This window comes from Anolis sagrei, chromosome 4, assembly GCF_037176765.1.
Source record: "Anolis sagrei isolate rAnoSag1 chromosome 4, rAnoSag1.mat, whole genome shotgun sequence".
Taxonomy (NCBI): Eukaryota; Metazoa; Chordata; class Lepidosauria; order Squamata; family Dactyloidae; genus Anolis; species Anolis sagrei.
Window position 1 is genome coordinate 226,099,681 of NC_090024.1, and position 72,089 is coordinate 226,171,769.

Genomic DNA, 72,089 nt, shown 5'->3' on the forward strand with positions numbered 1-72,089 from the left:
GAATAAGTGGTGTTTATCTTTCAAAAAGGAAACTCAAAGTGGCTAACACTAAAAACAATACAATATGTAATTTAAAACCTGAGACATACAAACATGCACATAAGAGGATTAAACATTGTTACTACTAAAAAATAAACAGTCAAAACCATTAAGACTATTACAAATCTATTCATATAGCAAAAACTTCACACTATGCCCATAGTGAGTCTTCCAAACTTTCTTCTTTAAACATCTGCCTGAATAAAAGGTTTTAGCCTGCAGCTGGAAGGACAGGAGGGAGGGGCCATTCTGGCTTCCCTGGGCAGAGAGTTCCAGAGTTGAGGGGCAGCCACTGAGAAGTAAGGCTTGCTCTCTCGTTCCCACCAATTGAGCTTGATGGAGGTGGGACCAAGAGAAGGGCCTCCCTCACCTGGGGATCTCTGGTCCCTGGGAAGGTTCATGCAATTATTGTTGTTGTTGTTATATTCTATTAAAATTGGTTGCACAACTTTTATTATACTGTTATTATATTTGTTTTAATATGTGTTGTGAGCCATTTTGGCTCCAATTTTAGGGTAAAGTTGGGATATAAATACAAAAAGAGAAAAAATAAATTTACGCAAAGCTGCTGTACATATTGACCTATGAATACAGCTTAGAGAAGTTCCTTTCATGCATTATAAGTTTTTACTTTATATAACTTTTTTTTACTGAAGAGAAAGAAATGCAACATGTTAGATCTCCTTTTTGTAGTTTTGTTTTGTCTCTAAAGATTCTGGCTCAGTTTGGTGTCATTTCAGAATCCATCAGCATGTGTCCGTAGGACCACTCACCACAACACTTCCATCTGCAGTCCATCAGAATGACACAATAGCTGATCTGCAGGAGGTAGGAAAAGTATATTCTCTTCCAGAGGCCATTTTCTCTCAGCTAGGATCATTTCTGGTGCATAGCTTGGAGCCAAGTAGTTGGGGGTCTGCAAGCCGATGTGTAAATAGCTCCAACCCAGGATATTTCTCTGCCTGAGGTGGAAACAAGATGGTGCCCGAGTTCCTCCCATGTACAACAAACAAATGGATAGACAACAAACCGATCCTTCAACATTCATGATGAAACAGAATCATCTGCTGTGCCTGAAAGCAGGAGGCCAGTTTAGGAGACGCAAGAAAGACTGCATGAAGCCAACTCTTTCTCACTAACACCATGCTGAGACCGTCAGTGTCTTCCATTTGAGAGGACTGCTTCACTTTGGCCAACTATAAGACCAGTTTGTAATTCTGTATAATACAACCCTATAAATAATACCTATAAGTTAATTCAGAACAGACTCCTGTGCCTAAAAAAATGTCTAATAAAGGGAAGAAGAGGATTTTCCTTTATCTGTGAAAGAGCATCCACTGCCTTTGTATTCTCCAAGGCTTCTCTACTTCACCAGCATCCCAAAATGATCCTTGCTATGGTTTATTCACAAAGAGCACATGCCTTCCCTCCCCTCTCTCCAAAGTGCAGCTGTCTTCCTTTCCCCCTCTATTTGTCAGATCCTTTCAATCAGAATAGTTATCAATTAATTGACTATTACATCCCTGCATACTCAGCTTTTAAAAAAGAAAGAGACTGTTTCGCATCTTCCCTCTGGCAATCTGTCTCAGAAGGAAGGAAAAGACAAAAATATTTGCTTTTCCTTGAATAGTTTATTTGTCTTTGAGAGACAGGTTGGGTATCCCTTATCTGAAATGCTCGGTGGCATAAATGATCCGTATTTTGGATTCTTTTGGTTTTTGGAATGTTTACATATGCATAATGAGATTTCTCGGAGATGAGACTCAAGCCTAAACATGAAATCTATTTATGTTTCATATGTACCTTGTACACAGGCCCTGAAGGTGATTTTACACAATGTTTTTTTAATAACTCTGTGGATGAAATAAAAAGTTTGTGTACATTGAACTATCGGAAAACAAAGATAGTACTATCTCCGCCACTCATATGGACAGTTTCAAATTTGAAAATTCCAGTTAATGGATGTTCAATGAGTTTTTTCCTTTTAATTGATTAATGAAAGACACAGACAATTGTTAAGCAAACGTCTATTTAAAAGCAGTGATTGTTGGTTGCTGGAGCATTTTTTTCAGGAATTAAAGGTAAAGGTTTCCCTTTGACATTAAGTCTAGCCATATCTGACTCTGGGTTGTGTTGCTCATCTCCATTTCTAAGCCGAAGAGCTGGTGTTGTCCATAGACACTTCCAAGGTCATGTGGCCAGTATGACTGCATGAAGTGCCATTATCTTCCGACCGATGCGGTACCTATTGATTGACTCACATTTGTATGTTTTCAAACTGTTAGGTTGGCAGAAGCTTCGGCTAACAATGGGAGCTCACCCCGCTCCCTGGATTCGAATCACCAACCTTTCAGTCAGCAAGTTCAGCAGCTCAGCGGTTTAACCTGCTGCACCACTTGTGGCTCCTTTTAGGAGGAGACATCTAATTTTGGTAGTTTAGGACAGAGGTGTGTACTGTGTAATGAATCTCCAAACATGAATGAAATATCACTCTCACAATTTTGTGCACAGACACATGGCTGTATAGTTCCCATTGTGTTAAGTATCTTTCCTGTATTTGTCCCACTTTCAGATCAACAGGCATCATCGTTCATCGCATATTTCTTTATATATTTATTGCATTGTTATCTTCATTCCCAGATACTTCATTAATATTTCTATAAGCAAAAAAATGTGCATTATTTTTTCAGTCACAAACTCTTGTAGAAAGGACCGTGAATTGAGAAATCGTGTTCAAAGCACCATCTCATATTGAGGTAGATACTGTACAAAGGTTAAAAGTATAGAGGCTTGCCATTGTGTTTGTTTCTGTGTGACAATATAAACGGAAGCTTGGCTAGCAAAGATCAGGACTAAGAGAATGCATGCATCCAGAAAACAAAACAAAAAAGAAAACATATATTGCACTTGAACGAATTCATGAGTCAGCCAGAGCTAATGGGTACTTCCTGGGATCCTGGATAACTGTGACAGTGTGGGTCCCTGGGGACAGCATGATCACAAGGAAAGACTGACATGGACACCGTGCCAAAGCAGCAATTTTTGCATTGAACTGTAGCACACAAAGGAGAGGAAAGCAATACATTTAGCTGCTATGGATCTCCTGGGCCGGATAAAGAGGCAAGTCAAGAAACATTTACAGGCAGGGAGAGTATCAAGCTGGGGGTGGGAAGGGACAATCAACCTTCCGTTCCCTTTTGTACTTAACTGCCATGGTACAGCAGCCTGATAAAAAATAATAATACAAAAAAATGGCCTCATTTTCTCAGTGCAGTAGTAAACCTGTGTAAATCCCACTTCAGACTGTGAGTAGGTGCTTCTATTAAGGATGGCTCTTCAGATTTTGTTTGACTACAGCTTCCATTATTCTTCACTGTTAGCTATCCTGGTTTGGACTGATGGGCATTGTGGTCCAATGCTAATATAGTCAGGAACATGGAATGACTGACACTGGCAGAGGGTGTAACTAAATTGCAAAATTAGAGCAGTGTCACACCACTTTAGCTCAGTGCCATGCAGGCATATAGCCAGGGGAGGTGGGGGGGGGGGGGGTTGAGGGGCTTCAGCCCCCCCCCCCCCGAAATTCTCATAGTGGTCCGCGAGAAGGCCTTACTGGTACGTTATTTAAACTGTTATGTTTATTCATATCATGATCTGTTCACCATGCTCAATATATCCCATATGCATGGGGGTATTGGGGTAACGATACAAAAGGTTTGCTAGGGTAGATCCTCTTTCACTCAGACTAAGCCCCCCCCCCCCCTTGAATCAAACTCAGCCCCTCCTGAAACAAAATCCTGGCTACAGGCCTGGTGCCATGGAATCATGAATGCTGTAGTTTTACTAAGTCTTTAGTCTTCTTTGCCAAGGAATGCGGAGCCTCACCAAACTCCAGCTCCCTGTACCATGGCAGTTAAAGTAGGGTCAAACTGCATTAATTCTACAATGTAGAGATACATCCATAGCTGCCTGTTACACAATTCTAAGACCTTTTCCAAGCAGGGCATAGCAACAGTGTAAGGCCCCTTCTATACTGCCATATAAAATCCAGGTTATCTGCTTTGAGCTGGATGTTCTGGCAGTGTAGACTCATATAATCCAGTTCAAATAGATAATTTGGATTAACTGATTTGATAGTCTGGATTATATGGCAATGTAAAACAGGAACAGGAACTGCTCTTCTTCTCACAGCTTTCACTATCACCCTTCTCATAATCCTCCATAGCAACTGTGGCCATCTTACTACTGCTGCTATGTAGTCAGTTTGTGGAAGCAATATAAAGTTTAGTAATTAGTAGACTTGCGCAAAATTGCAGATTACATCAGAACTCATATCTGATTCATTAAATTTGGACAAATGAAGTTCCAAGGCATGCAGGAAGGGTATGGGGAGGGGGGGATTTAGAATTTGAATCACTTGCCTATTTTTTTCATAAATGTTCTGTAATATTCGGATGTCTCTCAAGGTCAGTTTAATTTTCACTATAACCATTAAAACTTTGGTAATGCTGCTTTTATAATATTTTAAAATAGCATTCCTTTGGCCCCATCTTTTCTGGCACTGCCATAGGGCTGTGGGTGTGGCTAATCACAACCATCTTAACTGTAGTTTAGGAAAGCCAGGTCCCCAATGGTAGAGATTGAAAAAGGCTCTGCCTTAAGCTACATTCCCCAGTATGCCTCGGGAGGAGAATGCACCAATCAGGAGAGGAGAGAGAAAATTATCCCTCCCCTTAAAACCATTAGTTTTTATGAATTTTTTTTTTAAAAAAAACATAAATCAGTAGATGTATTAGTATTTATAAAAGCTGGGGGGGGGGAGCCCCTGTTATCTTGTGTCATTGGATAGAAAAATCAAGGAGCTAGCTCTTGTAGTTTTTTTTTAAGTCTTAGAAAAAAATAAAAATTCTCCAAAAATCCATGGATAATTCAAACACTGTGAAATTTGGTGGACTAATAGTGGTAAATGTCTTTTACCACTGTAGCAAGTTTCATTAGGATATCATAAGTACTGAGGGATAGAGATGCCCTTGAAGTTTCCCCACTATGATGTTTTCCCTATTGTGCATGTGCAGCCACCGTTAGCAAAGTACTTACAAAGATTCAGAAGTTTTGTAAAGTTTCAAAACATTTCCCCCAAAAATTCAGAAAGGACTTTTGAACACACTTTAGAACCTTTTTTTAATTGCACATTCCTAGTAATTAGATTTTTCATCTGTGCTTTCACATTTATTATAACATTTGCTTTAAAGCCCACGTATTTAATTCTTTCATAAGTTCATTCTACTGTGCTTAAGTTTTGTGTACTCTGCAAAGGGTCCTTAAGCTTTAAAATAAACTGAGATATTGTCCAGCATTTCACAGATGAAAACTGGGACATGTGTGGCCAAGCAACATCACAGTGTGATCAAAACAGCAGAAGTTATTAATGAGGAAGGTCATATAAGTTTGGAGATAATGTAGTAATTTGCTTTGGCTGGAGCCCAATGAGAAAGAAAAAATCCCACCTGCTTCTCTCCACCCTGCTGAGTTAATTGAATGCAAACTTCTTATGTGCCTTGAATTCAGTTTGCAGCAATTGAAGTTAGTTGATGACAGAGGGAAAAACAGAAGGAGTAGAGAGAAAATGAGTCCTTTTTAAGGAAATTGAAAAGTGGGATGACAGAGGATTAATCAAGACTACTGTCCCTGCCAAATTAGAAAACATGAGAGTGTGAGATGGGTATGATGAGAAGCTTTTTTTCCCTAACAGCAAGTTACTTCTTCATCCATCTTGGGAAGAATCAGAAGGGAAGAACAATATCCCCCTCAAACCTATGACTATCATTTTGTAACTTCCAAAAGTCTTAACCTGTTTAGGTATGTAACCCCCACATGATTTTCCTGTGTCTCCATCTTGGGAAGGGGAAACCAAAAACTTGATGGCACAACCAGCATGAAAACATTGTTAGCTTCCAGCTGTATGGACCACAGGATCATCTGCTCTGGAGGCTGTGTTAGCAATGGACCAAAAGGATGTAAGAATGCTTTTCTTGATGTCCTTCTCCATCTGTTTGTCACCAATCAAGCTATAACTTGTATTCTTACTTCTTAATTTTATTTCAGTGTAGGTTTTGCAGCTATATTGTGAAGGATCAAACTGGATGAGGGGCTTAAATGCAAACTACACCACCTCTTCTTCAACCCCACCCCTTCTCCTACATCAGTTTAGGCCCAATAATCAATCAATCAGAATAAAATGCATTTGATAGTGTGGGACAACAGGAAGGCCTTCTCAGAAGATCTCCCAACATGGACAGGCTCAAATGGGAGAATTTGTTCCTTCAGATATGTGAACCTGAGTTATATTGGCTTTATAGATCATAACCAGAAGACTGAATGGAGCCTGGAAATGGAACAAAGAGTTGTATGATCTCTAAAAGTAGCCATGCTCAGTAGTCTGGCTGCAGCTCCTTGGACTGAGTTGCAGTTTCAGAACACACTTCAAAGGCAGCCCCGTGGAGAGTGAGTTAACAATAATATAAAAACATGAATAGCATTAGAGCTGTCATTCATTCCAATGTTTTCATTTTACTTTGTTTTGTTTGTTGTTTTAATGATGTGCACTGTGTTTTTATGTTTATCTGCCTTCTGTGATTCCTTTGTACACAGAAGAACACAATAAGAATTACTAAAGTACAACTCACGTACAAACTTGAACAACCAGGGATTTTGCAGATTGTATAGAACTGGAGCAGGAATCATGTAGCCAATGTTGTTGGACTGCAGTTCCCATCAGCTCCAGTCAGCACAACTGATGATGAAGAGTGCTGGAAGCTGCATTACAACAAAATCTAGAAGGCAGCATGATTTTGATTCCTGGTACATAATCTGTATGTGTGCATGCTGTTTATATACAAACACTGAAGTAGAGGCAGTAAATGGGATCTTACTCTTTCATATTCATGCTGTGTAAATGTGGCAGGGTTTACTACTAGCATGGTGAAATTAAGGGGTTTTCTTACAATTATATCTTACATTTTCTCCAGTGAGCTTAAAGTGATGTACATTGTCCGCTTTACTCATTTATATTATATTTGTGAAATAATTTCAGCTGCGAGATCATGATTGTCCCAAGCACACAATGTCTAAGTGGGGAATTTGAACCCAAGTCCTCCTAATGCTAATACAACATAGGCCCCATCTACACTGTTATTACAATGCAGATTGAACTGGATTATAAGGCAGTGTAGAGTCAAAGAATCCAGTTCAATGCTGTTCAATCTACATTATATGAGTCTGCACTGGCCATATAATGCAGTTCAAATTGCATTATATGGCAGTGTAGATAGGTCCACACTCTACCAAAAAAGAGTCCAATGGTAAATCTCTGAATAAATCTTGTGAAGAAATTGTCATTACCGTGGCCATAAATTGGAGTTTTCTTGAATGCACATAACAACAACAACAACAAGCATCACAGTGATGATGGATACCATTGGGATACTGGCCAGAGTCCCACACTTCAGGGACTTCCTAATAATCCTGACTGCCTCTTGTATCAGCCTGTTTTGACATTAATTACTCAGAGGTATAGGTAGAGAACTACCCCCCCCCCCCCCCCAACACAACCACCACTGAGCATGATTCATCCAGCTCTGTAATATGTGAGTTCATTGACCAGGAGAATGTCTATGCCTCTCCCCCCTATTGCACAAGCCCAATCATTCAATTCACTCAGGACAACAGGAGGAGGAAGCAGCAAACGCCTGTTTTAGAAAGAGGGGAAAGGAGAAGAGAATCGCAATTTCACAGGTATTGTTTCAAAAGGAAGTCTCAGGACACCTAAGACAACATCGATTTTCAGCTTAATCGCAGGCTCTGACTAGAAGCTGAAGGAGGGGGGAGGGGGAACTGGAAAAGATCTTGTAAAAGTTACTGCTGAGATAAAAAAAACTTCCAACAATGTCACCACAAACTGAAGGGGATGTGTTTCCCACCTCCCATCCCCCAAGTTAATAATTGCATGTTTGGAATAATAATCCCCAAAAGTAACCTATTCCATATTGAAAGATAACAATGTATTTGGACAAAATATATATTTAAGTGGTGGAAAGGGTGAAAATGTCAAATGCCAACTTCCCTCCCATCCCCTTTGGGCTGCAATTCTATATGCTCTTGTTTAAAGGTGAATCCCATGGAATGTAGTGGAACCTCTATGTCAGCATCTATATGAGTGCATCTACAGTGTGGAATTCATGCAGTTTGACACTAGTTTGACTATCATGGCTCAATGTTATGGAATACTGGGAGGTGTAGTTTTAGAAGATCGTTAGCCTTCTCTGCCAAAGAGGGCTGGTGCTTCACCAAATTACAAGTCATGGGATTCCATAAATTGAGTCATGGCAGTTAACGTGGTAAGTGCATGACTTCTGATGCATCCTAGATCTGTTAAATTATTTTTCTCTTTTCAGCTGATCAGTATATAGAACAGTGGGTTTCATGGAAAGAGGACATGCACTAGGATTTCTCTGCTGTGTTGCAAACATGGCATCAAAAAGAGAGGCTTGAAAAAGACCTCAAAGAACTTCCTTTCGACCCAGATGAAAAGTCCAAGAGAGGATTCAGCTTGTTTTCAAGGATCACAGATATCTGGTTCAAGCGCTGGGAAACCACACTGGAAAAGAGCTTCTTTCCCACGTCCAGATTGTGAATTTCATTGAGCCATTTCAAATTATGCTCTATATAAAGCTTGTGAGACCATTGTAAGATCACTGACCAAACAACATGTATAATGTGTAGATTTGCACCTTTGGGGAAGCATTGATTTGACAGAATTGCTGACTGAGATCAAGAGCAATTTTTTTAGGTTATATAATCAAGGTCAAGAAAAATATGTAGCTTTGGCAGTCCTTCAATTTATACCTAAGTGTATTCTTCAAAATGATTTATGTGCAGTGCTCTACAATATTTCTATGGTACCTGTAACTGTTGCATCTGGTGAGAGGTCATTTTTGAATTTTACACTTGATTAAATTAAAAAATGAACTTTCTCTGTGCTTCCCTGTCACAAAAATGCCTTAAAAGGCTAGCAATGGTTTCAATGAACATGAAATTTAGAGAGGTTTGGCTCATAGTGGTTTTACTGCAGGCTTGGCTTCCAAGAAATCTTACAAACATTCATTTGATTAGAAAGGACACTAGAAATCAGTTGGTTATCATCAGTTCATTAATCCTTCCTACCATAATGGGACAACGTGGCAGCCAATCACAGCTCCTCCTCCCCTATTCGGCATCACAGTTGAATCTTTTTTATTTTCCTTTATTTTCTTGATTCTTTTTTATTTAGTGGGACTGACCGGGAGTTGGGAATATGTTTGACGGGTGGGTGGGGTGTGCATGTGCATTTGGGGGCTTGGAGAGTCACCATTTAGGGTTCTTTTTCCCCTTCTCTTCATCTCCTTCAGAAAACACTTCCAAAAGATGATGATAATAATAATAATAATAATAATAATAATAATAATAATAATAATAAATCCAAGCAAACAAAAAGAGAAGTCTCATTCTCAGAAAACTACTAGTTACCTCTCCTCTAGAGCAGAAAGTAGAAACAGCTTTAAGGGGGCACTAAACTCAAAGGAGAAAGGAGATTGAGGTGTGCCACTCCAGGCACGGCCTGCAGTAGAGAAAAAAGAGGTCCTTTTCAAAGGTAGCCCAAGGATGATAGCTCCAGGTCAACACTCTTCTTTCCCTGGGACTCTTTAAAATGCCTTGGAAAGCTGTGTGCATGCTGCAGGGAGAGTGTGTGCGCACCTGCGTGCAACGCCTGTCTCATCTAGGATAGAAACAGCTTTTATGAAGCATTAAACCCAGTCTCCTCCACAGACAGAAGGGAAAGGATTGCAGAATGATGTCTTAATTCTGATGTTTTTAATCCAGGTCTTAATGAAGGATATAAAGACAAACAATGCCTAAAATGACAGGATGAGGAGCCCGGCAAGTCCCTCCCCCACCTCCATTATGGGCCAGATAGGGTGCTTTCTTAACCCCATTGCTGACACCAGGCTCCCTTGAAGGTAAAAAAGGAAATGGTCCCAGAAAGGATGCTTCCTTAACCTTGTTGCTGATACTCAGGCTCCCTTGAGGGGGGGAAAGGAAAGGGTCCCAGGAAGAGTGTTTCCTTACCCTTGGTGCTGATACTCAGGCTCCCTTGAGGGGGGGGGGGAAGGAAAGGGTCCCAGGAAGGGTGCTTCCTTAACCTTGGTGCTGATACTCAGGTTCCCTTGAGGGGGGGAGAAGGAAAGGGTCCCAGGAAGGGTGCTTCCTTAACCTTGGTGCTGATACTCAGGTTCCCTTGAGGGGGGGAGAAGGAAAGGGTCCCAGGAAGGGTGCTTCCTTAACCTTGGTGCTGATACTCAGGTTCCCTTGAGGGGGGGAGAAGGAAAGGGTCCCAGGAAGGGTGCTTCCTTAACCTTGGTGCTGATACTCAGGTTCCCTTGAGGGGGGGAGAAGGAAAGGGTCCCAGGAAGGGTGCTTCCTTAACCTTGGTGCTGATACTCAGGCTCCCTTGAGGGGGGGAGAAGGAAAGGGTCCCAGGAAGGGTGCTTCCTTAACCTTGGTGCTGATACTCAGGTTCCCTTGAGGGGGGGAGAAGGAAAGGGTCCCAGGAAGGGTGCTTCCTTAACCTTGGTGCTGATACTCAGGCTCCCTTGAGAGGGGGAAAGGAAAGGGTCCCAGGAAGGGTGCTTCCTTAACCTTGGTGCTGATACTCAGGTTCCCTTGAGGGGGGGGGGGGAGGAAAGGGTCCCAGGAAGGGTGCTTCCTTAACCTTGGTGCTGATACTCAGGCTCTCTTGAGAGGGGGAACGGAAAGGGTCCCAGGAAGGGTGCTTCCTTAACCTTGGTGCTGATACTCAGGTTCCTTTGGGGGGGGGGGGGGGAGGAAAGGGTCCCAGAAAGGGTGCTTCCTTAACCTTGGTGCTGATACTCAGGCTCCCTTGAGGGGGAGAAAGGAAAGGGTCACTGGAAGGGTGCTTCCTTAACCTTGGTGCTGATACTCAGGTTCCCTTGAAAGGGGGGGGGGGAGAAAAGGGTCCCAGGAAGAGTGCTTCCTTAACCTTGGTGCTGATACCCAGGCTCCCTTGAAGGGAAAAAAAGGGAAAGGATCCCAGAAACAGAAGGGGGAGCCTTGTAAGTTCTCCATTGCTGCCAATGGGCCGGATCTAGCTGTACTTTTAGGGTGAGGGCCAAAAAGGCTACCTGGCTACTCGCCCATTTTCAGTGCGAAAACAGATATGGGGGTCTACTGGAATACAGTCAACAGAAATTGATCGAGGTTCAGCCAAAATGCACAATCCTACAATATGATTCAGTTTTTGCTGTTGGCTGTTTCCCTTTGTGTAAAAGTATAATTTGGAAATATCAAATTACAATAAGTATTGTAATTTGTATTATTTGTTCCTTCAAGTCATTTCTGAATTATGACAGTCCTAAGGCAACCGATCACAGTTTTTTTTTTTTTTTTTTCATTGCAAGATTTGTTCAAAGAGGGTTTCACTTTAATCTTCCTTTGAGGCTGAGAGAGTGTGATTTGCCCAAGATCATCCCCTAGCAGGTCTCCATTTCTGTCCAGGGATTAGGACTCTAGTCTCCAAAATTGTTGTCCAGTGCTCAAATCACCGCACTGCTGAGTAAAGTAGTCAACCATAATAAGTTATTTTTCTTGGTAACCAAGGGTTATCACATTGTGTTGCAACATTAATCCAGCAATTAGGAATAGTATTACTTTACTGGTGCTGCGGTAACATTATGTAGTTATTTTAAATGCTTCTTGTTATTCTGGGCTGTTTCTGTTTATTTAAGAGCAATCTTGGAAATAACAAGTTATAAGTAGTATGAGAATTATTTTATTAGTGCTGCAAGTAAAGTTTTCTGGTTACTTTTACATATTTGTTGTTCCAGATGGTTTTGTTTATATAGTAGTATAACTTGGAAAATAACAAGTTACAAGTAATACAGTCAATTGTAATAAGTTACTTTTCTTGGTAATGAAGGCACAATGAAATTATATTACAAAATTAATACAACAAATGGAAATGATACCACACAATTATTGTTCCAAGTTACATTTTCTAGTTACTTCTAAATGTAACTTTTAAGGGATTTTCAAAGCACCTTGACAGTTTTTCCCCACCTTTTATGTCATTCATGTGTGTATCTGTTCCTTTCTGTAGAAACAAAGAAGCATAATAATAGCTCTGTTCAAACTGTTGTTGAAGGCTTTCATGGCCAGAAACACTGGGTTGCTGTGAGTTTTCCGGGCTGTATGGCCATGTTCCAGAAGCATTTTCTCCTGACATTTCACCCATGGATACCTGCCATAGATGTGGGTGAAACGTCAGGAGAAAATCCTTCTTGAACATGGCCCTAGAGCCTGGAAAACTCACAGCAACTCTGTTCAAACTGCTCTTACCTAGAAATTGTTGAATGGAAAAAATCAGAACTTCTATCAAGCAGTCTTCCATGCTCTTCTATTGAGATTTTATTTTTGAAAGAAAGTCTTCACTCATTTCTAAATTAATACAGAAGGTTTTAGCCACAAATGCTATAAGACCTCACTGATAATCTTCACATTTGAAAATCTTCATTTTCTCTTAACTTTTTTTGTATCAGTAATCAGGGATGATCTGAACTACATTAACCTTGATGAGGCTTCCAGAGTCCAGCGTTTACTATGGAGTCCTCTGATACCCTGGAAAAATCTGCATTTCCTAGAATCTGTTGTACTTGGGATGCTGCCACTCCAAGCACTTCTTGTGCCAGAGACAAAGAGGCCCCTGGCTGTTGTTGTCATGGCCATGGCAGCCATCAGATGTATCTTGGCAGTGGAGTTAGGAGTAGTGGGCAGAGCTTGCAAGACATGATTTCTTCAAACTGCAATTCCAGAATCTACTAACCAGCCTGGCCACTGATTCACTAGAGAGAACCACTGTTTCCAATGTGCTGGCAGATGACATAATGAAGGTCAGGAATGGAACATGGAATATAAAGAGGGGCAAGCAAATTTTCAAAAGGCATTCCAGAGTAAATAATACAGGTGGTAAATCATAGAATTACAGAGTTTGGGGAAAAAACACAAGGACCAACCTGTCCAACCTCCTGACATGCAGGAATACACAATCAAAGCATTCCTGGCAGATGGCCATCCTGACTATTCCACTGCCAAACAGCTTTTACCATCAGAAAAAAGTATGCTCAACATCCATACCTCGATCAGGCCACTGTGTCTTTTTCACGGGAAGCTTCTTTTGCAATTAATGCACACAAAGGCTTCATCTATGTGGTCCAGCTAATCTGGAACCAGATCAAAGCAGAAATGCTCCAGACAAACCCCAGAGCCACATTCACAATCTCCAACCATAGTGGCAGCCAGCCGAGACTACTTAGGTCCCACTAGGTGTTTTTGACTTCAGCTCCCAGAAATCACAACCAATTTACCAGCTGTTAGGAATTGTAGGAACTGAAGTCCAAAACATCTGGAGGAGCACAGTTTGAGAAAATCTGCACTAGACCATCACCCTACCACTTTTGCATCACTAAACCATCACCTGTCTTATTGTGTGTGTTGCCATCTCTGTTGCCAGGTAGTTATAGAGCTCCATGAGAGCCATCATGAGTGCCTTGTGGCAAAATTGGCAGAGGTGCCTACATGACCACAAGGTGGTTTTTCACAGAGGTCTGCAGCTGTCTGACAGTGAATACAGTGGTGGCACAGACCTCATGTGTCATCTTTATGCTGCACTCATCAGTGCAGGGAAAAGGTCATGGCAATGATGGTCTATGTGGACAGAGATCTGGTTCGAATCAGATCTAGCCACAGGGTTGCTCTGGAGTTTCAGCCAAACCATGCAGCATCCCCTAGAATCATAGAATCATTGAATTGGAAGAGACCACATGGGTCATCCAGTCCAACCCCCTGGCAAAAAGCAGGAAAATCACATTCAAAGTATCCCCAACAGATGGCTTTTCTTAACTTTAACCTGGTTTATCCCACAATATGCACTAGAAGTCTGGAGGGTCTGGAGCACAAGCCCTATGTGGAGTGGCTTAAAGAGCTGGGCATGTTTAGCCTGAAGAAGAGAAGGCTGAGAGGAGACATAGCCATGTATAAATACGTGAGAGGAAGTCATAGGGAGGAGGGAGCGAACTTGTTTTCTGCTGCCCTGGTGACTAGGACGCAGAGCAATGGCTTCAAACTACAAGAAATGAGATTCCATCTGAACATTAGGAAGAACTTCCTAACTGTGAGAGCCGTTCAGTAGTGGAACTCTCTGCCCCAGAGTGTGGTGGAGGCTCCTTCTTTGGAGGTTTTTAAACAATATTTCTGCTTCTTGACAGGGGGTTGTACTGGATGGCCCATGAGGTTTCTTCCAACTCTACGATTCTATAATTCTATGATTCTAAGTATCAGAACATTTTGAAGACAGTCAGAAGCCCAGTGAGTGCAGGTTATTAGATAAGCCCAAAATCCAACATTCTTTTTTCAAAACCTTGAGAGTAGAAAAGGGAGCAAAGCAACCTGTAGATTTTTTTTTTTGTCAAAGAAAAGGAAAATCAGAGCAAATAGCTACTAGAATACTAGAATAAGAAAGGGAGATTCTATGATAAAATTCAATTTAGATTCCCCAAAATTCAATGCAAGATGAAAGGGAAATAACCAAAGGAGTTACTATATCTCCTTTCATTGATCCTGATAGAATAGAATCTGCTAGGAGAATACTGGCATGACTGTAAATACTTATGTCTCTGAATTGTGTAAATGAGAATATTGGGAAAAGTTGTGGTTATGCATAAAAAGCAAGGAGTATATAAAATAACAATTGCAGGCAAGGTTATCAGAATGAAAATTGGAGAGGGCAGTTGTTTGATACCTGGTTGCGTGAGAAGCTAGATCTCCTAAAATACCCTTTTCTACACAATGGGTACCTTCTTTAGTTTTCACTCTGCCAACGTGAATTGTAGGGATGGACAACAAATACCTAAGGCCAGGAGATGCCTAGAGACAAAGACTGTAAAAATTATGTTTGACTTGTGTTGTTGTAGGTTTTTCAGGCTATATGGCCATGTTAGAAGCATTCTCTTCTGACATTTCACCTGCATCTATGGGCAAGCATCCTCAGAGGTTGTGAGGTCCTCACAATCTCTGAGGATGCCTGCAATAGATGCAGGCGAAACATCAGGAGCGAATGCTTCTAGAACATGGCCATATAGCCCAAAAAATCTACAACAATCCAGTAATTCCAGCCATGCAATCCTTTGACAATACAATGTTTGGCTTCTCCATTTGATGACACAAAGCGCTGTTCTATTGTCCTCTATCTAGTATGAGACACTAGGGCCACTTTGTTGGCAGAGTGCAGTTAATCCCTTGAGAAAGCCTCCACACATTCAGGTCTGGGTTAGGAACAAATTAGGCTTTAGAATAGTTTAAAAATGTCAATTTGAGGCAATTTAACCCCATTTCCTTATGTTGTAGGGAATAAACAGCTAGAACAGATGCACGTGTTTAATGAAATACAGTCTACTTCCTCATATACAGGAAGCCCCTATTTAATTGCTATGATGGAACAAAAATTGCAAAGTTTACCATGTTGACTACAAAGTATGAAAACAAAACCCTGAACTCAATGTTGAAGGCCAGTACAGACACCAATCTGTTCAGCAGTGAATGCATAAATGTCTTGGTTTTAGTACTTGCCATGTTCAGCAGTGAATGCATAAATGTCTTGGTTTTAGTACTTGGTTTTAGTACTTGCCATGATGAGAGGTTGCCAAGTGTCAGCCAGGGTACAAAACATAATGGGAAGGTTTAGTATGGCAACTCCAAGGCCAAGCTACCATTAGGCTTTTCTGAGGAAATTTGAAGCCTTTACCATCCCCTGAGGCTGAGAGAGTATGACTTATCCAAAGATATCCTGTGAACTGGGATTTAAACTCCAGTCTCCAGAATCCTAGTCCAACACTCAAGCCATAGGCTGCTTTTGATGAGAGGTTCCCAAATGTCAGCCAGGGTACAAAACATAATGGGAAGGTTATATCTGGTTCAGTGAGTCACAGGTTACATAAGTCTACTTTGCAATGATAATTTGCCAGTGCAGCATCATCATTAAACCCTACTGAATAATATTTGCCTATCCTGGCAGGACCCATATTTTGATTAATTTTATTTCATTGCAATGGCCTTTTCCTTCATTGACTATTTGGGGACTATTTGGTTTCAACATAGTTTTTCCTGCAGTTCCTACAATTCTTTACCACGGGTGATATTGGTACAACCAGTGGAGCCCCCAGTGGTGCAATGGGTTAAACCCTTGTGCCGGTAGGACTGATGAATGGTCAGAGGTCCAAATTTGGGGAGAGCGGGTTGAGCTCCCTCCATCAGGCCCAGCTCACCATGCGGGGACATGAGAGAAGCCTCCCACAAGGATGGTAAAACATCAAAAACATCTGGATGTCCCCTGGACAACGTCCTTGCAGATGACCAATTCTCTCACACCAGAAGCAACTTGTAGTTTCTCAAGTCGCTCCTGACATGAACAAAAAGGTGCAGCCAGTGGGATTAGTAGACAAAAACATCTGGGAAGTCAAAAATTCTTCAGCCAGGATTTCCATTTTCGAAGCAGAAAATAATATTTTGTATTGTATCTTCATGGGAGAGATTCTTTTGTGGTTTCCTTTTTAAAAACAAATGAATAATGTGGGGAATTAGTGAGAAACTGGCAATTAATTATTTATTCCCGAGTATTTAAAAATAAAATAAAATGTAACAAAACTTTTGCAGAACTTATAAGATTGAATACAGAAAGCCAATAGAGACATCTAGTGGTCATGAGTTTCCATACAATTTTTTAAAGCACCTTAGTTGTAAAAGGAAACAGGTACAAATCCTGTGCAATCTTGCCAGTGATTAATAGCATAGCTCTAAACATGTTTGCTTAAGTGGTTTGCAGTATCCATAATGGGCTTTATTCCTGGACATATATCATTAGTTAAAGATGAGCATGCTTGGTAAGGTAGACGACAGTAGAAAAATTGGAAGACCCTATTATAGATGGATTAACTCAATCAAGTCAGCCATGGCCTTGAATTTGCAAGACCTTAACAGGGCAATTGATGACACACTGTCTTTCTGGTCTCTTATTCATGCTGTCACTACCAGTCAGAGCTGACTCGATGGCAATTAAGTGCAATGACAAATTCTAAGAAAACAGAACTGAGGGATGCACTTTAGCAATTGTATAGATGAAGGCATTTAGCAACCAAAGCTTGGAGATTGTCCTTTTTTCAGAGCACACATCCTGGAATTTAAATCTCAGTGGGCATACACATTCGGAGATTCTGAAAATCACAGTGAAAATACCCTCCTTTTTTTTTTTTTTTGAGTTCCAAATACAACTCTGTCATTTCTCCTCCCTTGAACACTCATGATAGTCCCTCAAATATATTAACTGTTAAAACTTCAGGCACCCTGGATCTAGATGTGGGATAGACAAAGTGTTTCTCTGGGTCCATATGTGGCCCATAGTGTGTTTTTATGGCCCCCAATCCCACCAGACTGTCCCTTTTCTGCTTTCCACAAATTTATTTATTTTTATTCACAGTATTTATATTCTGCCCTTCACACCCTGAAAGGGACTCAGAGCTGATCACAGAATACATATATGGCAAACATTCAATGCCATTATACACTGAAAAAAAGGACAACTGTACATAGATAGCGGTATCTATAGGCTTTCCCATCTTAGGCATCTTGGAGGCAGTGCTGAGTTCTGGCCATGGAGGTTGGGGGTGCTTTGTTCATAAAATTCCTCCTTGATCAAATCACTGGCATTTTTCTGGCATTTCCTTATGGGTGCCTTAAATGCCTCCCCGCTTTAAGTGGTACCTATTTATCTACTTAAAACTGCTAGGTAGACAGAAACTGGACTAAAACCCAGGAGCCCACCCTGATCCGGCCTTCAAACTGTCAACCTTTCGGTTGGTGAGATTTACTGCAGCTGGTGGTTAACTGCTGTGTTTAAGCCTATCTCCTGAGAGTTTCCAGAACAATAATTCATTTTTCAAATAGGTTTCAGATGGCCCTCTGCACTCTTTAATATCAGAACATACAATATTCTTCAAACCCAGAAATGGATTTTCAAACACTTCGGAAAGGAGTTGCTTTTATTTTGGCATATTTGAGATCCACATAATCTCTGGAGAGTCCCACATTCAATATTTGGTTGCTGGAGCTGACTCACTTGATCCAAAATGTTTTCTAAAAATACTTTGCAGTCTTGTATGTACCTACCTCTGAGTAAACCCCATGGAACTCAAACAGATCTCTGTTCTGAGTTAACATGTATAGAATTGTGCTGTCAAAATAAAGTTTCCTTTAGAAAATGAAAAGTACTGCATTTTTAAGTTAGTCTCTAAAGTCTTCATTGAAGAATAGCCAGAATACACTGTAATGTAGCTTGAATAGCCACTAGTTATCCCTCTAAGAATGATAAGCCCAATAACAGAAAATATCAAATTTAATGGCTTAGAAAACAGAGTATGTTCTATGTGTTCCTCACATCTCTAGCTCTCTAGCTTAGTGGTTCCTAACCCCTGGTCCGTGGACCACCAGTGGTCCACAAGAACTAAAATATGGTCTGTGGCCTCACTATTACTATACCATTGCAACGAGAGTGACTGGTCTCGCAAAACTCTCTTATAGTGCCAAGGTTTAATAAATATGGTTTTCTGTAGGTGAGCAGATGACAACTACTGGATGGCACATGTTCTGTATCAGAAACTAGAGCTGATGTGGTCTGTCCAATGCAATTTTCTGAATTAGCACCTCAAATAACCAAACCGAATCCAAAGATGACCAAAAACTGATTCATAACCCTAATGTTGGAGAGTGGTTCCTGGTTAAAGTGGTCCCTGGTCAAAAAAAAAAAGGTTGGGAACCATTGCTCTAGTTTTCCTTCAGGACACAATTGAATCAATATAAACAAAGCCATAAACAAATTTTATTCCTCAGGATAATTGACTTTACAGACAACAGATATAATTGCATCTTGAAAGTTGTATTGTTCTGGGACCACCACCTCTGTGCCCTCAACTGTCCCAATTAGACAGGCACACCCCCCATTATTTCTGTCATTAAACTTTTAAAGCACACACACGCTCCATTTGCCCCTTGCTTACTTCAGTTGCTAAAAACTGAATTCAAAGTGCAAAAGTATTAAATTAGCAGATGAAGAAGAGAAAAAGACAGAAACATGCCCTTTCTAGTAAGTTAGGGCCAAAGCAACCTACTGCAGTCTTCCCTAGATTGTATATTCCTTCTCATTAAAAACATTTACCCTCTTGATCACAATTCAATATCGTTTAGCTTGCCCATATGCCCATTATTCATCTGTAAAATGCTGGAGAATATGTGCCTGTGGTTCACTGGAAATATCTTAGAAACCTGCTTACTTTTTGAATATGCTTAGCTTCTTGAATATTTACGTAATCACATAGTATGTATATATTTTTATTTGCATTGCATGACTTTTGTGTCCATTTTATTCTGAAATGTGAAAGCTTTCGTACTTTGATCAATTGACATACCATTTGTTAACATTGGCAGGGATCAAAAGAACATCTTGTGTACATATTATGTTGCCAGTCATCCCTATCCACACTGTCCTGTGACATCAAATACTGTTTTAGAGAATTCCTTGAATTTGCAGAACAACGCTATGGAAACATGCAAAAGATTCCAGTGGGAAGGGGGGTCTGAACACAGCATGTGGCTCTTTGGGTTCTTCCTGGCTATTGTCTGTTATTTTCTGCTGTAATTTTCAGTATTCAGCCCCAGTGTTAAATGCAGAAACTATTTTTTCAGCCCAAAACAGATTGTATGTACCTTTCTTTCATTCCATTCACAATATTGTCAGGTTGTTTTTTTGCCCAACACAGTCTCCAAAGCAAAGTACAATAAAAGCAAATTTTAAAAACAGGAAAAAGAAAGCATTATTTGAAAAATAGTCTATAAACCATTTTAAAAGCCAAAATTCAAACAAAATATTAGCTTTGTCTGTCTCTCAGCACTCCAGTAAACATGAAGTCATACAAGCTCTATTTGATGTCCCCATTACTCTCCAGATTTGACAAGAACAGTCCTGATTAATCCTGCCTTCTAACTCTTTTCAGCTGTTTTATACATATCCCACTGTGTATATACACCATAGAATCAATTTGACTTCACACCAATTTAACTGTGATGGCTCAATACTGTGGAATTCTGGCAGTTGTAGTTTCACAAGGCCTTTAGTCAAAAAATGTTGGTGTTTCATCAAAGTAAAACTCCATGATTCCATAGCATTCAGCCATGACAGTTAAAGTGATGTCAAGCGGCATTAATTTTAGAGTGCAGATGCTCTTAGTTACTCTTTTCAACTCCCACTTTTCCCTTTTGTCCTCATTTCATTTGATACAAACAGAGTTCAAATTGCAAAAGTAATTTGCACACACTTCAGCAGGAGGAGGAGGAGGAGGAGAAATGGGATCTTGCACTTCTCTACAGGCTCTGGAAAAGCAAATTGCTGCATCCTCTCCTATCTTCTTCTTTAGTAAGTGTTTCTGTCTTGACTACACTTGATATTTGCTTTGACCTGGTTTTCATCTGACAAATGTTGAAGGCTATAGCAGTATACACATATCTGAAGTAGACTGAAAACTACTTTATGCCATCAACCTAGACCTCTCAGTATGATTCGGGAACACAAGTGAGTTTCCATTACAAACCTCAAAGTTTCAGTAGTCTGAGGCAGGTAGACATTTTTTGTAGTCCCCAGGTTGTTTCTATGATCTTATAACTATTATTACATTCAGCGGTGGCTCAACCCATTACGCAAAGTAAGCATTTGCAGTATAGTTGATTTTGCTCAGGGGCACTCTTGAGGCGCACTTGGGGGGAAATAGACCTTGATATATGTGAGTTGTAGTTACTGGGATGTATAGTTCACCTACAATCAAAGGGTATTCTGAACTCCACCAATGATGGAACTGAACCAAATATTGCACACAGAACTCCCACGATGAACAGAAAATATATATCAGTGATTGGTTGGGGGGGGGGGGGGAATAGTGTTTGTCTACCATTTAAAATTACCTAGGGCCACCTCTGGTTACATTTTCCCTCTTTAGCCTGTGGCCTCAAATACTAGCAGTCTCTCCAAACCCTCCAACTTAAAGATTTGGACAATCTTAATATTTCTGCTTTATAAATCAGTGTGTGTGTTGAAACTGGACTGTTATGACAAGCGTCCAGTTATTTGTTTAGGTGCAAGCATGATCATCAGATGGTTGCTATTTTGCCACCTGTTTTTCCTCATTCTGCAGCTGTAATGCAGCCACTGTTTCATTATAGCCTCTGTTTCTGAGAAGTTAGTTCTCAAAATAACTACACTATGTAATACAATGTTTGTTCTCGGGGTATAAATACCATTTCCTAATTGTTTCTACCATAAAACATGGGAAAAGGTTATTAAACTGTATAAACTTTGTTTTTGTGGGACATCCTGCAGCATGTTTTACTATAGTTTTTCAATGAATAGCTCATCAAGTCTCAACCAATTCAACATAATTTGTGGCAGCCACACACACACACACACACAAAGTTTCTGGAGTATAACAACTACTTTCAAAGTCAGTACCACACAATTAAATAGGATATAACACTTTCAAACCAGGAACAGAAAATCTTTCAAATTTTGTTACATGGTGATATAAAAACCAGAAGATGGCACCAAACTCTACTTTACCGTCATTAGAACTAAGAACCACTGAGCTGACAAACTAGGAGAAAGCTGCTTCTGTTCTTCTTCATTTTTTCTTCTTCTTTGCCTGTATTATATGAAGTTAGGATCAATGTGCTTTTAACTGAATGCAGACTTCAAAGGAATATGCTTAATGGACATATGTGTGCTTTGAATGAAAAAGTCAGCAATCTCTATTTATTCCTATCGGACAAATTAGCAATTTGCCTCATAAAAGAACTACACTGCATAATACAGCAGTGTAGATCCAGCCTAATATACTGTCAGGTTATTGTGATGGAGCCCCACTCCAAGAGCCCTTTCACATCGCACTGACATAGTGCTATTATTCTACTTTAATTGTCATGGCAACAGCCTGTGACATCTTGAGACTTGGAAAAAAATAGAAATGGGACTTTTTTAGAATGTGGTGCCTTGAATATCCTAAAAACACCAGAGCAGAGACTCTGATGAGAGGTTTTATGGATACCTGGTATAATTTCATCCTGAAAATTTTACAGCTCTGGAACATTAGTCTGTGCTTGATAAGTGATACCTTGCGAACCTGCTTGTTTTCTGAATATGCTTAGTTTCTTATGAAAGGCAGGATGAACCTCAATGTTCTCTGCAAAGGAAAGACAGGTGGCAATTTGTGTCACTGGTGGGGCAAATCTGCTTTGGGTTTAGTCTCAACTTAGAAGAGCTCTTCAAGATGCTGAACATAATCTTCAGAACCGATTTAGCCTGATGAATAGATAGTTTAACATTCAGAATAAATTTGAATGGATTCATCACCCCTAGGATGTATTATGTTTATAATTAATGCAGTTTGACACCACTTTTAACTGTCATGTCCAGTGCTATGAAATCCTGAAGCTTGTAGTTTGGTGAGGCACCTGGACTCTTTGGCAGAGAAGGAGAAGTCCTTGCAAAACTACAACTCCAATGACAACAAGTTAAACATGAGCCAACAATGCGATGTGGCGGCAAGAAAAGCCAATGGGATTTTGGCCTGCATCAATAGGAGCATAGTGTCTAGATCTAGGGAAGTAATGCTGCTCCTCTATTCTGCTTTGGTTAGGCCACACCTGGAACATTGTGTCCAATTCTGGGCACCACAATTCAAGAGAGATATTGACAAGCTGGAATGTGTCCAGAGAAGGGCAACTAAAATGATCAAGGGTCTGGAGAACAAGCCCTATGAGGAGTGGCTTAAGGAGCTGGGCATGTTTAGTCTGAAGGAGAGAAGGCTGAGAGGAGATATGATAGCCATGTATAAATATGTGAGAGGAAGCCACAGGGAGGAGGGAGCAAGCTTGTTTTCTGCTTCCCTGGAGACTAGGACGTAAAACAATGGCTTCAAACTACAAGAAAGGAGATTCTATCTGAACATGAGGAAGAACTTCCTAACTGTGAGAGCCATTCAGCATTGGAACTCTCTGCCCCGGAGTGTGGTGGAGACTCCTTCTTTGGAAGCTTTTAAACAGAGGCTGGATGACCATCTGTCAAGGGTGATTTGAATGCAAAATTCCTACTTCTTGGCAGAATGGGGTTGGACTGGATGGCCCATGAGGTCTCTTCCAACTCTTTGATTCTATGATTCTATGCTTCTATGATTCCATAGCATTGAACCAGGGCAGTTAAAGCAACATTGTATTACTTCTACAGTCTAGATGCACCCCTAGTCCAAGACCTGAGCTCTGAGGAAATCTATCGCTGCAGCATCCCCATGCATCCCTAGTCAATGTGCACATATTGTGCTTTTGGAACAGTTTTCATGATCTCAAGAAGTAAGCATTCTGTTTTCCAGAACCATCTTGCAGGGCTGCCCGTGTCTTGCAAAAACACTGTTAATGGTGCTTAAATTCCCAATCAAAATAAAATTAGTCATGCTCACAACCCATAGAAATCAATTCACTGAAGTTGTTTTATTGATTGTAACAGGACTTCAGGGCAAGTAACCTTCTCTGGATAACAGCCATCGGATTTGAGTAGGATCATTTAACAATTGATTGTTGCATAATTATAGCCTGATTGTAAATGACAGAGTATGTTGCCTTTTGACAGGAAACAGAAATGTTTTGTGTAGTTTTCTTATTACTCTTGTTATTTTAAATACATTTCAAAACGTGCAATTATAGGATTATATATATTCTGTAAAAGATAGGAAAAAATCTATTTTTATCTACTTATTCATTCAAATATTTCCATCTTAATCTGGGTCGTGATCAATAAGAACAGATTTAAAAGTATTTTAAACAGTTTAAAACAGCTCAAAACAAGCTTGATCGGGTCAACATAAAAAGGAAAGAAGAAGACAAAGCCAACATTCTAACAGAATAAAACCCAGCTTGGCCACAAACCGAGTTTTCAGTTGATACCAAAATGGGGCAACATGTTGCAACTGTTGGACCTCCAAAGACAGGACACATATCTGGGTGCCACAGCTGTGAGGGCCCTTCACTGTATCTCCAGTAAGTGTATTGCTTCTGATGATAAGATCTTTTGTAAATCACTTTGGCAGATCTTAATGTTTGGTACGGTATATGCAGGGAGTGATCGCTGGTGGCTCCCAATGCAGCACAGCTATGAACCTATTCCTAGTTTTACTTCTAAGTGCTGAATTCTATTCTACAAATAGGTTCAGTACCTTGGAGAGCACCTTTAATGCTACTGAAAACTAGGCTTGTGCACAGATTCAATTTGGCCGGTTCCCTTCGGCTAATCCAGTTGATCTGGCTTGTTTGACTGAACAGCTTCCATATTTTTATTGGCTGCAACAGAACAGTGGTTGCCAAAAATCAGCTGACTTCAGTTACAAGTGGAGTGCAGGAGGTAGGCAACCACTGGAAGGAAAAGCTCAAGGGAGGGAGGGAGGGGGGCACCACTCTAGGGCCTGCAAATCAAGATAAGAGAAAGGGCATTTCAAAGGAAGCCCAGGGTAGGATAGCTCCAGATGGATCACTCTTCCTTCCCTGGAAAGTGGGGAAGCCTCCTTAAAATGCCTTGGGAAGCTGTGTGCTGCAGGTAGAGAATGTTCTCCTGCAGCGCCTGTCTCCACTAGAGTAGAAACAGCTTTAATGAAGCATTAAACCCCGTCTCCTTGACAGACAGATAGAAAGGAAAGGATCACAGAAAGAGTGGTATCTTAACTCTGATGCTTTTAGTCCAAGTCTTAATGAAGGATATAAGGACAAACGATGCCTAAAATAATGGGAAGGGGAGCCTGGGAAGTTCCTCCCACTCCCCCATAATAGGCTGGGTAGAAAATGAATCTTTTGGCTTCCCAAGTCAAAAATTGTTTTCTGTCCTCCTGAATTTGGAAGGCTTCTGAAAAACAGATCAGGACCCCCACAAAAATCCAGGACACCGAAACAGATTGCAGTTTACCCGGATTGCACAAGCCCACTGAAAACCCATGCCTGCTGTATATACTTGCATAGAAGTAGAATGCATGTATGTCAGTGGAAGGGTTTGGGGCCAAAATGATGGATTTTGATAAGTGAAGGATAATTCCATGGAGAGACCAAAGCATTAATGCTGCTTCAGGAGACTAGCAACCCCTGACCACTGTGGCCAATTCCCCTTCTGGCATTTTGAATCCCTCCCAGGGATTCAAAATGCCAGAAGTGGTGCCATGGCAGAGAAACTAGAGGGGACAGTGATGTTTAAAGGTTTTTCTGGGACAGACTAAGCTCTTTTCTGTCACCACTCTGTTCAGAGAAGAGGAGGTACCTTTTAAAACAAGAATTAAAATACTCTACTCACAGTATCTGAGGATGTAACACGAGCATCTGCTTGTCCGGTTTTGATGGATTCATTTCAATTGGTTCAATCCGAGGATGTGGACAAGGTGCTTGGAGGAATGAGAGCTACCACATGCATCCTAGACCCCTGCCCATCCTGGCTTCTGAAGGAGGCCAGAGGGGGATTGGCCGAGTGGGTGAAGGTGGTGGTTAATGCCTCCCTTCGGGAGGGCAAAATTCCAGCCAGCTTAAAGCAAGCTGTGATAAAACCGCTGTTGAAGAAACCATCACTGGACCCCACTCAATTCGTCAACTATCGGCCTGTTTCCAATCTCCCCTTTTTGGGCAAAGTCATGGAACGTGTGGTGGCCTCACAACTCCAGGCATTCTTGGTAGACACGGATTATCTGGATCCGGCACAGTCTGGCTTTAGGCCGGGGCATGGTACCGAGACAGCTTTGGTCGCCTTAGTGGATGATCTGCATCGGGAGCTCGACAGGGGGAGTGTGTCCCTGTTGGTGCTGCTCGACCTCTCAGCGGCCTTCGATACCGTCGACCACGGTATCCTTCTGGGACGCCTCGCGGGGATGGGTCTTGGAGGTACTGTTCTGCAGTGGCTCCGCTCATTCCTCGAGGGTCGGTCTCAGAAGGTGTTACTGGGAGACTCTTGTTCAACCCCACAACCTTTGTCTTGTGGGGTTCCTCAGGGTTCAATACTGTCTCCCATGTTGTTTAACATCTACATGAAGCCGCTGGGCGAGATCATCCGGAGTTTCGGAGTGCGATGTCATCTGTACGCAGATGATGTTCAACTCTGTCACTCCTTTCCACCTGCTACTAAGGAGGCTGTCGAGGTCCTGAACCGGTGCTTGGCCGCTGTGACGGTCTGGATGGGGGCGAACAAATTGAAATTGAATCCAGACAAGACAGAGGTACTCCTGGTTAGTCGCAAGGCCGAACAGGGTATAGGGTTACAGCCTGTGTTAGACGGGGTCGCACTCCCCCTGAAGACGCAGGTTCGCAGTTTGGGTGTGATCCTGGACTCATCGCTGAGCCTGGAACCCCAGGTTTCGGCGGTGACCAGGGGAGCATTCGCACAGTTAAAACTTGTGCGCCAACTGCGACCGTACCTTGGGAAGTCTGACTTGGCCACGGTAGTCCACGCTCTGGTTACATCCCGTCTTGACTACTGCAACGCTCTCTACGTGGGGTTGCCTTTGAAGACAGCCCGGAAGCTCCAATTAGTCCAACGGGCGGCAGCCATGATACTAACAGGAGCGGGGCACAGAGAGCATACAACTCCTCTGCTGCACCAGCTCCACTGGCTGCCGATCTGCTACTGGGCTCAATTCAAAGTGCTGGCGTTGGCCTTTAAAGCCCTAAACGGTTCTGGCCCAACTTATCTATCCGAACGTATCTCAGCCTATCAGCCCACCAGGACCCTAAGATCTTCTGGGGAGACCCTGCTCTCTATCCCGCCGGCTTCACAAGTGCGGCTGGCGGGAACGAGAGACAGGGCCTTTTCTGTGGTGGCCCCTCGGCTTTGGAACACCCTCCCCATAGAGGTACGATCAGCCTCCTCACTGATGGTGTTTCGGAATAGACTGAAGACATGGATGTTTAAACAAGCATTCGGTTAATCCGTTGCAACGAATTTTGATGACTAAAGAATTGGTAATCATGGACGATGAATTTTGGATTGTGATTCCAGTTACGAGATGCATGGGATTATTATTGGTGGCCCAATAATTTGTATTGTATATGTGTTTTATACTTTTAAACTGAATACTGTTTTTTAAGTGTTGTAAACCGCAATGAGTCGCCGACTTAGGCTGAGATATTAGCGGTATACAAGCGCATAAATAAAATAAATAAATAAATGGGTTAAACCGCTGAGTTGCTGACCTTGCTGAGCAAAAGGTTGATGGTTTGAATCCAGGAGCGGAGTGAGTTCCCACTGTTAGGCCCAGCTTCTGTCAACCTAACAGTTCGGAAACATGCAACTGTGTGGGAAGATAATGGCACTCCATGCAGTCTTGCTGGTCACTTGACTTTGGAAGTGTCTACAGACAATGGCGGTTCTTCAGCTTAGAAATGGAGATGAGCACTACCCCCCAGAGTTGGACATGACTAGACTTAAGGTCAGAGGAAACCTTTACCTTTACCTTTTACACACATTCCAATCTTTAATGAATAACTCTTTTTACCCCTTCCAGGAGTTTACTATTGTTAATCTTGCAGTGACAAAGCTGTATTGGCAAATTTCCTTGTCTCCTTCCCTGATTCTCTTTCTGGATCATCCTGAATGGCACATTTCTGGGTTTTTTCATTCTATGGGATGATTGATTGGAAATGGAAAATATTGTTTGTCATGATCTTAATTTTAATGAAGAGAGAAAAGTGTGAGCGTTTCTTTGTAAATCCCCCTGTCCATTAGACAAGAGGTAGCACCATACTCTACTCACATTGATCCATGGAAAGGTCAGCCCAGGGTTTTTTGTTTGACTCCTAGTTACAAGAGGGGGTCAGGCAATAGGAAGAGAGAGGGAAATACACCCTTGGAAGGTGAATTCACTCCTGAAAGAGTTATCATGGGGGAAAGGTGTCTCCAATGAAGCTTTGTCATCAATCCTTGTTTCCACAGCAACCGAAGATTTTCAAAATCCAATTGTCACAGGGATAGAAAGTGAGGTGAAATCTTCTGAACAGGTTCACATACAATGAAACAAGTGTTGTAGGTGTGCTAGCCCTTCCCTGTGCTATCCAAATCTAAGAAATTGACTAAAGTTGCAGTTTAAAATGTACCTGTTCCAGATTACAAACAACATTAATTTGAGAACAAACCTACATACCCTATCTTGTTCATAACCCAGGGACCGCCTGTGTATAGGGCATATAGGTCTCAATCTTTCTTCTCACCCTTTCATCACAAATTATTCACCATCTGAACCTTCTTTAGATACTTTTAGGAGCACTTGAAATTCAAGCACTGGGTTTGTGAGTAAATATGGTTCAGATGAAGTTTGTCTAAGGCATAAATTGGAGATGAAATGAAATATGAAAGCACTGTCAACAAGAAAGTTGTTAACCCAATTACAGATAGATTGCCCTTATCTGAAGCAAAATCTTGTTGTTCAATATCATAACTGACTTTCAGGAAGAACAGGGAATACCAGTACATTCTGAAAGCATTTTAAAAGTACTTCTGCTGAGCATCCCCCCTTCTGTGCAAGTAAACAAGAGACCAGAATGAATTCCCAACATTTGTTTCTCAAAAGTGCTTGAGAGACCTTTGGGTTGTACAAGAGACTCTGTAGGGGCTGTCAAGTGTGTGTTTTTTTCTCCTCTTTCAATCAAACTCACTGGCTCCATTTCAAAGAAGATGATGGAAAAGGGGAATTGTGTTGAGGCAAAAGCTTGACAGTTGAGTTTTCTTGTTTCCTTCATCGATTAGTTTCAGCACAACTTCTCAATCATCTTGAGAAGTACTGCTCACAGCTGTGAGTCAGCTAATAATAAAGGAGAGAGGCACAGACAGAAAGCTTTTGATCACTTTTATATCTTCCTTTTTTCTTCACTACTAATGTGACTGAAGCCATATTCTTATCACTGATGTGATTTTCCCGAATATATACATATATTTTGATGCACTATAGCATGGCAACTTTCATAAGCATTTACTTTTTGAAAAGAGAATTCAACAAATCTTCTTACATAGAGCCAGTAAGGTATAGTAGTTTGTGCATTGGACTGTGAATCCTAGTGAGCAAAGTTCAAATTCCCACTTGATGATCCTGGGCAAGGAATATTCTCAGGTTCAAAAGGTGGCAATGGCAAACATTGCTGAGAAACTCCTCTGTAATTGGGCTGCTGTGGATTTTCTGGGCTGTATGGCTGTATGGCCATGTTCCCAAAGCATTCTCTCCTGACATTTCACCCACATCTATAGCAGGCATCCTCAGAGGATGCCTCAGTCCCACTGTGAAAGCCTTCAACAACACATTCCTCTGTAATTGATTCCCGTTTTCCAGGCTAGCACCACAGTTCCAACCCTTGGGCTCCTATTACCCACTTTATGTATTATTTATTTATTTGCTACATTTATATACCACCCCTCTCAGCCCATAGGTGACTCTGGACAGTTTACAGTCAGGCATCAAAGCATAAAAATACAGTAAAACAATTAAGCTAATATAAAAACATGGTAAGATCAATAAAAGCATATGTCATCCAAGTCTCCTTGTTAAAACCATTGTCCAATTTCATTTGTCCAGTCAGTCCATTTTCCTATATCCGTTATGCTATACTTCAAAATCTTATTGCTCAAAACATCAATTGGCTTATTCTAATCTCAATTGTTGAAATGCAAATGAATTGCACCCCCAATTAGCAAACAAGATGAAACTCAATGCAAGTAATTTCATAACTTGGAACAAACATGTTCTTTCTTGTTTTGAATGTACATCAATTTGATTGTATAACAGATTGTTACAGTTAAAAATTAATTGACAAATTTAAAACTACTATAATAAGTAACAATTTCTAGACATTTTAACATGTATGAGCCAATTTTGTACAATTCAATTTGTTCCTCGCTTTTGAGATTTCTTTTTTTTTTTCTTAACTTTTTTTTTGACTGTGGAGATGACATGATGGTCACCATACATGGGGACTTGCTTTTTTAAAAATGGCTGATTCCCTAGCATGAGATAAAGCAACCTGGTTTGGTTTTACTTGCTATGCTTTGCCCGTCCCACACAGGCCTGAAACCAGATAGAAGAAAGCACGGTTCTCAGAGGGGGACACTTCTTCAAACAGAGAAGGCACTCTTTCCTGCCTTTGTCATACCTTTTTTGTTCCTTGTTAGCCTTTGGACACACACTTTGCTTTTCAGCTACTCATCCTATTACCTCTAAATCAAGAGTATAGATGCTGGGACCACATCACTGTTCCTTTTCCTCCTCTGCATGCTATTTTATTTTTCTTGCCTGTGAGCTGTGAAAGCTAATGTGATGTTTTTTGTAAGCTTGTGCATGGATTTGGAGTGATTGGTTCCCTTTGGCTAATCTGGCTTGTTTGGCTTGGTTGGATGGCTGTAACAAGGGCCCAGTCATAATATTTTTTCACCCATTACAGGACCACATGGCAGCTGATCATGGCTCCTCTTCTCCTATTTGGCATCATGCAGCAGCCTGTTTCTCTGTGAGCCCTGCCTGTTGGCGCAATTGGAATAGCAGAATACAGTAGTATGTCTTACACAAGATGTATCTGCTTTCTTACCCCACTGCTGAAACCCAGGCTCCCTTGAATGGAAAAAAGGAAAAGATCCTAGGAAGCATGCTTTCTTTACCCAATTGGTGAAACCCAGGCTCCCTTGAAAGGGGGGAGGAAAGGATCCCAGGAAGCATACTTTCTTAACCCCATTGATGAAGCCCAGGCTCTCTTGAAGGGAAAAACACAAAGGGTCTCAGGAAAGGAGGTGTCAGCAGCAAGTGTTATTGGTGTTTGGCAGGTGTTAACAGCAGGCATTTTTGGTATTTGGCACCAATATCCTTGGTGCCTGCTCCAACCTATCAGGTTATTTATTTATCGTGTCAGGAGTGAACCAAACAGTTGTATTGTATTTGAAAACAAACAAAAACACACAAAGTGTGTAAACTTGGCATTCTATTAAATGTCCTTTGACCAGTAGCTGGCCACTTGGAGCGCCTCTGGTATTGCTATAATAAAGTCCTCCATTGTGCATGTGGCAGGGCTTAGACTTCATTGTAGTAAGTGGTCTGTGGTTTGCTCTTCTCCACACTCACATGTCATGGATTCCACTTTGTAGCCCCATTTCTTAAGGTTGGCTCTGCATCTCGTGGTGCCAGAGCGCAGTCTCTTCAGTGCCTTCCAAGTCATCCAGTTTTCTGTGTGCCCAGGAGGGAGTCTCTCATTTGATATCAGCCATTGATTGAGGTTCTGGGTTTTAGCCTGCCACTTTTGGACTCTCGCTTGCTGAGGTGTTCCAGTGAGTTCCTCTGTAGATCTTAGAAAACTATTTCTTGATTTAAGTCATTGGCGTGCTGGCTGATATCCAAACAGGGGATGAGCTGGAGATGTCACTCTATCAGGTGTTCACATTAGACCTACTTTTGAAATTGGATGATAAAAGGAGCCAACTTTTGAGGGAGTGCAGGATTGGTGTCGGTTTCTTTGAAGGAAGCAGTAGGTGTATCTATGCTGAATAATAAATATAGTTTGACACTAATTTAACGAATATGGCTCAATGGTATGGAATCCTGGGAATTGTATTTTTACAAGGTCTTTAGCCTTCTCTGCCAAAGAGGTCGATACCTCTCCAAAATATGATTCCATAGAATTGAACCATGGCAATTAAAATCGTGTCACATTAATTTTACAGAAAATAGGGAAGGACACCCTCTATCCATTTTCTTCATGCAATTCATGTACCCATTATATTGTTCTCTGCCTTCCTCTTAGCACTTATTTCATGTCCTTGAATTATTTCTCAGAACAGGAGACAATTATCCTTTCAAAAATTGCTTTGCTGTACCAAAGAGCAGTTAAATTCAATTACTATCATATGTCATCCATTTATTATACCCCAAAAACGAATGGGTATGTAGTTACTTAGCTATGTGATATTCTTCCTACACCTGATACATAATATCTGTTTTGGTCTTCTCCCCATCCCTCCTCCCTAATTCACAGATAGAAAGCATGTATTTATAAACAACCATACAATATTGGTGAGATAAAAGAAAATGCAAATGCTTGTGTTGCTTGGCAACGAAAGGTCTGAGAATCACAGTAAACATTAATTACATTTTTTACATTCAATATCCTTGAAAGTAAATGTGTTTTAGATTTTCAATAATGTGCACTTATTTCAGACATTTTCTTCCTTCAGACGCACAGGCACATATATAAACACACACACATTGTAAAAGTACAGCTACTTGGGAAATAGAGTTAGGGCTTTGCTTCCCTTAAATAAGAATTCGGCTCCCCTTCAAAAAAATATAATCAGAGTCCTAGCATTGCAGATAATGAAACATTAATAAAATTTATTCTTACCTAGAACTCCTAACTTTGAACTATTCATACTCTCATATTAGTTGTGTTCATTTGTAACTTTTCCAACCTCTTCTCCTTTCCTTTGAAGCCTAATTTGAATTTCTAAATGCTAAACTGAAATTTTAAATTATTGCAATGTTAGAAATGTGTGGTCTGGAAGAAAATTTAAAACAAAGAAAGTCCATTTAAAAAAAATACTGTGTGAATTAGGTTAGAAATACAATCAAAATATAATAAATACAATTAAAAAAGCATTTTAAAACACACAATCCCCACCCCACCCCACAAATCCCATATGTCATTATTTAAAATGCAGTAAGTTTTATTTGTTTATAACTGTTAGAAATTAATGTCTTAAAGTAATGCTTTGAATAGGTTTTTAAAATTCTGTTTTAACTTTCACAGCACATACTTCTTTAGCAATTCTGCTTTAACTTTTGTCCTAAGCTTCTTTAAGTCCCATTTAGGGAAAAATGCAGGATGGAAATTAAACGAACTAAACAAATAAATAAATTCACCCGTGAATGCTCTCAAAGAAAAGAGATAATTGATTCAAAAACATTATGACTATTTTTGTGAACTGCATTAATTGGAAAGTATAGTTGCACCCTACATAATTTGCAAACCTCCTAGCTGGGAAATGTTTGGTTCTAGCACATATTTACTTTGCATAGGACTTCATCAGATGGGCGGGGGGGGGGGGGGAGCAAGGAAATGCAGAGGAAAGCATCTTACACCATTCCCTCCCATTTTTACCCATCTTCAGAGATGGCCAGTCATCCCACATGCCTACCATGACTTTCCCAATCTTCCCTCTGCTTTCTCCCGCATTCTTCTGCTTGGAGTTGGGTAGCACCCAACTCCTAAAGACAGTATTCAGGCTCCATTTCTGTGTGCTTAGAAAAAAAAAGGGGGGGGGTGCCATGGAGTCCCACTGGTAGTGCCCTCACGTCATGTGACAGCCTCTGTGGGATTCCCATAAGGCTGTTTCTGAAGTGCATAGAAATAGAGCCCAAAGACCATGGGTTGAATCCATAGTTTCTGCTCAGTTTTCTTCTGGCTGCCCTTGCCAGTTAGAATTGGGGTCCAAGACAAAACCAGAAGATGAAGGAGAAGGCCAGAAGCAAAGACCAAAGTGTGACCAGTGTAATCAATGATGCATGCTACCATTCAGGAGAACTTTGTTACTTGAGCAACATACAACTAAGTGGAAGCTTTTCTTTTGTTTCCCCACACTTTTCAGTCCAGGAAGATGCAGTTCCTAGACTCTGTAGGTGGCTGTAATACAAGGTCTATAGATACTTCAGTTGAAGAACAGTCAGACACCTGTAGTTCCATAGAATGCCACTGAAGTACACAGACATCTTCAACATTCCCCAAGAGAAAGGATCCAGAGAAGAATAACAGAGGCATGATCTACGCTGCCATATACTTCAGATTATCAAACCAGAGTATCCAGATTATCTGCTTTGAACTGGATTGTATGAGTCCACACTGCCATATAATCCAGTTCAAAGCAGATAATCTGGATTTTATATGGCAGTGTTGGTGGGGCCTGAATTTGCTGCAAGAGAGACAAATAGAGATATGACAAATACTTCTGTTTCTGCACCCTTTTTTTATTTACTTTGCATATCATAATCATGTATCTCTATAGCAACACCTACATAAAAGTACCATTAAGCAATTTTGGAGAATGGATGATTTAATTTGTACTTGCCAAACTCAATGGCAGTGTCTAGGTAGTTAAGTCTGGAACAAAGTGAGCTCTTTAATAGGCTCAGCGTTGCAGCTGAGTGAACCGACTGTAAATTCCTCTAAACCTTACAGGCACCTTCTACACTGGCTTATAAAATAATTTTAATTTTTATTTATGATTAATATGTTTTATTTTCAATGTTCATAAAACAGTGAAACACACACACACATATCCATCAACCAATACAATACTTCCTAACATCTATATAATATTTGTGTTTGGTTTTGCTCTCGCCTTCCTGCCCCTTGGGTTGGAGACATTCATATATAATTCTGTTCTTCCTTCCTATTACATTGTTTTTTCTATTCTTCCTTCTTGCCTAATATTCATTAGTTATACATTCCTTACACAGATTCTAACAGGTTAAATTATGAAACCTTCTACAAAAACTTTTCCTTCTTTCTTTTATTTATTTATTTTATTTTATTTGCATAGTTTAGAAATGGTTCCTGGTCCTTGATAAAGTTTGTTTGTGTTTTTCTTAATTCATCATTGCTAATTTGTCCGTTTCGGCTATTTTAAAGACTTTAAGTATCCACTCTTCTATTGTTGGGAAGTCTCCCTTCTTCTAGAACTGTGCATATAATGTTCTTGCTGCTGTTATCATATAATGTAATACTTTATAGTTTAGTGATTTTGTTTGGTTATTTGACATTTCCAATAAAAATAATTCGGGTCCCAATTGTATCTCTGAATGAACAATTTCTTGCAGTGTTTTTTGTATCTTGTCCCAAAATTCTCTTGCTTTTCTACAGGTCCACCACATATGGAAGAAAGTTCCTTCCTATTCTTTACATTTCCAGCATGTGTTGATTCTTCCCTTATACATTTGAGCTATTTGTGTTGGGGTCAGGTACCACCTGCTCATCATTTTATAAAAAAAAATTATCTAAGATCGTAGAATCAAATTTTCTTTAAGCCAGTTGTCCACATTGTTCCCATTTATCATACAATCCTTTATCAATTCTGTTTTCATTTCCATCTTCAGTAATACTTTATATATTTTTCCAATGAGGTGTTCTTTATTAGTACACAATTCCTTTTCAAATTCCAATTGGTCTCTTTCAAATCCCATATTTTTACTATCTAGTGCAAATCTTTATTTCAGTTGCCTATATCTGTACCATTGTAGGTAAAGTCCTGCATCCTTCCGTTCTTCTTGGGTTTAAAATCTGTATTTTTCATCTTCATGTATTATTAAATCTCTGTATGTACAGTGTTCCCTCACTTATTGCTGGTGTTCCATTCCAGGACCACCCGCGATAAGTGAAAATCCATGAAGTAGGGATACTATATTAATTTTAATATTTACACAGCCAAAAATTGGACCAAAGGCCCAAAGCAAACCTGCTTCCAGCCACTGCCAGAGAAACCAGTGCTGCCACGTCCTCACAGCTGCCACTGCCACCAAGTTCACCGCAGAAACACTCACTGCTCACAGGGAAGACATGCTGCCTGGCGTGGACTTCCGCAGCCTGGAGCTCCTGAAGGTGGCCAGCCCATCCAATCAAGGGAGAGCAGAGTCTGCCTCCCATGGGCTGGCTACCCCACTAGTGGGAACTTCTCCCGCAACCGAGGGGGCTGCTAGGAATAAGAAGCCTCCTCTGGCACCATGGTGGAGAAAGGAAGGCAAGGAGGGAGGGAGGGAAGACAAGGAGGAGGTGGATGGATGTGGAGGCGCTGGGCTCACCTTGGGGGCCGCCCAGGGAAAACCCCAAAACAGTTAGTCCGCGGTAAGCAAACCGCAAAGTAGCGAGGGAACACTGTCATCTGGTGTTGTCCTTTCTTCTTATCTAACTTGTGAAAAGGTTCTTCCATTTCATTTGATAACAGTGTTTTTTAGACATTGTTTAATTTTGTACTTGTTCCAAATCCTTAGTATGGTTCATTTTATAAAATAGTAATCAAGGTCTGTGTGTGCTTTTACTTTTTGATATCATATATAGGCATGCCATAGGGTACATCTCCATGACCAACAAGGGACCAGTGTGGGCAGTGGGAACTTGGGCACAATCTAGTGTAATTGCAGTCAATGAAAAAAGTAATTAAAACATTGTTAAAATTGCTCATGGTAGGAAACATTGGCTAACTTGAAATGTGGTGCTTGAGGAGACATATATAGATACTGTGGACTGCTGAAAAGACTGATCAGTTAGTCCTAAAGTTCATTGATTCTGAATTTGCAGTATGATTTAACTGATTTTTTGTGCTTTGGGTATATTGTGGGAGAAGATGACTCATTAGCAAGGACCATAAAATGGAAGGCAGTAAGAAAAGAGGAAATCTATAGCTGAGGAGGATTGACACAATTGAGAAAGGCATGGCCTTCAATTTATATGATCCGAGCAGAGCTGTTAATAGCATGGTCTCTTGAAGGACCCACATTCATAGAATCACCACAATGGCAATATAGAGAATTTCTCTCTCACACACAACACACACACAAATACTACCTACTCTATATGAATTGTGACCTTAGTGTTGGATATGACCCAGCACAAACTTTGTTTAAGGAACAAAAATCTACTCTCTGTGTGTGTGTCCATGATTTATTGTTATCTAGAAAGATGAATGGTAGAATTTTGAGTTCACTGAAATCTGAGAGAGGCTGCAACATCAATAGCAAGAAAAAGTGAATCATGAGCACTGATCTGCTGAGCTGGGAAAGCAACAAATAAAGTTATTTTCTGTGTGGATGATGAAAAGGCTTTTAAAAGAATCTCCGTCAAATAGACAGAGTACATGTTTCCCAGGCAAGGTGCACAATAAACTCAGATGTTTCCTTTTAACTTAACGCACTTGAAGTTTTAAGATAGTTCAAGAAAGTGCCATTTGGCAATTTATTTGTCTCCTAAATCTTCAGACTCCAGTTTATATGGCCGATAGCATCAAAGCTCTTTCCACAGTCATAATAGCAACTTGCCATTTCAGGATAATAATTGATAATTGATTGGGTTATAAACCTTTGTAGTATGGTGATCCCTAAAGGGCTGAACATAACTTTTATTAATTTTATATTCCAACTAATTAAATCAATGTTTTGCATTTTGGACTAGGACTAACATTTCATTGTAAGAATTGCAAGGTACTGTCTCACGCCAATAAACATTCAATCGTATTGAGTCTATGCTGACCATACAATGCAATTGTAAACTACATAATATGGCAATGCAAATGTGCTCAATGACTGAGAAACTGTATTTTGCCCAAGGGACACGCAGTAGATTTCTATGGATAAACAAGTATTTGAACCCTAGTCATCAGAGCCATAGTCCAATGCTCAAATCACTACACCTCAATGAGTAGCATCACAAAACAGCGAAATAGGAGTATAGTGTCTAGATCCAGGGAAGTCATGCTACCCCTCTATTCTGCCTTGGTTAGACCACACCTGGAATAGTGTGTCCAATTCAGGACACCACAATTGAAGGGAGATATTGACAAGCTGAAACGTGTCCAGAGGAGAGCAACTAAAATAATCAAGGGTCTGGAGAACAAGCCCTATGAGGAGCGGCTTAAAGAGCTGGGAATGTTTAGCCTGAAGAAGAGAAGGCTGAGAGTAGATATGATGAGGGCCATGTATAAATATGTGAGGGGAAGTCATAGGGCAGAGGGAGCAAGCTTGTTTTCTGCTGCCCTGGAGACTAGGAAGCGGAACAATGGCTTCAAACTACAGGAAGGGAGTTTCCACCTGAACATTAGGAAAAACTTCCTAACTGCTGTCCAGCAGTGGAACTCTCTGCCCCAGAGTGTGGTGGAGGCTCCTTCTTTGGAGGCTTTTAAGCAGAGACTGGATGGCCATCTGTCGCAGGTGCTTTGAATGCAATTTTCCTGCTTTTTGACAGGGGGTTGGACTGGATGGCCCACAAAGTCTCTTCCAATTCTATGATTCTATGAAAAAACATTTTTTGCATTGAAATTCAAGTGGAAATCAGTGAAATGTATCCATAGAATAGTGGGTTACAGTAGTACTTTTGTAATAATATATCATTTTATTAATTCACTGATGCAATGATGGACTTTGACTCCAAGAAAAATAGCAACAAAAAAAATCTAAACCTTAAGAACATATCAATCTCAGCACTCTGTTCCCCTGGTGTTTTTTAAAAAAACTAATGAGAAACCAAGAAATCATTATGTTCTTAATTACTTTGTTTTAGAGTACCTTTATAAACAGCACATTTTAGATTAACAGATATATAGCAAATTTGCATTGCACCAGATGAGACTGTTGGATTATTTATCCCATTTTTTTTCTATGATTGCTCTTCAGAAACCTCAACTCTCAGTCACAGCTGACCCAAGTCATAATAACAACACTACCAGAGAGATGTATTTATAATAATAAAAGTATGGTGGTGTGTGTGTGTTTATGATAGCTCCAAGACCTGGAAGCCTGGGCAGCAGGCATCAATACTAAGAAGACTCTTATGTATGTGTATTTCAAGGTTATCTTTTTAATGGCTTAATTGCTTTTAATTAATTGAAACCTGCTTGGTAAGATTTAGCCCATTACTCCTTTCAATTAGAAGGTTGCTAATGATTTTTTTAAAAGGCTGGCATCAGCAGAAAACAATTTTTTCTTGGGTAAGTGCTTACCAGATGTTATTTTGAGAGAGAGTAAGAGACTGCAAACTTTAGAAGATTAATGGCGATCCTTTTATTTTGAGTCTTTTTTCTATAATACGCACAGGATTGTGTTTCTACTTTTGAAGAGCAAATGCACCTCTGCACAAACCTAAATGGTACTCATGCTAACTTTTAACCTTATTTAAATGGGACGTGAGAGGGTCTTTTCAGCTGTGGAATATTTTCCTCTTGAAGTGCCACTTGGTTGCAGCATTGATTTCCTTCTGTTACAAAGTGACAACATAGCACTTTATTGGAGACTTTGAGAAATAATAATAACAACAACAAACAACAACAACAACAACAACAATAATAATAATAATAATAATAATAAATCTTGTCTGCTCTGGACTCATCTTGTTTTGTTTCTAATAATAATAATAATAATAATAATAATAATAATAATAATAATATATTTATTACCCGCCTCTCTTTGCAGCTCGAGGCAGGGCACAACATAGTTAAAACAGTGAGGTAGAACAAAGCTCTATTAAAATATTTTGTGATACCTCAGATGTTGTGATATCTCAAAAAGGCACTTCTCTCTGTCTCTTGTAGAATAATAGAACTGGGCCATTGAGTCCAACTCCTGCTCAGTGCATGATCTTTAGCTAAAGCTTCTCCAGCAGCAGCTATCCAGCCTCTTTTTGAAGATGTCAATAGGAGGAGAAGCACTCTTCCTGTCAAGAAGTTCCTTCTAAAGCTCAATAAAAATATTTTATCCTGTAGCTTAAACCTGGTCCTGCCATTTGGAGCATCAGAGAACAGACCTGCCCCTCCCTCTGAGAGATATTTAAATAATGCAATCATGTCACCCCTTAGTCTTCTCTTCACCAGGCTGATGCCCAGTTCCTGTAGCCTTTCCTCAAAATGTTTTGTCTCCATACTTCTTATCATCCTTGTTGCCCATCCCTGAACTTGCTCCATTTTGTCTATAACCATCTCAAAATGAAGTGTCCAGAAGGGACCTCTACCCCAGAAAAGTCCTGATCAGTCCAGGATATAATGGGAATAATAATAATAATAATAATAATAATAATAATAATAATATACTTTATTTATATCCCACTCTACCTCCCTGAGGGAACTCAGGGTGGATTACACTACACATATATAGTAAACGTTTAATGCCATTATACAATTAGCAAAGACCTCAGAAACAAATATTGACAAAATGATAAAATGAAAAGTTGAGAAGGAGAAAGGAATCATGGGATTTATATACAAAATAATCACGAAAATACAATATAACACAAAATCTACCCTAATAGAAGTCTGGAAGGAGGAACTAAGTTGCAGTGAGAGAGAAATAGACAATTGGATGAATTCAATCAATAAAATAAAACATCTAAAGATTAAAGAAATGCAATGGAAAATACTGACAAAATGGTACAGAACTCCCGTGCAATTGGCGCATGTTATGAAAACGTGCCCAAAATTATGTTGGCACAACCGCGGAAAAACAGGAATGTGGTTGGAATGCGAAAAAATATAAAAGTTCCATAAAATAATCAGGAAGGAAATGGAGGGGCTATTAGGGATAAAAATAGAATGGAACAAGACTCAATTTTTCACCCAGAAATTGGAAAGTAAAGGGGAATATAAAGAACATGAGAAAATAATAAAACACATGATAGAGGCAACCAAAGCCTCAGTGGCCCTAGGCTGGAAGGATCACAAGAAATGGGATATAAAAACTTGGTATAAATAATTAGCCGATTACCTACTCCAAGATTATATTAGCGAAAGGAAAAGTTACTATCGGACTGGCCAAATCAGAAGGACATTGGAAGCAAAATAGAAGGGTCTCATTTACAGAATAAAGGGGAAAGATAAATATGCGGTATTAAATAAGACTATGCTCATGATCAAACAGTTGTAATAAGCACAGCAAAAGTAGTTAACTGTTCCTGGGTGGGGTATGTGTGGTGGGATTGGGGAAAATATTGGTATTTTGACTGTTAATTTCGAAGGTTGTATGTTTCTATGTATTATACAATAAAAAAAGGATTCTAAGGGAAGGGATGCCTCTCATTGTAAATTAATACAGTTTGGTCCCACTTCAACTGCCCTGGCTCAATGCTATGAAATCATAGGAATTTGAATTTTTCAAGGTCCTAAGCCTTTTCTGCCAACTTCTGCTTGTGCATCACCAAACAATAACTCCCAAAATTCCATAGAATTGAGCTGTGCCAATTAAAGTGGTGTCAATCTGCCTTAATTCTACAGTGTAGATCCACCCATTGTCTTCTCAGTAGTTGTTCCATCCCTCTGAAATACCTTGGCAAGAAAGTTCCATTAAAAGTTTCTCTCCGAGTCTTTTCAATGACAAGCAAAGACATTAATTGTCAAGCCTCAGGCCTCTTGTGCTCACTTGTTATGGTGCCTGTAAATGTGCTATAATTAACTTGCTGTTGTTATCACTAATGTTGAAGTATTTTATCTAGTGTATATTTGCATTCATAATAGCTCTTTGTTAACACTATCTCGCCCTCACAGCCAGCAGCAAATAACCGAGGTGGAGGTGAGGAAACACAGTAAAAATCTGTCAGAATTTGCATTAAGTTATATTAAACTAAACTTCTATGAAGTTGTGAGGGAAAGAAGCATAGATTGCTAGCACCTCTTTATGTGAACAGCCTTCTTGATTATTTTCAGATGTTATCACCTTTGTAGACAATTTAAATAAAGGGTGAAAACACCTACTGTTATTTCTCAGGAATATGTTTATGCTACCTTGACTATAACAACACATGCCATAAATAGTCACAGCTAGACATCAAGATAGAAATTTGCTGAGAGTTTAGTTTAATGTGATCTGGAAAATAAAGTGTCACATTTGCAACACTATCATTCCTCGTGAGACCTTGAAAAAGGAGTGTTTCAAAGAAATACAAGAGTGTTACTGAGAAATTTCTCAATAGCTGTCCAAAGTGGCTATAAAAATGCAAAAAAAAATCCACACCAATCATTAGTAATGTTGTTGTTTATTCGTTCAATTGCTTCCAACTCTTCATGACCTCATGGACCAGCCCACGCCAGAGCTCCTTGTTGACCGTCACCACCCCCAGCTCCTTCAAGGCCAAGCCAGTCGTTTCAAGGATAACCTCCATCCAGAGGCGGCCCTAGGTAATTTTCAATGGTAAGCAAACAGTATCTCCCCCCCCCCCCCGAAACCAATCACTGATATATATTTTCTGTTTGTCGTGGGAGTTCTGTGTGCCATTTTTGGTTCAATTACATCATTGGTGGAGTTCAGAATGCTCTTTGATTGTAGGTGAACTATACATCCCAGTAACTACAACTCACATATGTCAAGGTCTATTTTCCCCCAAGAGCACCTCAAAAGTGCCCCTTGGCAAAATCAACTATACCACAAATGCTTACTTTGCGTAATGGGTTGAGCCGCCCCTGCCTCCATCCATCTTGCCCTTGGTTGGCCCCTCTTCCATTTTCCTTCCATTTTCCCCAGCATCATTATCTTTCCCAAGCTTTCCTGTCTTCTCATTATGTGGCCAAAGTACTTCCTCTTTGCCTCTAATATCCTTCTCTCCTGTGAGCACTCAGGCATTATTTCCTGAAGTATGGACTGGTTTGATCTTCTCACGGTCCAAGACACTCTTAGAATTTTCCTCCAGCACCACAATTCAAAAGTGTCTATCTTCCTTCGCTCCGCCTTCCTTATGGTCCAGCTCTTGCATCCATAGGTTACTATGGGGAATACCATTGCTTTAACTATGCGGATCTTCATTGCCAGTGTGATGTCTCTACTCATGAGGAATAGTTTGATACAATACACTAATGACTGCGCCTACTTCTGACATGCAGGTGCATTTGGGCAGTCAAAAGTCAATGCAATCGTATTCTTGGGAATCTGACAATGCTTTGCAGTTTTCTGGAGCAAAAGCAATGTCAAGGAAGGAATGTGGTCACAGATGTACATCAATTGTAATCTGTTTAATTGGTTACAATACAGATCCTCCTAGACTTTTATTGTATCATCTCTTTCCCCCATTCACAAAATGTTACTTGAGGTTTTAAAATGGCATCTTCACTTTATATTTCTCTCTTACAAAGAAGACCACATTGCAGATGGTTAGAATCAAGCAAAGAAGCCAAAGCCCCGAGTTTGCATAGTTTCAGCAGAGTTGCTAATAATAGGCAGGAATTTTATTCATAGAGTCACCATAAGTCATAGAATCATAGAGCTGGAAGAGACAGTAAGGGGCAACCAGTTCAGTTCCTGGTATACATTCCCAAAAAATGGTCATCCAGCCTTTGTTTTAAAAGCTCCAAAAACACAGATTCTACCATACTTCAAGGCAGTGTATGTCATTGTCAAACATCAGGATATTTTTCCAGTGTTTAAGCAGATAGTCATCCAATGCTATCATCACTTAGCCTTCTCTTCTCTAGTTTAAACATACCCAAATCCTCAAGCCATTCCTCATAAGGTATAGTTTGCAGACATTTTGCCAGAATGTCAATATTGACCTTGAATGGTGGTGCTGAAAATCAAACACAGTATTTCAGGTAAAATGTGACCAGATCAGAATACAGTACAATTATTTTTTCCATCAATCAAGACAGTATACTCCCATTGATGCAGATTAAAACTGCATTGATTTTTTTTGAACTGTCACGTCAGATATTGGCTCATGTAAGACTCTTAGATCCCTTTCACATATATTATTGTCAATCCAGATGTCACCCATCCTATATCGATACATTACATTTTTTTTTTCTACCTAAGTACTCTACATTGGAATTAATTTTGTTCATTTCGCCCAGCTCCCTAATCTGTTATGGTCATTTGAAATTTGATCCTACCTCCTGGAATATTACTGTATGCACTCATGTATAACTCTACAATTTTTAGTCAAAACTCATATATATGCCACTGTTATTCTAAAAAGTAAAGGTAAAGGTTTTCCCCTGACATTAAGTCCAGTTGTGTCCGACTCTGGGGTTTGGTGCTCATCTCCATTTCTAAGCCGAAGAGCCGGCATTATCCGTAGACACCTCCAAGGTCATGTGGCTGGCATGACTGCTTGGAACACCGTTATCTTCCCACCTGAGCGATACCTATTGATCTACTCACATTTGCATGTTTTTGAACTGCTAGGTTGGCAGAAGCTGGGGCTAATAGAGGGAGCTCACGCCACTCCCCGGATTCGAACCTGCAACCTTTCGGTTAGCAAGTTCGGCAGCTCAGCGGTTTAACCCACTGCACTACCAGGAGCATTCCTTCTTATAAAAAAAGGAACCACCCCTTTTCTGAATAGAGTGGCAAAAGATGAGAGCTTAGTCCATCTTCATGAAACCACAAACCATGGTCTAAAAAGCCAAATCATTCCTGGCAGCACTATTTGTGATACCAGTTTACCTCTACTATTCCTTTCTCTCTTCCAGTGCCTTGTACTTCACCTGGGATGAGAGATTAAAGAACTCACTTCAGCCTCCTACCTTAAGCCTCATAATCCCTTGTGGATTGTTGTAGGTTTTTCAGGCTGTATGGCCATATTCTAGAAGCATTCTTTCCTGACATTTCATCTGCATATTCTCAGAGGTTGTGAGGTTTGTGGAAACCTCTGAGGATGCTTGCCACAGATGCAGGCGAAACGTCAGGAAAGAATGCTTCTAAAACATGGCCATACAGCCCGAAAAATCTACAACAACCCAGTGTTTCCAGTCATGAAAGCCTTTGACAATACAATCCTTTGTGGTGTTCTAAATAATAATAATAATAATAATAATAATAATAATAATAATAATAGTAATAATAATAATTTTATTTATTACCTGCCTCTCCTCATGGCTCAAGGAAGTTACAACATTGTTAAAAACATATATTCATATAAAACATTATATAAAATAATATATTAAAACATATCTCTAAAGGCTTTGCTTTGAGGTGGACCAAAAGAAAGTGGTAACAGTCAGTGGGGTTGACAAGTCTTTTCATTCTCTCTTTATATCACAGATATTTTCCCCAGGAAGGCAGCATACCTCTTATGACATCCTTACAAGCTTGCAGATCACTGTTTCTATCAGAGTCTACTTGATGGCAATTACTAACAATATTTTTTCCCACTGTTTCTTGCTTCCAAAACAATAGGTAAGACTGGATAGCTGCCGTGTCTCTTGATTGATAGTTAGGAACTGTCTAACTGGAAGCATCCTAACATGTCATTTTCCTATATTCAATATGTTCGTTATTGTAAAGTTTATTGTAAACTAACACCAGACTTTAGAAAATGTCTACAGATTTTCTCTTGGATCTGCAGAGGGCGCCATATGATTTTGTATCTAACTATAGAATCCCGATCAATGGGGGTTCTGCAGCTTGCAATTTGAGCTGTCACTCAAAGAGGTACTTGCTCTCCAGTGGTCATTGTAAGACACAGAAGATTAAGTAGGAGTGTTTTTCCCTCATTCATGAATGTATAAAACCCAGCGCTTTTTGATTCTGTTCTTGTTCTTGCCTCACAGATGAATCAAGAAAAGATGCTGTGAAGTGCTTTTGAAGCTCCGGGACAGCAGCAGTCCCAGGACGTGGGATCAGCTCGCAAAGCGCTCACTTGAGATCAACAGGTGAATTATGAAAGAGAGGCTGCTGTCATTACCACAGTTTCATCTTTCTTCGAGAACTATTTGCGGCATTTGCTGTATCGCCTGATTTTACTTAAGAGGGAACAAACAACTCTGTGAATCAACAAACAACTCCATGGAGTAATCGGTTCAGACATCCGAACTGAATAGAGGACGTTTTGCAAGACGTCTCCTGTTTGATCTCATTCACTGAAGAGCCCTGTGGTATTTATGAAGAACTTTCTGTTTCAATGACAGCATTTCCACAACTGCTTGTAAACCAGAATATCTAACTCAATAATGAACACGACTATACACTGGAATCTGACGTTTCAGCCTGAAGAGGTTAACGGTTCGGCACTTTACAGCAACAGGGATGAGGATGGAGTCTGCGAACTGGTCTTCATCAAAGCTGATGTATTCTTGTCACTGGGGATCGTCGGCCTTTTGGAGAACATCTTTGTCATCCTTGCAGTGATCAAAAATAGAAATCTACATTCCCCCATGTACTTTTTCCTTTGCAGCTTGGCGGCAGCTGACATGCTGGTGAGCATATCTAACAGTCTGGAAACTATCATGATCGTCCTCCTGGAGAATGGCTATTTAAACATTAATAGTCACTACATCCAACCAATGGACAATGTCTTTGACTCAATGATCTGTATCTCGTTAATTGGCTCAATATGCAACCTTTTGGTCATTGCTATTGACAGGTACATCACAATTTTCTATGCACTTCGTTACCACAGCATCATGACAGTGAAGAAAGCTCTGGCCCTCATCGGAATGATCTGGATTGCTTGTATCTGTTGTGGCATCACTTTCATCATCTACTCTGAGAGCAAAACAGTTATTATCTGCCTCATTGCCATGTTCTTTACCATGCTTTTCCTCATGGCCTCACTCTATGTTCATATGTTCATGTTTGCACGTCTGCATATCAAGCGCATTGCAGCCTTCCCAGTGGATGATGTGCCCCAGCAGCGTACTTGTATGAAAGGGGCTGTCACTATCACCATCCTCCTTGGGGTCTTCATTGTCTGCTGGGGACCTTTTTTCCTTCATCTCATCCTCATCATTTCTTGCCCCACCAACCCACACTGTTTTTGCTACATCTCACACTTTAACACATACCTGGTTCTTATTATGTGCAACTCAGTTATTGACCCGATTATTTATGCTTTCCGGAGTCTGGAGATGCGGAAGACCTTCAAGGAAATGGTTTGCTGTTGTTTCGGCTTGAGTTCAGGATAGTACCTGCTCTGATGTGTTAGCCCACTATTGTCTTTGAAGGCATTGAACAAGGTTAACTCTGAAGCAAAGTATCCTAAACACAACCAAATATAGTGCCAAATGCATATGGTCCAAAGAGAAAATAGAGGTTTTTCTAGCAATGATCAAAGAAAGGATTAAAGACCAGAAAGTGTTAAGGGGGAGCTGCTGTGATTTTTCTTCCCCTTTTATACTTTACAGTAGCAACTTTATCAAAGTTGAGTTCATGTAGGTTGTGAAAACAGCAGCAAAAATTGTACAAGTTTATATTAAAGAGTCATTTAGATAGTGTGTGGATAAGAAAATTGTGTACTTTTCTGTAATAGGGCTTCTTTTTTCACATTGATAGAGGAAAAGGAATTTCAGCAGATACATCATATGATCAGTTCTTGGAAAATGCAACTAGCTTAATTCTCATATCTACCAGTGTTGAATGTGGAGACTTCTAGTATTGAAAGTTTGACTATTCCAGATGGAAATGTTTAATTGAAAGGGACTAGTGCTGCAGTTTTAGCCACTTTTGCCAATAAATAAAATGCTTTCGCTTATTTAAAAAATAGGAAGAAAACGAACTGCATGAATGTGGTTCTATGAATACATGTGTAAATCTCATTAAAATCTGTTGGCTTGATTTTGGAGCAAATCTATTTTCAATTACCTTGTTTTCAAAAAAGATATCATTCACAAGCAAATAAATGTATATCACCAGCATCATATCTATCTATCTATCTATCTATCTATCTATCTATCTATCTATCAGGAGCAACCTGTATAATTAAGGTGGACTCATGGTCTCAAAATGTGGAGGGCTGAATTACAGATTATACCTTTTCTTGCTTCCACACCCCATACAGGTTGCCCTGTCAATATGTGCAAAATCCAAATCATGGGTATGTCTCCTAAAAGCATATCTTTGTCTTTTAAAGTAGCGAGAGTGGAGATTATCAGGGTAGAAAAGACTTGTTACTTGAGCTATTCTTCCAAACAAAATGGAATAGCAGATGCATAAAAGGATTTTAACTTTGGAAGAACTACTGAACTAAATCCTGTTTCCCCCACAACACTGTGAGCTATAGTATGACATCTGTTACATACCATTTTACATCTTCTGAGCATTTTATTTAATGTTCTTTGTGCTACAACATAAAGTATTATCTCTTGATAGGCAATGATTGCCTGAAAAAGATAACTCTGCAAAGTTGTTTCTAGAGAGGTTTGTTGCATGACTGGCTTGTAAAGATATAAACCAAACTATTCCATCCAAGCACCTTCAATTTTCAAGACCTGAGGGTGGGGCTTTTGGGCGTATTGAATTGAGAAGTTGCCCATGTTTTCTTCATTTGTAACTTTGTTGTATAGTAGTAACCTTGCATTAAAGAAATTTCCAAGGCTTCCTTAAATGAATTTAATTGCTATCAAGGTTCTGCTATCATCCCATTTATATTTTTTGATCACATTTTTCTTACGAAGCCCTAGACACCTTTTATGAAACCTTAGGATTATAAGCAATCCTGGTTGAGAAACCCTGCTTTAAATAAATGTTTAAATGTGTGCGTCTTTTAGGAGTGCTGTAATTGTCTAATCCAGTATAGCAGGAGGCTGGTCTAGATGGACTTTGCAGTCTTTTCCAGCCATAACATTTTATAATTCCAAGGTATTAGTAGCAAGATGTGTGCCAGTGATATGCCCAAAAGACCTGGAAAGTAAAATTAAATGATTGCCATAAGTCTACACCAGAAGTTTCCCTCACATATGTCTCCCAAACAGAGAAGGGAAGGCCTGAAAAAACCCCAGAACATTTGGGGGGGGGAGAGGGGGTCCCCCCCCCGTTTTTTTTTTCCTTTTTTCCCCCCAAAATGGAGCACTGGTTGTAATACTAAAACCTCAGATGCACTTTCAGACCAAACCACATTATGACACCCCATTTTCCTGAACTTACCATGGGAACAGAAAACTGTGGACCATATTAAAATGAGTAACTTCCACCGGATGTTACCAAAGGATCATAGTAAAGCACCTATAAAAATCCTAAACAGGTATCCTCTAGTTCCTTCAAAGCAACACTACAGTAACTTTCGATATATATATAGATTCACCTGGACAACCTAGAAAATTCCTATATGGGACATTTTTCATTGGATACAGGTAAGTGAAACTGCAGGTATAGGGGTTATACTGCATATGTTAATATTAAAGCAAATACTGAAATTAATATGCAGAATTTCAGCATGATGCACTGGTTTGAGTGTTGAACTAGGGATCTAGGAGACCAGGATTCAAATCCTCACTCAACCATGGAAACCAGCTACTGGTTCTGGTGTCTCATTGCAACTACAGTGCCTTGCAATGAGACACCAGAACCAGAAAACAATGTGAAGGCAAACAACAACATGGCATAAATATGTCTGAATTACAGAGTGTCCCAAAATATATACAAATTTAAGAGTCTATCAGTCTGGAATATATTTTTGCATTTTTTTCAAATAATGTATACATCGTTTACAGGATTACAGATTCCCAATAGTAGAGAATTGTTGTGAGATTACATGGGAAACTATGTGAGGTTTCAACTTTGGGTGTAAAAAATTAAAACAATACAGCTTTGCACCATTTGATGAAATTGGAATTTCAGGTGGAGTTTGTAATGCTGATTAAATCATTATGACAACATTTATTTTACATTCTTAAGGCCCTTCTATACAAACAGTGAAATCCAATTCCAAGCTGCCAAGTGATCTGGATGTCTACAAAATGAACATCCCCAGTGTGCGCTGCAATGTACATCCAGCCAGAAATAACATTGGGTTGATCCACAATAAGTGTACCTTTGTGGCTACCGCCCCAACTTTCAGCTGGTTCTTGGGGTGTAGGTGCTCCATGGGAAACCAGGTCCATATCCTGAACCAGTTTAAATGGCTATGTAGAAGCAGCCTTAACCTTCAAACAATCATTGTATCTGTTAAAGGGTATGTACCTTTTTATGAGGGTTAAACCCCTGTGCAGGCAGGACTGAAGACCGACAGGTCGCAGGTTCGATTCCGGGGAGAGACGGATGAGTTCCCTCTATCAGCTCCAGCTCCTCATGCGGGGACATGAGAGAAGCCTCCCACAAGGATGATAAAAACATCAAAATCATCCGGGCGTCCCCTGGGCAACGTTCTTGCAGATGGCCAATTCTCTCACACCAGAAGCAACTTCTGACATGACAAAAAAAATGAGGATACTCTTTATTTATATCTGTAAAACCTTATTTAGGCAACCAGAACTGGGCTAACCCATGAAAAAGTGAGCACAGTATCAGTCGTCACTTTCTTCACATTCAGAATGATTGACAGAAAAGAAACATGCCCTATACATTTGCAGCTTCTCCATGTGATTGAAAGGTGAAGGACTGGCTTGCTTATACTGAACATCTGAATAGAGCATCTATCCTTCTATTGATGTGCTTACCAATCTGTCTGGTACAGGTGAGGTGGAAGAGATTTCAAGGCTTTTGCATATAGTTTTCATTCATGGGAATATAATGGCAGTGTTTGGACATAAGTAAACACACAAGATGGGGGGTATAGTCCTATCCCTCTCTTCCCTGTTCTCCTTACACGTAGAACTGTTTTCTGACAAGAGCTTTCTTTATCCTTGGAAACACTGCATGTAGTTTGGAACCCTGGAAAAGTAAGTCCTTCCAGATAGGGGGGAAGCTTCCATAATTAGCAGAAACTCTAACCTTTAGAAATTAATTATTCCCATGTAAACAGAAACAATTAAATGGATGATTCTAGCATCCTCTCTTTCTTCTATATTTATTTTCAATAAATTCATAATGCCTGGATAACCAACAACAAACAGACACCAATATTTTCTTTGAGCTTCTCAAGTATATGAAACACTTTGAGAGCCAATGTGGTGTAGTGGTTTGAATGCAGGTCTCTTACTCCAAGAGTCCAAATCCTCATTTAGCCATGGTAACTCACAGGGTGACCATAGGCAAACCACACACTCTCTGCTATAGAAGGTAATGGCAACCCCACTTTGGATAAATCGTACCAGACAGGTTCATTTTAGGATCATGATAAATCAGAAGTGCCTTGTTGTTGTTCATTCGTTCAGTCGTCTCCGACTCTTCGTGACCTCATGGACCAGCCTACGCCAGAGCTCCCTGTCGGCCGTTACCACCCCCAGCTCCTTCAAGGTCAGTCCAGTCACTTCAAGGATGCCATCCATCCATCTTGCCCTTGGTCGGCCCCTCTTCCTTTTGCCTTCCACTTTCCCCAGCATAATTGTCTTCTCTAGGCTTTCCTGTCTCCTCATGATGTGGCCAAAGTACTTCAACTTTGTCTCTAGTATCTTTCCCTCCAGTGAGCAGTCGGGCTTTATTTCCTGGAGGATGGACTGGTTGGATCTTCTCGCAGTCCAAGGCACTCTCAGCACTTTCCTCCAACACCACAGCTCAAAAGCATCGATCTTCCTTCGCTCAGCCTTCCCTAAGGTCCAGCTCTCACATCCGTAGGTTACTACAGGGAATACCATGGCTTTGACTAGGCGGATCTTTGTTGCCAGTCTGATGTCTCTACTCTTGACTATTTTATCGAGACTGGACATTGCTCTCCTCCCAAGAAGTAAGCGTCTTCTGATTTCCTGGCCACAGTCTGCATCTGCAGTAATCTTTGCACCTAGAAATACAAAGTCTGTCACGGCCTCCACGGTTTCTCCCTCTATTTTCCAGTTGTCAATCATTCTTGTTGCCATAATCTTGGTTTTTTTGACGTTTAGCTGCAACCCGGCTTTTGCGCTTTCTTCTTTCACCTTGGTTAGAAGGCTCCTCAGCTCCTCCTCGCTTTCGGCCATCAGAGTGGTGTCATCTGCATATCTGAGGTTGTTAATGTTTCTTCCAGCAATTTTCACCCCAGCTTTGCATTCATCCAGCCCCGCACATCGCATGATGTGTTCTGCATACAAGTTAAAAAGGTTGGGTGAGAGGATGCAGCCTTGCCGTACGCCTTTCCCAATCTTGAACCAGTCTGTTGTTCCGTGGTCAGTTCTGACTGTTGCTACTTGGTCCTTGTACAGATTCCTCAGGAGAGAGACAAGGTGGCTTGGTATGCCCATCCCACCAAGAACTTGCCACAATTTATTATAATCCACACAGTCAAAGGCTTTAGAATAGTCAATGAAGCAGAAGTAGATGTTTTTCTGAAACTCCCTGCCTTTCTCCATTATCCAGCGGATATTGGCAATCTGGTCTCTCGTTCCTCTGCCTTTTCTAAACCCAGCTTGAACATCTGGCAACTCTCGCTCCATGTATTGCTGGAGTCTTCCTTGCAGGATCTTGAGCATTACCTTACTGGCATGAGAAATAAGGGCCACTGTACGGAAGTTTGAGCAGTCTTTCGCATTTCCCTTTTTTGGTATGGGGATATAAGTTGATTTTTTCCAGTCTGATGGCCATTCTTGTGTTTTCCATATTTGCTGGCAAATGGCATGCATCACCTTGACACCATCATCTTTTAAGATTTTAAGCAGTTCAGCTGGGATCCCATCATCTCCTGCTGCCTTGTTGTTAGCAATGCTTCTTAAGGCCCATTCAACCTCACTCCTCAGGATGTCTGGTTCTAATTCATTCACCACACCGTCAAAGCTATCCTCAATATTGCTATCCTTCCTATACAGATCTTCTGTATAGTCTCGCCACCTTCTCTTGATCTCTTCAGCTTCTGTTAGGTCCCTGCCATCTTTGTTTCTTATCATACCAATTTTTGCCTGAAATTTACCTCCAATGTTTCTAATTTTCTGGAAGAGGTCTCTTGTCCTTCCTATTCTGTTGTCTTCTTCCACTTCCATGCATTGCTTATTTAAAAATAGTTCCTTATCTCTTCTGGCTAACCTCTGGAATTGCGCATTTAACTGGGCATATCTCCCCTTATCCCTGTTTCCTTTTGCTTTCCTCCTTTCTTGGGCTACTTCCAGTGTCTCAGCAGACAACCATTTTGCCTTCTTGGTTTTCTTTTTCTTTGGAACGTACTTTGTTGCCGCCTCCTGAACAATGTCGCGGACTTCTGTCCATAGTTCTTCTGGGACTCTGTTTACTAAATCTAGTCCTTCAAATCTGTTCTTCACTTCCACTGTATATTCGCTAGGAATGTTAGTGAGATCATATCTAACTGGTCTGTGTATTTTCCCTGATCTCTTTAGTTTTATTCTAAATTGGGCAATAAGAAGTTCGTGATCTGAGCTACAGTCAGCCCCAGGTCTTGTTTTCACCGACTGGATGGATGTCCGCCACCTTTGGCTGCAAAGGATGTAGTCAATCTGATTTCGGTGCTGACCATCTGGTGAGGTCCATGTATAAAGCCGTCTTTTAGGTTGTTGGAAGAGAGTATTCGTTATACACAGCGAGTTTTCCTGGCAGAATTCTATCAGCCTGCGTCCCGCTTCATTTTGTTCTCCCAGACCATGCTTGCCTGTGATCCCAGTTGTCATTTGACTTCCCACCTTGGCATTCCAGTCTCCTGTAATGAAAATAATGTCTCTTTTTGGTGTATTATCCAGTAGGTCCTGCAGATCCTCATAGAACTGATCTGCTTCTGCTTCTTCAGCAGCTGTGGTTGGGGAGTATATTTGAATCACTGTGATGTTGAAAGGCTTTCCTTGCACTCGAATTGAGATCATTCTGTCATTTTTTGGGTTGTATCCAAGCACCGCTTTAGCGAATTTCTTATTAATTATGAAGGCTACTCCATTTCTTCGATGTTCCTCTTGTCCACAGTAGTAGATGTGGTGGTCATCTGATGTGAAGTGGCCCATTCCAGTCCATTTCAGTTCGCTGACCCCCAGAATGTCTATCTTTAGTCTTGACATCTCACCGATAACAACATCCAATTTGCCCTGGCTCATAGATCTTACATTCCAGGTTCCTATGGTGTGTTGATCTTTAGAGCATCGGATTCATCGTTCGCCTCCAGTACCGTCGGCCGCTAGCCTTCCTTTCGGCTTTGAGCTAGCTGCGTCATCACATCTGGGGCTAGTTGAACTTATCCTCTGCTCCTCCCCAGTAGCATTTTGGCCATCTTCCGACCTGGGAGTCCCATCTTCCAATGGCATACCGACATATCTCTGGTTGTACTGGTCCATTTAGTTTTGTGCCTTACAGCCATGCAAAACAACAGTGTATAGCAGGCATGGGCAAACTAAAGCCTGGGGGCCGGATGCAGCCCCCTGGGCGCTTACCTCAGGCCCTCCTCATTTTCTCTGTCCTCTCAGCATAAGGACATGGGGGCCCATCCCATTCTTATGCAGAAATGATGGGGGAGGAAGGCATGCAGTAGCTGGGAGCCCTCTGGAGCACTCTCAGCCACAGTCTATCTCACCCTCCTCCCAGCATAAAGATGGTGCGAGTGGTCCTGTCCTTATGCTGAAATGACAGCCCAAAAAAAGGCACACAGTGTCTGAGAGTCCTCTGGAGCACTCTCAGCTGTACCCTGTCTCATCCTTCTACCAGCATAATGCTGAGAGAACAGCCCAAAGATCGGGGGAAGAGGATCAGGGCAGTCACCACATGTCTCATTTTACTCGCAGCAGCAGCCCCATCCTTTTGCCAGGAGACAACCTGAGGATGACCCAGGCTCTTCCTCGCCCCCTTCCAGCTTCACCCTCTCACAGGCCCCGCCCCTCCCAGGCCCATCCCACCCAGCATGTGCCCAGGAGCCTGGTCCTTTTGGTCAGGCCCACAATGCAGCTCCAAGGCAAAAAAGTTTGCCCATGCCTGGTGTATAGCCTTACTTGTAGCCATAGGAAATGTTTTATATTATACTAGATGCCCCCTGCCACGCGTTGCTGTGGCCCAGTCTGTGTATATGTGTTTTGGATGTGTAGATATGTGTATATGTGTGTGTGTATGTGGTTTTGCGCATGCGCTGTAGTGTCCTTTTGCATTTTTGGCTTTTAAAGTGTCTTCTGCTGTGTTTTTCAGTGTTTTCAGTGTTTTCATCAGTGGCCTGATAGGTGTATTGTGTCCAAATTTGGTGTTAATTCATCCAGCGGTTTTTGAGTTATGTTAATCCCACAAATGAACATTACATTTTTATTTATATAGATGTATGTGTGTAAGTATGCCATCTGCAGAATGTCGGAATTTCTCAACATTGCAGTTATATGATTGTTAGACAGATAGACAGGCAGGCAGGCAGGCAGGCAGACCAAAGCTATTCTACTGTTTATAGCCTTACATGTAGCCATAGAAAATGTTTTATATTATATGTATGTGTGTAAGTATGCCATGTGCAGAATATTAGAATTTTTCAGCATTGCAGTTATATGATTGTTAGATAGACAGACAGACAGACAGACAGGCCAAAGCTATTCTTCTGTTTAAATGGACTCTAATCATCGCATCTATTGCATGGCGTTGGCTTTGTCTATGATAAATCAGCTGCATATGCACACTCAGCTACAGAATCACAAAGCCCAATAATAGAAAACTATTTCAGTGTAATTTGGAATGTCCTAGTATACAAATGATATAAAATGGCGCTTTTATGAAAAAGTGCACGAACTGCTTACTACCCACTGGGCTAAATAACTTTGCCAGAGGAGATTTCTGTAAGGAACATGCTTTTAGGTATTCTGTCCCAGAATTTCTTTTTTCTTCTTTAACAAGAAAGATGTCAGATGATACAGCTAGAAAGAGTTTGGATTAGATTACTCTTGCGGTCTCCGCCAACTCTGTAATTCTGTGACTCTATGATTGCGTACATAGATTCTAACTTGTTTAAAAGATTAGTCACGTTCATGACATCATCCCTACCACCCCAAGAACAGCACGAATCTGAAGTAAGTTTGCTAGGTCAAGATCACCTGTTCCAAGAGGAACAGGTGATCTTAATCATGATACCTTTAGCATTAATCATGACTGCACAGAGCATACTCCTTAAAGCAAAAAAGACAAATTCTAACAAATCACACACATTTTTCAAGGCAGTGATTTAATTGTGAGATTCCTCTCCTTCCCCTAAGGACTGAAGAAGACGAATCAGGCCCTGAGCTCCCTAGTTCTTAAGGGCCAGGGCTTCATGAAATTCACATGCATGTGATTCCCATGGAGATTGTACCCACAATTTTATTCCTTTTTCAAATGCTACCACGTAACATTCCATGCAAAATAAAGAAATGGTGCAACTTAATTAAATGTTGGATTGCAGGGGCTAACAAGAGAAGAATATCTAACTTGATATTAATTATACTCCCCAGAAGAGAATGGAGTTTGGGGAACTCCAAACCTACAGAGCTATTTTGAGGCATTCCTATTAATTAGACTATTAGAATTGGATTTTGATTAGACAAAAAGATAGGTAAGATTGACGAAATCAATTAATGGATGGAAACATTGCTTGTGTATTGAGGAAAAGTTAAACAAAAAGGAAATATTGAAAATAAAAGGTGGACCATTAATTTCAATAATGCAATGCTGGAAAAAATGGCAAAGTATATTTTGGATAAATAAAACAGATCTGCTCCCAACAGGACTAATAGATAATAAAATGATCAAATATTCAGGAAATTGATAAATAATCTGAATCAGAATGGAATAACAAAAATTGGAGAGTTGTTAAACTCTGATGGAACAATAAAAAATGGTATGAGTTAAAGAAGAAGTGCGAACAAAGAAGCTGGCTATAATGGCATAGAATGAGGCAGAAGATAACAGAATTGGGGTGGGAGCGGGGAGGAAAACCCAGAACCAGACAGGCCAAATTTTAAATTGGAAATTAGAGAAGGAAAGGGGAATTGGTATGTGTGTGCGTGTGTGTGTGTGTGTATATATATATATATATATATATCCCAAATGGTATCAAACCCCACACGAACTGACCCACAAAAAAATCACAATTTTGTTGGCATAAATGTGAAGGAATTGGAGGGTTTATGCATATGTGGTGGGACTGTGAAAGGCTACAACATTTCATAGTGGATTTTCTTCTACCATACTTGTACAGCACCATCTTTGCTGTTTTCATATGGTCGCTGCAAAAGGATGCGGATGTGGCTGTAGCCGCTTTTGAGCTCCCCAGACCATATGTGGCGACTGCAGATTCTCCGGTCTGGATATTCTTTTACCCTTACCAGATTACAAGCTTCGTAGTATGTCTTAAAGTCTGGTAAACCCAGGCCACCTCTTTTTTTGTCATCTGTCAGGATTTTTAATTTTATTCTTGGTCTTTTATTTTTCCAAATAAATTTAGTTAAGTCCAAATTCCATTTTTTTAAGAGATGATCATTTCTAATTATTGGAAGTGTTTGGAAAAGAAATAGTAATTGAGGGAGAATGGTCATCTTTGTTATAGCAATACGGCCTAATAGGGATATATTTTGATACTTCCATCTTTCCATTTCTTTTTTAATCTTTTTCCAGAGCATTTCGTAATTATTTTTAATAGTTTTATGTTTCTTTGTGTTATTGTTACTCCTAGATATTTTATTTTATTTTCTATTTTTATTTCACATTTTGTTTGTAAGGACTCTTTCATCTTGTTGTCAAAGTTTTTTGCTAACATATTAGTCTTTTGTTTATTAAATTTGAATCCAGCCAATTTCCCAAAAAATTCTATTTTGTTGAGCCATAAATTGATATTATTTAAGTCAAGACTTGGCTGTTTGAGCAAGCGTTTGAAAATGCAGTGTAATAGACATAGTGATATGGAACGACTGGGTGATGAGATTGGACAACGTTTTTAACTAGGAGTCAAAAATGATTTATGTTTTTATTGATTTTGTATTGTTTTATATTATATGTTAATGTTTTTAAATACTTTTATAGTGTTGTTTGGGCATTGCATTGTTGCCTCTGTTAACTGCCCCGAGTTGCCTGAGGGCTGAAGAGGGGTGGTATACAAATACAGTAAATAAATAAATAATCTTATATGCCAGAAAATATAGTATCCCAATATGGATCCAGACTCATATCTCTGCCCACTCAACACTCCCCAACTGCATTTGCCAGCTCAAGGACTCAAGTTTGCTCTGATAAGAAATCTCTCAGTGCTGTCACATCAAATATGACCCTTGGTATGAGAAAGATTTTCAGGCCTGTGTACATCTACTGTTCTTTGTGATTCAACTTGTTTCTGACCTGTTTTCACTTCTTTCTTTGATTAAAAATGACATATCACCGTTGTTTGTGAGTTATGTGTCATTTTCAACCGAAATGAAAAATGGTCTCCATCTAAGAAACTCTAGCACTATGTTTGTACGGTGAAAAAAATGTTTGCACTTAGAGTAATGGAAGGAAGTTAAGAGGGGGAAAAAGAGATTTCGTACCACTTATTCCAGACCATTCTTCAAAGGTGTATTAACGAAGACATGGTATATAACTCATCAATGCCTGGTCTCCTTTTTGTTCTTATAACAAAGTCTTTGCACAAGTTTTTTTTTCATTGGTTTATTTATAGTGACTAGCATCGTATAGGGCAGTTACAACCCAACAGGATGCTAGTTACGATCAGCAATCATATCTGTTTGATATGCATGTTTACAATCATGGCAGTATTGTCAGAGTCACAAATGCCACTCCTAACTTACCTTCATAGTGTGGGTGCTGTAAGATGATGTTTTCAGATCTCTCATACCAATAAGTTGTGTTGTGGCAGTCAGAAGCACAATTCCTTATTGCAGCACATATCACTGGCTAGAATAGACTAAAAACATCAACCTGCATTGCCTTGATTGTGAAGGCATGATGAAGCTGTGCTTGTCTCTTTTTCTCTCCTTGAAGCCTAGCAGTTGAGATGGCGGGGGGGTGGGGGGTGTCTTCTTTTTTTAAAATATTTTAGCAGAAACTTCCTAGCGCAATGTAAAGGACAACAATATTTATTTATTAATTATTTATTTATTTCCAGCATTTCTATCCCATCCTTCTCAACCCCCGAAGGGGGACTCAGGACGGCTTACATTAGCAACAATTTGAAGCCATAAATACAAACAAACAAGAATATATCAATAGTTTAAAACAATAAGTAAATCATTAGGTTAAAAGCAGTTAAAACATTTGTCAACACCATGAAGTCTGTCCAGTTAATTCATAATTTTGTCAAAACCATAAGCCATTCCAGTTCAGTTCCATAACCAAATGCTGCTACATCTGTTGTCCGAAGGTCTGGTCCCAGTACCATGACTAGTTTTTTCCTGAAAGACAGGAGGGAAGAAGCTGACCTGATCTCGCTTTTTAAAATATACATGCATTTAAAAAAGAAGAGACATAAAAGAAAAGTTTAAAAATTGTATTTTTCCAGACTCCTCCTCAAAACCTCATGAAAATTCAGAAGCATAAGAACAGTACTCTCTTTCTGTTATTCCAGTAAATCACACATGTCAGACATAAGGCCTGAATTTGGCCCACCACATCACTTTATGTGACCCGTGAGACTTTCAACAGGACAACATAGTTATATTTATACAGTCTTATAATTGCAACCGGCCTTTTGTAGACAATCATAAGGTGAACATAGCAAATGAGTTTGACACCCCTGCCAATACACAGTACTAACAATACTTGGAATATTTATTCATTCCAGCTAGGACTGCAAGAAGATCAAACCAGTCCATACTCCAGGAAATAATGCCTGGCTGCTCACTGGAGGGAAGGATATTAGAGGCAAAGATGAAGTATTTTGACTACATAATAAGAAGACTGGAAAACTTAGAGAAGATAATGATATTGGGGAAAATGGAAGGAAAAAGGAAGAGGGGCCGACTAAGGGCAATATGGATGTATGTTATCCATGAAGTGACTAACTCAACCTTGAAGGAGCTGGGGTGGCAACGGCTGACAGGGAGCTCTGGTGTGAGCTGGTCCATGAGGTCACGAAGAGTCAGAAGCAACTGAACAAACAGAAATAGCTACTAAGGGTCCTTCCAGACAGCCATATAACCCAGAATATCAAGGCAGATAATCCACAATATCTGCTTTGAACTGGACTATCTGAGTCCACACTGTCATATAATCCAGTTCAATGCAGATTTATACAGCTGTGTGGACAGCGTCTAAAAGCTCTGCCCTCCATTAATTCCTCTATCCTAATTTACATCTATGAAGGTTAGTTGCTGCCATTACTTGTTGTGGTGGTAAGCTCCATAATTTAACTGCATAAAGAAGTAACTTTTTTGTGTGTGTTCTGAATCTCACATCAATCATCTTAACTGGATGCTCCTTCGTTATATTTTCATGAAAGTGGGAGAAAAGCATATCCCTGTTCATCTTCTCTGCGTCAGATTTCATTTTATGCATCTCTTTCAAAACTTCTTTGGCTCGATGTTTATTTCCTCAGCTAAACAGCCGAAAACACTGCAATATTTCCTCCAGCGGGAGTTTCCTTGATCATTTTGGTTGCCCTTTTTAACATCAATAATTCTTTTCTAAAATTGATGAACAATAAAACTGAGCGGTAGAGCAAGGAAATTGTAATGTATAAGCAGGGTCTCTGGAGTAATTATCCACGTCTCCAAAGTACTGAGATTGTACCCATTTGTAAACAAACATTCAGCTATTTACATGACATATGCATCAATAAACATAAAAGTAACAAGACCTTGACCTGAAACATGGTGCGTAATACTCAAATGTTTGCTGTAATTGATTCAGTGGGGAAATTATTTCAAGATCAAAAAATTCAAGCTTAATAAATGCACATTTTTGTTTTATAGAACAAGTTTACCCCCAAAAGTATGAATTAGTAGGACCCTGATTATCCCATTAGATCTTAAAATAGAATAAAGGATGACAGAAGTATGGGTTTAGATCCTATAATTGTGCATAGATCCATGTGTGCAATTCTGGGTTCTTCTTCCACTCAGGACTTGTCAAGCCCTAGGAGGGGTCTCTTCTGCTGTTACTTACCATTAGAGATGGGAAGAAGGGAGAGGTAATACAGATCCCAGGGAACCTGGTGTTCTCAGCTATGTCATGGGAAAGAAATGAAAGAACTCTGTCAACTATGTCTGCCTTTACCTTTCCCCAAGGCCTTGGAGCAACCACATCATCATCTGAACAGCCTCTCCTTTCCTCCCTTTCCCCAAAATAAGTGACAGCATTAGACTTGACAACTGCTTAGAGGTGGGTAGTGCAAGAGCAAGAGAATACCCTTCTGAAACCACCCAAAAGGGAACTTGTCATATATATTTGTGTATAAGTTTTAAAAAATACCCCCAAAACACCTGGGTGAACTAATGGGTTGCTGGAATAGATTTTCCTGCCTCTTCTGCTTTTGTCCCTCTACAACACCCATCATATGTCATCTCTGCCTCCAAATAGAAAATGGAAAACAGTGCAGGAAACACTCTCCATCAGTAATCAGAGGAAAGTGGAGAGGATGCCTCCAACTCAGGCTTTCTGTAACTAATCTTACATTCTAGGAGCAATAAGCATTCAGAGATGCTGTGAGAAACCACAAGCATAGGAGGAATAGTCAAGGAAGACTGATAAACCACTTACTTTCATCAGCTGGGAACCAACCAAATGTGTTAATCTAACAACCTTTTCATACAAACTTTGTGGGCTTCTGTTCCACCCCTGCAGAGGGAAAAGAGTGATTTGCAATGAAAAAAGCTCACCAAAGAAATTCTGAGAGTCTCCATTGTCCTGTCAGCTACACTGATTTTTCTGTTTATTGTGGGAGACAGCTTTATTTTTATCCAAATGAGTTCTTGCCAAGGGGAACAATAATTGAACTTGGATGCCTGCTGATATCAGAAGATAAAATCCAGGCTCCAGATATCAAGATGAAACTGGATCCCTGTGGTTTTAGAGCTGAGGAGTGAGATGTTGTGCATATGCATCATTTCTTCATGACAACCCTTGACACTAAGTCCTGTGGGAGTTCAAGAATTAATGGTGTATTCGGACGTATTGCACCACAGTAAAGTCCAACGTTATTATGGGTTGAGAACGCAGGGATTTATTTTGCTGCAGCAACCAAATCAAAGTCACAGGTAAGACTTGAATGCAATGCATAAAGTTGCACAGGTAACAGGTGTGTTCGATCTGCTTCATTTTTATTATAGCCCCATGATCTGCCAGCTGGATCGTGTAGAATCATAGAATCCTTGAGTTGGAAGAGACCTCATGGGCCATCCAGTCAGATTAGACTGGCCTGAATTGTTTTTGATAAATCCATGTTGACTATTAGCAGTGACCACGTTCATTTCTATGTGTTTGCAGATCACTTCCATAATGATCTTCTCCAGAATCTTGCTTGGTAGTGATGTGAGGCTGACCAGACGATAATTGTTTGGGCCATCCTTTTTTCCTTTCTTGAAGATAGGGACCACATTTGCCCTCCTCCAGTCTGCTGGATTCTCCAAGAACTCAAAGATGATTGCCAATAGTTCTGAAATAATTTATGCTAGTTCCTTCAACACTCTTAGATGTAGTTGATCCAGCCCTGGGGACTTTAATTCGTTTAGAGCGGCAAAGTATTCCTGGATGATTTGTTTCCCAATTTGGGGTTGGATTTCCCCTAATCCTTCATCCACTCCATGTTGCTGAGGTTGAGGGCAGCTTTCTTTTTGTAAGACTGAGGCAAATAAGACATTAAGTAGTTCTGCATTTTCCCTATCCCCTGTCAGCATTAACCCCATCTTCTCCTCATGGAAAAAATATGTACTTAGAAGGTTTTGTTTTTTTTAAATAACAGTGGACCTCTAAGTACATTCTGATTCTAGCAATATGTTTGTATTTCCAGAACTGAACAGATCTTACAGTTTTTAATTTTGAACTGAACTTTATTCTAACCATTAGTGATATTGAAGGTTGATCTTCATGTAATTAAAGCAGCCAATTTAAGAAAAAAAGAAGTGGGGAAATCTTTGATGAAATCATATACAGTAATAGGCTTCCTATTATATGATTAAATGTCTGATAAATGTTCTGTAGCTTGTTTGCACTCAGTATGGTCTGTTAACTTAGCCAATTAATTTTATCGATCTCCAGTCTTTTTTCCCAGAAAACTTTGTCCTGGTTACCCTAAGCTCTTTTCATCTCAGCCGGCTAATATAGACACACTAAATCATTTTGCTGTTGCTATTATGAAGCAATTGGGGATAAACAAAACTGATAATTGAAATACAGAAATTTTCACAAATTACACAGAAGTATTCCAGTTTCTACTTTTGGTATATCCTACAATATGCGTCTTTATGTCAATTTAGCCTAACTTAAATCAATGGGGGTACATCTACATTGCTTGGGGTGGCTGTGTCAGAATAACCCAAACTAAATTGACACTGTGGGAATAAAACTGATAAAATAAGCCAGGGGAAGGTTATGTCTGGCTGACACCGCATAAGCTATTTGGGTATAAAAGAAATAGCCTATTAAATATTCATCTCACTCCTGTCAGTGTCAACCATTACTCTTGATTAGAATACTGTTTGAACATCAGTCCCTATTTAAATGAAAGTTTCATTTTGTACAATATGAGATGCATCACAGGCACAACTCAGAATTAGCTAATTTATGGCTCTGTGCAGTGCTTCCTTATTAGCATGCAGCATGCTTCTTATGCAATATCATAGTGTTCACTCTAGAAATACCAGCCTTCCATTTGTCACCAAGCAGTCTTCTTGTGGTTATGATGTTTCTAAGGTTACAGAGACAAGAATTTCCAATGAAGCCTTCACATATATAAGGCTCAGAAATATATCCTATAGGATCTTTTTCCAGACCATGCCAGTGGGGAGGTTCTGGATTATATCACCCAGAGCTCTGACATGTACAGTGAGCCCTTGCTATCTTCTGAGGTTTGGATTCATGATCCCCATGGATACCAAAATCCATTAATACTGAAGTCCCATTATATATAATAACATAACAAAATTATACAGTATAACGTGGAAAAAAATCAAGGTTTGCTTTTGGAAAATCTTCAAGCGATTGCTTATAGAAACTGTGGATACTGAATCTGTCTATACAGAGGTCCAACTGTACCATGTGTCCTCTAGATCCATGGGTCTTCAGTTCCAGAATGTCTTTAAAAAGATGTTTGTGTCCCATATTATTAAATAGTGATGGCATGCACATGGAGGTTTCAGAACATTCACACACATTTCATTTTATGTATAGAGTCTATTATTTACATTTACATAAATTATTGGTCCAGAGAACTAGATCTGAGCCAATAAGTTCCAATTGCAAAGAAGGATACTCCAAATGCAAGTGAAAGTGAAATAACTGACTCAGAGGTTGGTAGATTATTCTTGAACAAAGATAAAATGATTATTTCTCAGGAGTACGATAAATGGATATTCCTCCAGTGCCAGGAAATTGGACTAAATGTACTTATATACAGAGACAGGTTTTACTTTATACCTAACAGTTGCTATCCAAGGTGAGGTACCATATCTCCCACCACAGCTTCAGCACATTGGATAGCACCTGTAAACTATGGGCTGAAACCTGGAAATGATTTGTTATACTACGAACATAGAAATCACCAGAAATCACCAGATGTCAGTGATTTGCTTCAAAAAAAAATCTGCTCTAGAGGGGCTCCTGATTTCATGATCAGGTATAGTAGGAAGTAGGGTTAGCATATAACCTCCATTATGTAAATCACTATTATGAGCTGAGAGTCATTTGAAGGGTTGCCTAGTCTACTTTGTTCGATGTATTAGTTTTTAAAAAATATTTCAGTCATAACCATACCAGTTTGTAGGTTCTGAATTGCAGATCTAAGGGCTGGGTGCAAGTAACAAAAACAATTTAAAAGAGTTGTCAGACATTTCAGAAGAATAAAGCAAACCACAACAAAACAGAAGTGGGCTAAAAAAAATGAAACGGCAAGGTAGGGTAGGGGCCTTAAATGTGTCCATCAACAGTCAGCAGAGTGTCAACAGAGAGCAATCTGAATACAAAATTTTACCATGCTGTCACATAAGTAGAAAGGACTCCTCACACCAGGAAGGCAACAGGAACTTGGCACGATTTGTGGCTAGTTACAAATTTTACTATTAATAGTTATTACTATTAATAACTGCAGGGAGATGGCACACTGGAAATGAGATGTCATGCAATCCTGGTTTGCCTTCTTTGTGTGATAAAGTTCTACCTCAATTACACTATGCCCTGATAAGTGAAGACTTTATCACATAAAGCTGCTATTCTGTGATAGTCATATTAGCAGCATTAGCATGTTATTTTTCCTTATTAGCAGCATTAGTGTGGTTTTTTTTCAAGTCTCAGAGTACAGGTAGTATTTTTCAGATAGAATCCTAGAATTTGAAGAGACCCCCAGGACCATCCAGTCCAATTTCTTTCCCATGCAGGAATACAGAATCAAAGCATCTCCAACAAATGGCCATCCAGCTCCTGCTCAGGCCCGTAGCCAGAATTTCGTTTCGGGGGGGGGGGGGGGGCTAAAAAATTTTCAGGGGGGGTTTCGGGGGGGGTGCTGAGTTTCGGGGGGGGGCTGAGTCTGAGTGAAAGAGGGTCTAGCCTAGCAAACCTTTTGTATCATTACCACAATACCCCCATACATATGGGATATATTGAGAATGGTGATCAAATCATGATATTAATAAACATAACAGTTTAAATAATGCACCAGTAAGGCCTTTTCACGAACCACCATGAGAATTTCGGGGGGGGGGGGGGCTGAAGCCCCCCGAGCCCCCCCCCCCCCCCCCCCCCCCCCGGTTACATGCCTGCTCCTGCTTAAAAGAAAGAGACTCCACCACATTCCCAGGCAGGACATTTCACTTCCAAACAGTCCTTATGGTCATGCAGTTCTTCCTAATGTTCAGGTGGAATCCCTTTTCCTGAAATTTAAACCTTTTGCTCCAGGTCCTAGTGTCCAGAGTAACAGAAAACAACACTCCCCTTCTCAATGTGACATTATTTCAAATATTTACACATAGTTATCATTTCCCCTCTCAGCCTTCTCTTCTAAGCATACCCAGCTCCCTAAGCCATTCCTCCCAGGGCATGGCAATTGCTTTCAGATAGTTTACTATTTCTGTTGCCCTTTTCTGGGCACATTATAACTTGTTAATATCCTCCTTGAATTGTGTTACACAGAACTGGACACAGTTTCAGAGGCCTTGAGTCTTTTTTAGAGAGAAAAAGTTGGATGCAAATAATAATAATAATAATAATAATAAGATTATTATTATTATTTCCAGATGAGGTCTGATTGAAGAAGAATAAAGTGGAACTTTATGAATCTCCATGATCTCAACACTACACTCCTATTGATGCAGCCTAGAATCACATAGGCTTTTTTAGCTGCTACATCACACTATTGACTCTGTTCAGCTTGTGGTCTACTGAGACTCCTAGATCCCTTTCACATGCACTGTCTTCAAGTCAGATGTCACCTATTCTATATCTGTGCATTTCATGTTTATTGCTGAAGTATAGTACCATAAATTTCTCCCAGTTGAAATTTGTTTTGATAGTTATAGCCAAGTTCTCTAATATGTTAAGGCAATTTTGGATTCTGATCCTTTCCTCTGAAGTATTAGAGCGCCGCCCCCCCCCCCCCAAACTTGGTGTCATCTGAAAATTTGATTAGCATGACTTCTATTCCATCATCCAAGTCATTAACAGATACATACATTATTGTTAAAAGATAAATATGCATGCTGTGTAAGGGTTAAAAAGGTGGTTCTGCAGTATAACCACTGAGTTAGGCTGTAGCAGTGAATTGTGGAGTCTAAAGATATTTTAGACAAAGCAGAACATCAACCAGCAGGGTTCCAAATCAAGTGGAGATTCGCACTGTAAACTGTCAAAAGGTGGTCATGGAAAATGAAACCCATAAAATAATAAATGACATTGTTTAAGGCAGACAGAATATGAATAAGGATTCATATTTTCCCAGCAAGTGAAGGGCCAATGCCGAGAAATCGTTGCCTATAAAATGTGTACCTGGGCTTCATGGACATGGTTAATTTGGTATGGAAGCAATTCTATCTAAGCAAAGGAAGATAGACACTTTTGAACTGTGGTGTTGGAGGAAAATTCTGAGCGCCTTGGACTGCAAGAAGATCAAACCAGTCCATACTTTAGGAAATGAAGCCCAGCTGCTCACTGGAGGGGAGGATATCAGAGGCAAAGATGAAGTACTTTTGGCCACATAATGAGAAGATAGGATACCTCAGAGAAGATAATGATGCTGGGGAAAATGGAAAGAAAAAGGAAGAGGGGCCAACCAATGACAAGGTGGATGGATGTTATCCTTGGTGACTGATTCAACCTTGAAGGATCTGGGGGTGGCCATGGCTGACAGGAAGCAGGATATTAATAATAATAATAATAATAATAATAATAATAATTTGCATATCTTAAATTGTTGTTATTCCTTCCTCCAATTTTCACACTTTCTTCTACTGAGTCTATTTCCGATTTACATATGATATACTCACCATAAACAGACTGGGTGGTAAATTTCAGCCTTTCCTGGCTCCCTTGCCACTTGGAAACCATTCTGTTTTTCTTTATATAGCCTCTGAGTACAGGTTACAGATCAGAACACTCAAATGTTGTGACGCACTGAATTTCTTTAAGAGCAATTCATAGTTTTACATGATCTGCACAGTCAAAGGCTATAATGTAATCCATAAAGTGCAAATTGATATTCAACATGGCATTACCATCTGGCAGCGGTGAGACTGTGTGCTTCCAGGGTGAACCTGTGTTGGCATCTGTACAATCCAGCCAGCCTGAGACTGCATCAGGATGTGATAGCTATTCCATCTTCCTGGACACATGGGTGCTTCTGTTGATTCAGAATGAGGCTCCAGGAGATCACACAGAACTCTGTGGTTGGGTGGGATGACATGGGAAAGCTCTTTCCTTTTTCTGTACTGTGGAGTGCAGGGAAAATGTGAATTGAACTTGATTTTGTTGTTCAAACTGCCCTGAAGCTGTGGTATACCCTGCATCCCCCAACACTGCCCAAAGTGGGATAAAGTAGGTTTGAATCCATGGTACTCACCACAAGTAGGGAACAATTGAAGGTGATTTTGGAGTGAGTACAAGTTTTCTTGCCTGTGTAGACTCACTCTAAGTTCATATATTCCTGTATTGCAGGCAACTGACTCATGCAGTCCTTTCTAACTCTTTTTATTCTACCTTGGCTACCCATTGTTCTCAGCATTGCTGGGCTTCTTATCCAGTTTTTGAGCTTCATAGCCAGAGAGGAGACAATAAACATATCGATTATATAAAGTCAGAACAAAGTTGAAGCTATTTTAGCTGCAAAACCTACATAATATTTATATTTTGCCCACCAAAGACAATATCTACCTGCAGAAAATCTACATTTGGTTCCATATCCTTCTTTCAATATTTCATGTTCGCTCACTTTCATCTACATGCTGTAATTTGGGGGCTGTCTTTGCACTGCATAAAAGGCCCAATTGAAAGAAGTACTTGAAGTTCATTGTTTCATACATCGGCTTCAAAATATATGATCAAACACTGCACTTCAGTTTCCTGGAGAAACTTTGATGTGTTATATTTTAAATATTTAGGAACTGCCAGGTCTTAACATTTGAGAGCAGTAACTCTTAAGCAGGGAGATTTTGGATATCTGTGAATTTCTGAGCCATGTGTTAAATTAAGTGAATTTAAATGAAAATGAATAGATTTTACTGGAAAAAGAAATGTTTTTACATACACTTTTATATATGGTGGGATTTAAGTACCCATGGATTATGGTATCTACAAAAGGGCCTGGAGCCAAACCTTAGTAGGTACCAAGAATCCATTGTACAATGAAACTGATAAAATGTAACTTTTACAAGCTTCATAAGTGGCCCAAAAAAGAGAGAGAGAAAAAATATTACAGGACAGTTATCAGTAGTGGGTCTTGATAGGTAATGATACTGTTCCAGATTAGACCATCCAAATGATTTAAAATCCAAATGGAACACGAGCGTTTATTTACTTCTTTTTCTTAAAAAGTAGAGCAAACAAGTGGTACAGCATTAAAGAAGATAATTTCTCCTGTGCGCAATCTGTATTCAGAAACACACTCAATGAGTCACTGGCGTTCTTCTCTCGCTACAGAGCAAAAGGCCATGAAAGAATACATGGAAAATACACCAAAGCCTTTCAACTAATTTGCAGGAGGGCAGGCACGCAAAAAGAACACCTGCATGCGAATGAGCTCCTTCCTACCTGCCATCCTACTCAAAGACTATCAGTACATCTCTAATTAGTCTTGTTGACCAGGAGAGTATACTCCCCAGGACTGCAATGGTTTTGAAAATTGCTGTTGACTACATCTACTCATAAATGCAGACTGATCTAAGTGTTTATATAATATAACTATTTACTTGCATTCAGTTTGAGGGGGAAAACAACAAGTAGGGAGAGCTAATGAGAGAGAGTACAGAACACCAATGTTTATTTCCTACTATCGCATAATGATTTCTCCCATTTGTGTTCATCAGTGGCAGTATAAGGTACAATTCTAACCTTGACTCCTTCCCATTCAGTCAGACTTAGGATAAATATAACACAGAGGCACAAGCGGCTATATTGATGACTGAAGAAAGACCTTCATCAATTTTTTTCAAACTTCAAAAATTTAAATAACCCCTTCCTCACTGTGTTTGAAATTGATTATGTGCAGTGTGGACTCATATAATCCAGTTCAAAGAAGATAATCTGGATTGTTTTCTTTGATCATCTGGATTAAATGACTGTACATGCAGCCTGGTTCTACACTAATTTATATCCTAGGATCTGATCCCAGATTATTTTCTTTCCCAGATTATCTGGCAGTCATATACTCCAATTTAAAACAGATAAACTGGGATCAGATCCTGGGATATAGGGCAGTGTAGATCAAGTCAGAGTCTACACTGCAAAATAATCTGGAATAAACAGATAATCTGGGATATAAGGAAGTGTAGATTCAGCCTTATTTTAGGATTTTCAGAGAGAGTTCCTATTTTAATTGGAAATCATACAGTAATGTTTTATTTAGGCCCCTTCTACACTATCATAAAAATCCAGGTTATCTGCTTTGAACTGGATTACATGGTAGTGTAGACACATATAATCCAGTTCAAATCAGATAATATGGATAATCTGCTTTGGTAATCTGGATTATATGGCAGTGTAGAAGGGGCCTTATACTACCTCATCAGAAGAGCAGATTTTAGTGGCATATACCAGCTCTGCCCTCATCACCTATGGAGCCCGTTGGTTCCAATCAAATGATGCCAGTGCGGCTCCCTGGGTGATGTACGGTGGAACCAGTGCATGCTGTCACTGCTGCAACACGGGAAGCTTCCCATGTTGTCATTAGAAGCAATGGAGAGAAGTTGTGCAGTCTGTGTTTCCCTCCATGGGATCAGATGAAACAGGAGCCGAGCAACACAGAGTGTGGGACGTTGGGTTCCTGTACCGTCCAACAATGTGAGGCAATTCCAGCAGCCATGTGACAAGGTTGTTAGTTTCTTTAACCATTGTTGTCCTTACTCTCTAATCAGTATTGCTAATCATTGTACATACGGAATTCTCCATCTGAGTTTGTCCCATGATCCCATCATCCCAACAACATACTTAGTACTTATTGTTCCTACTATTATTACCTGGAGTAAGCTGCAGATTTAACCATCAAAACCAAAACATTGGTTAGAGACAGACTAGTAAAGTTTTAATAAAGTTGATTCTCCCTTTCCTTCAGTTTCAGTCCTTGCACAAACATTGCTAAAAACATCTTTGCTGTGCTCATTATCCTCCGTCCACAGCACTGCTCTTCTCTGCTAAATGAATTTGAGTTGTGATCATTGATAGCTGTTTTTTCACACATTTGGGTATTCTGCTGAAAAGGACCATGGCTGATGATTAACTCACTGTCTGAAAGGAGCTGATTCACTTCAAAGAAGTTTTTTTTTATTTGTTCAGGAAATGTCTATCACCCAAAGTCTACTATGACTAACACAAAAGCTCAGAGAAAATTGATAAAATATCCTAATAGCCTTTTCACATTGTGCAATTACAGCACCATGATTCCACTTCAACGGTCATGGCAACATCCTATGGAAACCTGGAAACACCAGTTTAGGGAGGAATATTTCAAATGGTCAGCCAGAGATCTTCCTAGGACATTCATGCAGTGTTATTCCATTAGATATTCAGTCTTGTGAAGGTAGCTGATTGTTGACACTATTGTGCCATTACAGCATTTGTACTTTTCTAAGGACTGTTTGTACAGTTTTTTATCTTCATTCATGGTATCATCATCAATTCCTATACTTCACCGGCACTTTGTGATTGGATCGTCCAGTAGTCATAATAGTGTTGCAATAGTAAAACTATCTGAACATACTAGAAATGCCATCTTCTCCACCTGAGCACCAGAAGTGGTCTGGGACTTCCCTGTCAGATATTTCCTTGGGAATTCTCAACAGAGGAATACCCTTCATTGTCACACACAGCCTGCTAATGGGTCATTCATAGAAGAAAGCACCATGTGATATACTTTGGGAAGTACAACTCCCACAATCACTTGGCCAGCATAGTTGGTATGGCTATCGGATTCTGGGAGTTGTATAGCAGCTGTATTCCAAAATAGATCACTTTTCTAGCCTTATCACTATCCTGGGGGAGCCCCGGATGGTGCAGTGGATTAAACCCTTGTGCCAGCAGGACTGCTGATTGACAGGTCAGCGGTTCAAATCCAAAGAGAGCAGGTTGAGCTCCCTTTGTCTGCTCCAGCTCCCCATGCAGGGACATAAGAGAAGTCTCCCACAAGGATGGTAAAGCATCAAACATCGGGACATCCTCTGGGCATCGTCCTTGCAGACGGACAATTCTCTCACACCAGAAGTGACTTGCAGTTTCTCAAGTTGCTCCTGACATGAAAAAAGCCCATACTGAGGCCCTGCAGATGTTTTGGACTTAAGGTTGTCAGACTGAACAATTGAGAGTGCTCTTAATGTCCCTAAATGTTGTATTGGGTGAATTTCAGTGGATATTGTTTGTCTTGTAACCAGGCAACAAGCTGCACCAGATGAAATTCCTTGTTCTATACACACTCTCTACTTTTTAATTTGGCAACCTGACATTAAACTACAGTGCCGAGATTCCTGACCATTGGCCATGGTGACTAGAAGAGAATTCTGGCTTCAGGAAGGCTGTAGAGATTCTGCGGAA

The 72,089-nt window shown here is 40.1% G+C and overlaps 1 protein-coding gene across 1 annotated transcript; it reads left to right on the forward strand.

Annotated features, from left to right (window-relative positions):
• The first annotated feature begins 7,725 nt into the window (after positions 1-7,725).
• Positions 7,726-48,320, forward strand: MC3R (melanocortin 3 receptor). The gene is made up of 2 exons (XM_060772077.2): positions 7,726-7,833; positions 45,560-48,320. The coding sequence occupies exon 2, from the start codon at positions 45,959-45,961 to the stop codon at positions 46,910-46,912; it is 954 nt and encodes a 317-aa protein (XP_060628060.1). The 5' UTR covers positions 7,726-7,833; positions 45,560-45,958; the 3' UTR covers positions 46,913-48,320.
• Positions 48,321-72,089: the final 23,769 nt, after the last annotated feature.

Bases quoted from the DNA above. Each gene is read 5' to 3' on its own strand.
- MC3R (XM_060772077.2), top strand. From the start codon at position 45,959: ATGAACACGACTATACACTGGAATCTGACGTTTCAGCCTGAAGAGGTT.